This window comes from Dromiciops gliroides, chromosome 1 (genome assembly GCF_019393635.1).
Source record: "Dromiciops gliroides isolate mDroGli1 chromosome 1, mDroGli1.pri, whole genome shotgun sequence".
In the NCBI taxonomy this organism is placed as follows: Eukaryota; Metazoa; Chordata; class Mammalia; order Microbiotheria; family Microbiotheriidae; genus Dromiciops; species Dromiciops gliroides.
In genome coordinates, this window is record NC_057861.1 from 623,666,623 (window position 1) to 623,738,711 (window position 72,089).

At 39.9% G+C, this 72,089-nt stretch overlaps 1 protein-coding gene and 1 pseudogene across 1 annotated transcript; both read left to right on the forward strand.

The window, feature by feature from the left end:
* The first annotated feature begins 24,640 nt into the window (after nucleotides 1–24,640).
* Nucleotides 24,641–25,331, forward strand: LOC122736464 (annotated as a pseudogene).
* A 13,269-nt stretch (nucleotides 25,332–38,600) lies between these two features.
* Nucleotides 38,601–42,411, forward strand: LOC122736794 (zymogen granule membrane protein 16-like). Its single transcript, XM_043979187.1, has 3 exons — nucleotides 38,601–38,709; nucleotides 40,798–40,915; nucleotides 41,429–42,411. Exons 1-3 carry the CDS (start codon nucleotides 38,652–38,654, stop codon nucleotides 42,027–42,029), a joined length of 777 nt encoding a protein of 258 aa, XP_043835122.1. The 5' UTR covers nucleotides 38,601–38,651; the 3' UTR covers nucleotides 42,030–42,411.
* The last annotated feature ends 29,678 nt before the right edge of the window (nucleotides 42,412–72,089 follow it).

Here is a 72,089-nt window from a genome sequence, read left to right on the forward strand (position 1 = left end):
TATGGGCAGATCAGTGAGCAAGAAGGGCTATAGCTGCTCAGCACTTAGGGTAAGTTCTCAGGTCTAGCAACTTCCATTTGCTTCTCTGCCTGTGTTATTTTGCAGCTGCTAAACCTTCCGTGTGTGTGTGTGTGTGTGTGTGTGTGTGTGTGTGTGTGTGTGTGTGTGTGTGTGTGTTTGTTTTTTTTTGAGGTAATTGGCATTAAGTGACTTGCCCAGGGTCACACAGCTAGTAAATGTTAAGTGTCTGAAGTTGGATTTGAACTCAGGTCCTCCTGAATCCAGGGCCGGTGCTCTATCCACTGCACCATTTAGCTGCCCCTTGCTAAAGCTCTCCTTGATGCAGAGCAACTGAAAACCTCCCAGGCAGATTCATCCTGCCCTTTTCTAGTCCCCAAACCATGATTCAGAGATCTCATCCCTTTTTTGGGAAAACTAGCCTAGTTCCTTGAAAGATTGGACTCCATTTCCCAAGATCCTTAGCTAGAGATTGTATTCTGAACTCACCCATAGACCAGGCAGTGTGAGTTCCCATGAAAAAAGATTATTTGATTCTTTTCCTGCTCTGACTGTAGCAGGCTGGAGTTCACTGGAAGAAACTGGGGAGGACCTTTAGGGGCTGAGAAGGAAGATGGGTAGATAGTACCATGATCCTGAGGGAAATTAGAAACAGGAGCACCGCTGGGGCAAGGGAAGCGACAGGTGTCACATCAGTATCCTCAAGAGAATCACAGTGGGGGTTTGAGACCGTGAGATGACCTGCAGTGGAGAAAGGAAAAACTGGACATCTCCTGGGAAAGCCGCTTTCACAACTTCTGGAATCCAGGCTGTTCACAGCGGCAAGAGAACCACTAGCACGTTAGGATGTGCCTGGGGACACCCAGAAAACTCTATGCGTAATTCTATGATAAGTCTATTAAATGTAGGTGAAAACTGCTCTGCAGGTGGCAAGGAGGCCCCTTGGTCCCGGACTTCTAATCCAACAGGGAACAGATATGGGACAATAGGACCTGCTGGATTAGCCTAAGTGTTTCTAAGAAGTGCTGCTGAGAAAAGGTTCTTGGGTGAGCGTTTACCCATTAGTTAATTAATTAAGCCTCGTGCCTGCCCCAGCCCTAAACAGCTTTCCATTTTAGAGTAGAGGGGTCCCTATTTCCCTATCACCTTCCCACCCTAGGGCCAAGAATGCTCATTCCCTCCAACAGAGTCACCCAAGGACCACATCATCTTTTTGCAGAATCTTTATTAAGTTATTAGGAATGTGATTTTTGTGCGTGTGTCCTAGAGGGTTTTTCCTCTTCTCCGCAATCATATCGTCTGTGTTTAACTGAATCATACCCCACATCACCCCTTATATTCCTAGCGTCCATTATGATCAGCAGGGCTGTAGCAGGGACTCCTTTCACCTGGAGGTTGGAGAGCCAAACTGAAGCTCATTTTACGACTAACTCCCTCCAATCCTTTATTCCCTATCTGCTTCCCCAGTCCAATGCAAGTTACCTGGAAACCAGGAGGTCTGGTCTTATTCTCTGGAAAGTTCATATACATCTTTGTGATCCTATTTTCAGTCTTCCCCGAATGCCTGGCATGTTGAAGTCTGTGAAGCTTCACATTCTTTGTGGGGTTATAGCTTTTATCTGGGTTCCACCGAAGGCTTTCTTATTTAGACTCTAATAGAGTCATTCATGATAAAGGGCACCCCCTTTACACTTTCTGAGCACAGGCTCGAGATTAGAACCTGCATCTTTGGGGGTGTCGCTTCTAATGTTTCTTTTATTGTCTGAGAATTACATTCTTCCTACTATTTTTCACGGCTTGAGGGGTGTCCACTTAAATTCAATCCCTGATATACACTTTGACTGATATCCAATGATAGAATCAACTACCATCCCTCTTTGTGGGGGCAAGACAATGAACTGGTTCTGACTGATCTTTCCAAATTGTAGGCTCCGGCCCTTATTAGTCATGAAGGTGAGGTGCTGGATGCATTTTGCATAGCTGCCAGCCACTAAGACAATATGCTCTTCTGGCTTCAGGGTGACTTCCTGGACAGAGTCCGTGGGGGTACCATACCTGATGCTCCACTCATTCCCATACTGTAACTGGATGCTGGGAGACAAAACGTATAAAAGGACCCCAGAGTTGGTCCTAATCAGGTCATTCCATCACTCACCCTTTCACACAAATCGTAGAATCTCCGAATTCCTTTTTGTAACATCCCAGCAAGTCTTCATCTAGCCTCTCCTTGGCAGTTTAGCTTGGAAATTAGATGGTCCGATGGATCAAGTGCTGGGCTGAGAGGCAGGAATTGAGTTCAAATCCATCCTCAGACACTTAGTAGCTGTGTGACCTTGGGTAAGTCCCTTAACCGCCATTTACCTCAATTTCCTCAATTGTAACCCATTGGTTAATAGCAGCATCTGCTTTCCAGGGTTATTGTGGGGATCAAATGAGATCATATTTGTAGAGTGATTAGCACATTGCTTGGAACAAAGCGGTGCCATATTAAATGCTTTCCCCACCCCTTGCTTCCCCACCTAACCCTTATAAACCTTTAGGGAGATTCACTACCTCCCAAAGTTTCTGGGTAGGGAAAATATCTCCATTATCCTTCCAATCATCTCATGTAGGTGACAACCCATATCTAGCCTTGGTGCTAGCTTCTGTCCTTAGCAGGATATTCCACAACCCAGGTCAAATCAAGGAAAAATGATAGCAAGATTGAATAAGAGTTCTCCCTCTCCAACCTTTTAAAAGTCTAATATCACCATGCACTTGTGTGTGCAATTAGATGTATGTTTTGACCAAAGAATGCAGGGGTATGGATGGCCACATTGAGTATGACACAGAGTACCTGTCTTGTCATTCAAGTGACTTAACATAGGGTCAAGTGAGAACATATGGATGATATTCTTTGCTCCCTCAGTCTTACTCACCCGGATATGAAGCCTGAGGTTCCAAAGTGGATCCGGATTCCGGTCATCCTTTGCCCTTCTTTTAAAGGGACAAGATGGGAGCCTTCCTTATGGCCATATAATTTGGAGAGGCAAGTGTACGATCCTAGAAGAGAAGAAACTAAACAATATTATACTAAGGAACAAGACCTCATCCAGACTACCCTTACCCCTAGTGATGCACATGACTTACTAAATCCAAGTCAGCCCAATGTTCCTAGTGTGGAGGTCACAGAAGCTGTGATCAGGTGACTGGAGAATCAAGCAGGATTTTGTAGGAGGGGGACAAGGACTTCTCCCTTGTACCCCATGGGAATTCTTTGCCAATGCCTCTCTTGTCAAAATTTAAAGACATAACAACCCTTCCCCCAGGTGATTCCTCCTGGATAGATTCAATTGATTTTAAAAAGAAGTAACTTTTCCAGGGTCTTCATCAGCCCTCGTTTATCCTGGGACCTCATTTCTCATAAATTCTTGGAAGCAGTCATATACCTGAGTTTCTCCAGGATGGATGTTTCTTCCTATGGATAGGAATGGGGCTAATATATGCACAATCATAATCTCCCTTTTTCTCCTAACCTGCCTCAACCACTTTGCAGAGATGGTGATAGAGAAGGGCTGAATGTGTTTGTTGTGAACTTTTGGGATGACCTATATATCAGGTGAAATTTTTAAAATTTTGGAGGTCATAAGTAAAATTGTATGTGACAGTTATTTTTATCCCTCCTTTATTTTGAGTAAGGGAGAGGAGTAGATTCTTTGTTGGTTACATAGTTATATGGATGAAGCATTGTTAGATCATCATGCCTGTGGAAATTAATTTTGATCTGGGGACCCTGCCTTTGGGCTGAGATTATAAAGCCTTAGGCCCTCAGGGTTTTTTTCTGTGTAAGAGGGGCTGGTGCCCCTCCCCCTCTGCTTCATCTGAGCCAAAAAGCCCCACGGGCTTTATAGGATGCCAGTTCAGACAGCTGGGGGAAAAAGCCCCAGCTCCCTCCACCCTGGGGTGATCTACCCCAGAGATCCCGGGCTCATGCAGGCTGACCTCTGACGCAGCCCACACCAGGCCCCAGGTGCACAGCAGGAGGCACGGGCCCCTTGAGCCCTGCTGGGCACAGCCCTAGTGCGGCTGGCAGATTAGCTTGGTGTGTGCAGGGGTGCAGGGAGACTGAGGTTTGAGGGGAGAGAAGAAACATATATACAGGGGAGAAGACAGCAAAAGAGGAGGCCTGAAGATTAAGAGAACAGAAGGACGCTAGAGGATAGAGAAAGCGAGAGGAGACTAGAGATGCTGAGAGGTCGGTGAGAAAGGGATGCTAGAGATACTGAGGGGGAAATGGAGAAAAAGCTAAGAGCAAAGAGGCTGGAGGACACCAGAGGACTAAGAGAATGCAAGATTTTTCTGTGAGAAAGAGAGATGCAGGGGTTCAGCAGGGCAGTACAGAGAGGAAAGTGAGATGGTAAGGGGGGATCAACAAAGTGAAAGGGGCTTGGAGTTAGAAGAAAGGAGCTGAGCAGTGAAAGTGAAGCAGGGGAGCTAGAGTGAAGGAGAAAAAGAATGAAAATTGAAGAAAGCTGGAGCGTACCCTAAAGCAAGAGGCGGCAATGACCCTTATTATATTAAAAGCAGACAGGTTGTATAATTTGCATTTCTTAACCCTTATCTTTTACATTGATTTTTATAAATAAATTCTGCTTTGATTATTTAATTAAGAGGCTTCTTAATTGTTTGCTTATCAATTTTGGGAGTGGAGCAGTGTGGAGAAATTTTATAAATGGCCCATACTAAATTAATAGCAGTCAGATAGCCAGCCAGTCAAAAGTCCTAACATTAGTCCCCAGATAGATCAGTCCCCCCAAGTTAATAAAAATATTTTTACATGCCAAAATGAGGTTTCCTATTGACTAAAGGTGATTTCAGGATTTTAGAATGCATGAAGGAGCTTAGTGTAGCTAATTCAGGATTCAGGGATATTCTAGGGAGAAAGATCATCCTTATTTGTGGATGCTTCATTCTGATAGTGGGAATCATGATGGTACACATTAGGCTGAGGAACTGAAATGAAAAATTATGATAGAAAGATGTTACTCCTGGGGATACAGTCTGGGATGGGGTAGAGTTTTTATCTGTACACATCTAATTACCTTTCTGTAGTCCATTCCTTCTGAAATTTCATATTATATTTATTTCCTTGTAAATACTGGAAAATGTCCTTTGCTAGTATGAAGTGTGTGAAAAGATGGGCAGATGGGAAAGAAGAGCAGATATCAGATGGGGCTCCCGGTTATGGTGGCATCAGCAGAAGAAAGGGAAAAGGTAATCAGGGAAAGGAGAAGAGCTTAGAGAATAATGAAAGGAAGCCTTTCTGGGATTGTGGACTTTGCAGAGTGCCCCAAACTCTCTACATCCAGAATCAATCCAAGCTCTTTTTCTGACCTAAAGAGGCTAGGAAATGCAGGGAATGGGGAAGGGGAGGAGAGACTTGCTCTCAATATCTTAGAATCAAAGGATCACAGAATCTCAGAGCTGGGAAGAACATGCAATAGAACCTCTTACTCCAATCAGGAATCACCTCTATAACTCTATGACAAGTGATCAAGACTCTTTTCGAACGTCCACTGATGGAAGATTCACTACCAGCAGATGCAACCTTTTCCAAGCTTGGACAACTCTGATTGTTATGAAATTTCCCAAATCTGTCCTCCTTGGTTCAAGGTATGTACCCTCCTGTTCCATAGAACAAATCTGTTTCTATTTATTAATCATCAAGTACTTGAAAACAGTAATTCTATCTCATGTCTTTTATATGCGAAACATCCTCAGTGCTTTTAACCAGTTATATAGTTCTTTTTTTTTCTGTTTAGAAGTTACATAGTTCTGAGCACTCTCATCATCTTCCCATCTCCCTCTCCCAGAGTGATGAAAAGTGTCCTGTGAGGGGATTGGAGCCTGGATTGAAGGAGGGACTTGGGCTGTAGTTTGCTGCCAGATCTAAATCTTTATGATGGGATTCAGGCCAGCAGGGCAGCATTGTCCAAGGTAGAGATGGCATAAACTTACCCTGATATACGTTGGCTGAAACTTCAAGGAGGGCAAGGGTCAGGACAAACAGCAGCATCTAGAGGGAAGAGGAGTTGGCTCAAGGAAATGATGTGTACATGTTCATGCACGTGCGTGTGTGTGTGTGTGTGTGTGTGTGTGTGTGTGTGTGTGTGCGTGTGTGTGTGTGTGTGTGTGCATGTGTGTGTTGTGGGGTGTTGGTAAAAGAGAAATTGTAGACCCTGAGCCCTTGGGGAAAGTGTAGTTAGCATATCCATCAACCCATTTCCCTTCAAAAAGAGCCTCAGTGAATTCCAGGGAACCTTGGGAGAGAAAGGAACAGGAGAAGCATCCTTGTGGGGGGAGCCATCCAGTGCCCCATATCTTGCTGAGACAACCTCCCTCCTCTTCATCTCTTGAGATTGGAGCCCAAAGGCACAATTGCCTTTGGTTTGGGCCTCAGGGCTGGGTTGGGCCCATCAGTCTTACCCTCTCTCACTCACCTGGCCAGGAGATGTCTTGGATGGGGGAGTTCACTATGTGTCCATATTTCCTCTCCATATGGCATTTTATACTTTCTGACTGTTGACTCAAGTACTGCCCAAGGCTTCAGTTCCAGCCCACCTGACCCCACCTGTTGTCCAAGGTTCTATCTGTGTTCCTTCCTACCCCAAATCTGATGAAAATATTGTTACCTTGGCCATCAGGAAGGGATTACCTGGACCCTTTCCTTCAGTGATCCTGGATATAGAGTATTTGCTGTTATTGCCGCACAGCACAGACAAACAGGGGTGATACAGGGCGTCCTGACCCCTTCTCTCATGGCACTGTTCCCCATGCCTACTAATCATGACTCCTCTGCCTTCCTTTGGTTCTTTGGGGACATCTGGACATTGTGGCAGGTGAAAGATGGAATGATTGAGGAAAACAAAGGTTCAATCTTCCAAATATTTTGATTTATTAAGCAATGTGTGCCAATTGCTCAACAAATCAGGACCAGGCCTCTTCCTCAGCTTAGGGCTAGACCCTGAATATAGGAGGAGACAGACTTTTATACATTAGAAAACCATCAAATAAGGCCAATTAATTAAACTAAAACAATGCAACATTAAGTAATCTGCTTTTTAATTGGAGGAAAGACTAGGGACTTTCCAAGTTGGGAGAGGGAGAGTGAACAAATACAATTTTTTGAATTCAGAAAAGGAGGTATCCCACTCCCCAAGTATCTGTAAATAATCAAGAGAACATGGAAACAAAAACTGATTGATCAGCATGGGTTCAATTTTCAGAAAAGACATGTGGGTTACTTTAGATTTACAATTGTGAGAAAACTCCTTGAATCAATCTTTGGATCTGATTGAGTTTGTGGTCAACATAAACTAGGTCCTTAGTTAAGGGTCTCTAATCAGCAGGGAGAGGTAGTTCACTTTCCTACCCATACAGGGCTAGGTTAAAACAGTGCAACAAGATTTTCTCCCAATCTCCACTAGTAACCCATTGCCAATGTCCATTTAATCAGCACATTTTCAGGCCCAGATGCCTCTTGTAGCTGTCTGGTCCTTGGAAATATTTTCTCTTGGACATTCCAAAATGAGCTTCATTCTCAGGATAGCTATATTGGGGGCTTTGCTTCTCTGGTTCCAAATCACTCCTAGATAATAGTAACAAGACAATACAATTTAGTACAATCACTTAAATTTGGTTCTCCAATCTTGAAACTTCAGAAAACTTGTTTTTTTATATATCACTTACTATTTTTATCTTTACCTAAACCCTGTACCTGATATAAGAATCTTAAAAAAAATTCATGGGGGCAGCTAGGTGGTGCAGTGGATAGAGCACCGGCCCTGGAGTCAGGAGTACCTGAGTTCAAATCCGACCTCAGACACTTAACACTTACTAGCTGTGTGACCCTGAGCAAGTCACTTAACCCCAATTATCTCACACAAAAAATTCATGAGGGTCTAACTGTGAAGTAAATTCTTCTGTCTTTTAATTTAATTATCGGACAAATACTTTAAAAATGGAGAAAATAATTTAACTTTCTTTATAATTAGCCATACAATTTTATATGTAAAAGTCTTAATCCAATTTTGAGAACTTATTAGTAAAATACCCTCAAAACCTGAATTTCCATACTGGGTCCATTTGGAAGCCAGTAATGTATGGATTAAAATTCTAATATTTTTCACACTTGCATTCTATTTTAGTAACTCAGAGATGTTCCAGTATTAATATATTAATTGGTAGATTATAAAGCATCTACAGGTCACCTGCTTTTATTATAGAAATTTCTTATGAAAGGAAAAGGAGGGACATGGTTATAAATATGTCAAGACATCCCCCTCAAAGGCACAGACTGACCTGCCATATACCATAACAAGAAAAAAACTGTCTTAGCTCTGTTTGATTTCAGGCATGAGTCATTTCTGACATTCTCATCAAAGGGCCACTCCAGGGAGACCCGTCTTCTGTAAATAGCCAATCATGTAGTCATAGGGTATCAAAAGCAAGACTCAGGATTAACCAGGTGGGGGAAATTTCCTGTTAAGAAGGTCAGGAAAATCCTATTTTAAACATGCCAAGGTTTCCCTTTCAACTTTTTCTAGGCATAGACACCTGCCTTTAGCAGTTCCAACACTGTGGTACATGTTATTTTCTACTATTGGCTTCATGATCTGTGATCAAAACTCCAAACAATAGTAAATTATAGTCACAAAAGTTTTTACCTCAAATAGCAAAATTTCACTAACTACAACTTAGGGCTTGAATATTATTGATTTCCTCATATTTCCCTAACAGTTACATTTCATTTACCCTTTACTTATAAATGAAAACTAACCGCATTCTGGGGTTTCAAATGTATAGCAGCTTCCTGATAATTGATTCATATTGAAGATTAAAGTTACATCTTTAAACCACCCCACACATTTCATAATTTTTATGTTATAGGCAAAATTTTAAAAATTAAAACATTCTTTATTATAGAAAAATTATTACTATTATTGTTTTAAAACAAAATATAATTTATTAAATATTTAACAGTTTTCAAGTAATCTATTTTTTCTACATTCTTTTAAAAGCTCAATTCATAATGTAACTGCATCCAGATAAAAAAGAGGGGCAGCTAGGTGGCGCAGTGGATAGAGCACCAGCCTTGGAGTCAGGAGTACCTGAGTTCAAGTCCGGCTTCAGACACTTGACACTTACTAGCTGTGTGACCCTGGGCAAGTCACTTAACCCCAATTGCCTCACTAAAAAAAAAAAAAAAGGTAAAAAAGAAAAATTTTTTTCTAACAGCGTTTCTGATTTCCATATTTTACAACATAAGAGAATTTAGAAACAGTAATAACATATACACTATCATAAATTTAAAAAATGAAACAAAACATATTACCAGTCAGATGACATCATTTCAACCAAATGCATTTCCAAATTATCCCACAAAGAAAAACATTAATCTTATTACTTTTGTTATTTTGTACTAATCACATCTAAAACCCACTTTAGAGTTATTAAGTATAAACAATTACATTTAATTAAAAATAGCAATAACGATGATAGTCAAAATTTATATGGTATTTACCATACATCAGTTACTGTGTTAAGCATGTCACAATCATTATATCATTTTGATCCTCACAACAATTATTATTTTCTCTTTACAGCTCGGAAAACTGAGGCGAACAGAGATAAAATAACTTGCTTAACATCACATAGCTAATGAATTTCTGAGACGGGAACATAACTCAGGTTTCCCTGCATTTTTCTAGCATTCTCCAGCACCCCAGCACCTTTATTTGGGAACCTGATCTGAGATGATAGGGGTTAACAGGTTCAGAGGGGGAACAATGGAACAAGAAATGCTAAAGTGTCTCCCTGGTTGTGTAGCATTGTGCTATGGGCTGAAAGAGATAATTTGTGTAATTTGTCCTCTTGCTGGAGAGACAGAGGTAGTGGTTCACAAGGGAACAATATTGTATACACTGTCAGATTTGGTCACTATATCAGTTGTTTTTGTTTATCTGTTTTCTTTATAACATTGAGAAGTAGAAGCAATCAATGAAAGTGCTATAATGATTGGCTGGTGAGTAAGCATTAGCATCTCAATTGATCCATTCCTCCAGATGGAGGAGGCTGGGAAGCCTTACAGAGAGGCATGGTGACATATAATTGAAAGTTCTTGGAGGGGAGGTGGAGTCAATGGCATAGTGAGAGAAAACATTAGAGTCTAGGTTGTCACCCATACCTCCTCAACAGAGATATAGAGAATTCACTAGACTGATTTCTGATCACATAAATGGGGTACATGAAGAATTCATACAATAAGATAGGGGCAGTGTGTGTGTGTGTGTGTGTGTGTGTGTGTGTGTGTGTGTAGCCGATGACACTTGAATTTCACTGTCATCTGCATTGATTAAAAGAGGAAAAATACACATACACACAGATAGGTATAGGAGAAGGGAAAGAGGTAAGAGAAAGGAGGGAAAATAAAAGGGAGGGTAGATTAAAAGGGGCACTAGTCACAAGCCAAACAGACTCTTAAAGAAGGGACAGAGGAAGGGGCAGCTAGGTGGCGCAGTGGATAGAGCACCGGCCCTGGAATCAGGAGTACCTGAGTTCAAATCCGGCCTCAGACACTTAACACTTACTAGCTGTGTGACCCTGGGCAAGTCACTTAACCCCATTGCCTCACTAAAAAAAAAAAAAGAAGGGACAGGGGAAAAAAGAGAAGAATAAATATAAGAGAATAGGATGGAAGGAAATTCACAGTTGTGAGGAAATGGGGGTTGGGCTCCTCTCAACCCAGACCTATTTAAAAGGTCTGCCTCTCCCCACGACCCCAAGAAGCAAAATCACATGATTCAGGGAAACCTTAGGCTGGCCACAATTAGATCTGCTCCTGAGCTGTGTCCATGTGGGAAGGAGTTGAAGATTTGTCCCTGTATTGCCTCCCACATTGGCTAAGGAATACCATGTTCTGATTAGCTAGTTTTTGGCATATGGATTATAATCCTTGAGTAATTGGAAAAAAGGGGAGGGGCCAGTTAGGACAATATGGTCCATGGGGTAATGAAAAGTTGAACAGGACTGAATGACTGAACAAGAAAATCATAATGGTGAATGTGCATGGGATAAACTTAATCACTAAATGGAAGAGAATAGCTAAATGGATTACAAACCAGAATCTAGCAATATATTGTTTACAAGAAATACAGGTGAAACAGAAAGATACATACAGAATTCTACATTTTTCTAAAAGTACAATGTCCAGTGAATTAATATCTTTTTTTTTTGAAGGGCAATGAGGGTTAATCGACTTGCCCAGGGTCACACAGCTACTAAGTATATGAGGCCAGATTTGAACTCAGGTCCTCCTGAATCCAGGACTGGTGCTTTATGCACTGTGCCACCTAGCTACCCCCGAATTAATATCAATACTAAACATCTATGTACCAAATGACATATCATGTAAATTTTTTTTTTGGTCTTTTTTTTTTGCAGGACAATGAGGGTTAAGTGACTTGCCCAGGGTTACACAGCTAGTAAGTGTCAAGTGTCTGAGGCTGGATTTGAACTCAGGTCCTCCTGAATCCAGAGCCAGTGCTTTATGCACTGTGTCACTTAGCTGCCCCGTCATATAAATCCTTAAAGGAAATGTTAAATGAGATACAGGAAAAAAATCTACAATAAAACTCGAATAGTAAGAGAACTCAACTTATCCTTCTCAGACCTAGATAAGTTAAAAAAACCCAACAACAAGAAAGAAGTTAAGGACCAGAACAGAATTTTAGAAAAGTTATATATGATAGACCTCTATAGAATACTAAATGGGAGTGGACAGTAGTATACCTATTCTCAGCTGTGCATGGCACCTCTGCAAAAATTAACCATGTATTAGGGCATAAAAACCTTACAAACAAATGCAGAAAAGCAGAAATATTAAATGCAACTTTTACTGACATTTAAAAAACTTTATAATGCAATAAAAATCACATTCAATAAAGGCCTTGGAAGTAAAGATTTAAAAATCAATTAAAACTATGTAAGGGGCTAAATTTCTAGCTAGTCAGTCTAAAATATCTGATTAGTGGTCACCAATAAATTATAAGCTTTAGCAAGAATTAGACTTTTAAGCATTTATTAAAGTGAATAACAATTTGGAGAAGTGAAAGAGAAAGGCCTAGATTCATCTATTAAAGGGAGAGCACATTTCTTGCTCCCCTCTCCACGAGAGTCCTGGTGAAAGAGAACGAGAGCTGCAGCCTCGCCCCCTCTTCCTCCCACAAGCAAATGTCACTTCCTGATGCCAAAGAGCTGGATGTCTTGCCCTCAGATGCCTTCTCCTCATGGCGGAGCTTTGCTTCAGTAAGTCTCCAGCAGGTGACGTCATTCCAATAATTACAACTAAATAACTTAATTCTAAAGAATTGATGGATCAAAGAATGAATTATAGAAATATTCAATTATTTTGTTAAATATAATGACAATGAGACAACATACTAAATTTTGTAGTATGTTGCCAAAGCAGTAGTTATGGGAAAAATATACACCTCTAACCTTTTCATTAATAAAATAAAAAGGATTGATTAGCAAATTGGGCATGCAACTAAAAAAACCTCATAGAAAACCAACAAAATAAACACCCCTGAAATAAAAATCCTGAGAATCAAAGGAGAGATGAACAAAGTAAAAAGTTTAAAAAATCCATTGATCTAATAAATAAAACAAGGAGCTGTTAAAAATAATAAAATATGTACATCATTGACTAATTTAATCTAAAATAGAAAGAAAAAAATCATATAAAAATTTAAAATTTAAAAAAATTACAACCAATGAAGAAATAAAAGCAATTAGGAGATATTTTCCCCAACTATATGCCTACAAAACTGATAATCTAAATGAAATGGATGATATTTACAAGAGTATAAATTGCTCAGATGGACAAAACAAGAAATGGGATATTTAAATAACCTTATCTTGCATTAGAGAAGGATCATGAGATGCTGAAGCCCTCCAGGTTGGAGAGGAGCCACAGTGCTGATGAATCTGTCTCTGTTCTGTCCTTTCTTTCCCCCTTCTGGGTGAAAGAGATTGGAGTTGTATCAAAAATGAAAAAGATGAATTCATAAAAAATGAAGAATAAGTTTAAAAAATATTAGAGCCAGAATGACAATGAAGCTGACATTTTAAATGAAATAGACAAATACTGAAAAAATATAAATTCTCACATAAACAGAACAAGAAGTAACATCCTAATGTTGACAGACCATTTCATCCAGTGCATACTGATATACCCAACCAGAAACCAGAATGATAGGTGATATTATAGAAGGTGTATTTTTCATTTTATGACTTTCCTTTCAGAATCAACTCTGAATGAGGAAGACATCATTGAAAGAATCCACCAATCACCTCCTGAAAGAGATACCAAAAGGAAAAATCCAAGGACTATTATAGCCAAATTCTAGAATTATCAGGTAAAGGAGAAAATACTCCAAGGAGCCAGAAAGAAACAATTTAAATATCATGGAGCCATAGTCAGGATACATACACGGGACCTGGCAGCTTCAATATTAAAGGATCAGAAGGCTTGGAATATGATATTTCTGGAAGGCAAAGGAGCTTGGATTACAACCAAGAATCAACTATCCAGCAAAACTGTACATTATCTTTCAGGGGAAAAGATGGACATTCAATGAAATAGGAGACTTTAAAACTTTCCTAATGAAAAGTTCAGAACTGAACAGAAAATTTGATCTTCAAATACAAGACTCAAGAGAAGTATAAAAAGGCAAATAGGGAAAAAAAAAAGTTATCCAGTAAGGTTAAACTCTTTACATCCCTATGAGGGAAGATAATGGTTTTAACTCTTGAGATCTGTGTCTCTATTAGGGTATAGTTACTAAATAGACTTTGATGTGATGATATAAAGAAGCTTAAGAGTCAGAATGAAAGGAGAATAGAAGGAGAAAAAAGGGGAGGTAGAATGGGGTTAATTACATCATATGAAGAGGCACAAAAAACCTATTACAATAGAGGGAAAGAAGGGAGGGGTGAGCATTGTTTCAACCTTATTCTTATCAGATTTGGTTTAAAGAGGGAATAACATATAAACCCATTTGGATAAAAAAAAACTTAGCTTACTCTTTAAAGAAGTAAAATGGTAAGGGGAAAGGGGAGTTACTAGAAGGGAGGGCAGAAGCAGGGGAGAAAAAGGGAAAGAATAGGAAGGGCAGCTGATAAAAGGGAGGGCAGATTGAGGGAAGCAGTGGTCAGAAGCAAAACACTGGTGAGGAGGAATAGGGTGAAAGAAGAAAAAAAAGAGTAAAAACAAAGGGGGAAAGAGGATGGAGTGAAATATACAGTAATTGTAACTGTGAATATGAATAGGATGAACTCTCCCATAAAATGGAAGTGAATAGCAAGAGTGGATTAAAAACCAGAATTCTGCAATATGTTGTTTACAAGAAACACATTTGAAGCAGAGAGATACACACAGAGTAAAGGTAAAAGGTTGGAGCAGAATGTATTATGCTTCAGTCAATGTCAAAAAAAGCAGGGATAGTAATCCTTATCTCAGACAAAGCAAAAGCAAAAATTGATACAATTAAAAGAGATAAGGAGGGAAACTACATCTTGCTAAAAGGTACCATGGATAATGAAATAATATCAATACTAAACATATATACACGAAGTGGTATAGCATCCAGATTCTTAGAGAAGAAGTTAAATGAGTTACAAAAGGAAATAGACAGCAAAACTATACTACTGGGGGATCTTAATCTTCCCCTCTCAGAACTAGATAAATCTAACCACAAAATAAATAAGAAAGAAGTTAAAGAGGTGAATAGAATTTTAGAAAAGTTAGATATGATAGATGTCTAGAGAAAAATGAATAGGATAGAAAGGAATCTACCTTTTTCTCAGTGGTACATGGCACATACACAAAAATTGACCATGTATTAGGGCACAAAAACATCACAGTCAAATGTAGAAAGGCAGAAATAATAAATGCATCCTTCTCAGATCAGGATGCAATAAAAATTACATGTAATAAAGAACCATGGAAAGATAGACTGAAAATTAATTGGAAATTAAATAATCTCATCCTAAAGAATGAGTGGGCCAAACAACAAATCAAAGAAACAATCAACAACTTCATCCAAGAGAATGACAATAATGGAACAACATACCAAAACTTATGGGATGTAGCTAAAGCAGTTCTTAGGGGAAATTTTATATCTCTAAATGCTTACATGAAAAAATAGAGAAAGGGAAGATCAATAAATTGGGCATGCAACTAAAAAAGCTAGAAAAAGAACAAAGTAAAAATCCCCAATTAAATACTAATTTAGAAATCCTAAAAATCCAAGGAGAGATTAATAAAATTGAAAGCAAGAAAACTATAGAATTAATAAATAAAACTAAGAGCTAGTTTTATGAAAAAATCAATAAAATAGATAAACTTTTGGTTAATTTGATTTTTTTTTTTTTGCGGGACAATGGGGTTAAGTGACTTGCCCAGGGTCACACAGCTGGTAAGAGTGAAGTGTCTGAGGCCAGATTTGAACTCAGGTACTCCTGAATCCAGGGCTGGTGCTTTATCCACTGCACCACCTAGCTTCTCCTAATTTGATTTTTAAAAGAAAGAAAACCAAATTACTAGTATCAAAAATGAAAGGGGTGAATTCACCACCAATGAAGTGGAAATTAAAGCAATAATTAGGAGCCAACTGTATGCCAATAAATTTGACAATCTGAATGAAATGGATGAATATTTACAAAAATATAAATTGCCCAGATTAATAGAAGAGGAAATAAAATCCTTAAATAAGTGCATTTTAGAAAAAGAAATTTAACAAGCCATCAATGAACTCTCTAAGAAAAAAATCTCCAGGGCCAGATGAGTTTACAAGTGAATTCTACTAAACATTTAAAGAACAATTAATTCCAATACTATGCAAATTATTTGGAAAAATAGGTGAAGAAGGAATTCTGCCAAATTCCTTTTATGACACAAATATGGTGTTAATACCTAAACCAGGCAGAGCCAAAACAGAGAAAGAAAATTATAGACCAATTTCCTTAATGAATATCAATGCAAAAATCTTAAATAAAATATTAGCTAGGAGATAACAGCAATTCATCACTAGAATAATACACTATGACCAGGTGGGATTTATACCAGGCATTCAGGGTTGGTTCAACATTAGGAAAACTATCAATATAATCAATCACATTAATAACAAAACTAACTAAAATCATATCTCAATAGTTGCAGAGAAAAGTTTTTGACAAAATACAGCACTCATTCCTATTAAAAACACTAGAGGGGCAGCTAGATGGCGCAGTGGTTAAAGTACTGGCCCTGGATTCAGGAGTACCTGAGTTCAAATCCAGCCTCAGACATTTGACACGTACTAGCTGTGTGACCCTGGGCAAGTCACTTAACCCCCTATTGCCTGCAAAACAAACAAACAAACAAACAAAAAAAAAACACTAGAGAGGGGGCAGCTAGGTGGTACAGTGGATAAAACACTGGCCCTGGATTCAGGAGTACCTGAGTTCAAATCTGGCCTCAGACACTTGACACTTACTAGCTGTGTGACCCTGGGCAAGTCACTTAACCCCCAGAGCCCCGCCAGAAACAACAACAACAACAACAACAACAACAAAACCACTAGAGAGCATAAAAATAAGTGGAACTTTCCTTAAAATAATAAGCAGCATCTACCTAAAATCATCAGCAAACATTATATGTAATGGGAATAAGTTAGAGTTATTTCCAATAAGATCAGGGGTGAAACAGGATGTCTATTATCACCTCTATTATTTAATATTGTAGTAGAAATGTTAGCTTTAGTAATAAGAGAAGAAAGAGGAATTAAAGGAATTAGAATAGGCAAGTAGGAAACAAAACTATCACTCTTTGCAGATGATATGATGGTATACTTAGAGAATCCTAGAGAGTTGACTAAAAAACTACTTGAAACAATTAACTTTGGCAAAGTTGCAGGATATAGAATAAATCCACATAAATCATCAACATTTCTATACATGACCAACAAAGCTCAGCAGCAAAGGATAGAAAGAGAAATTCCATTTAAAGTAATGGTAGACAATATAAAATACTTGGGAGTCTACCTGCCAAGACAAACCCAGGAACTCTATGAATGCAATTACAAAACACTTTTCACACAAATCAAATCAGATCTAAATAATTGGAAAAATATCAATTGCTCACAGATAGGCCAAGCTAATATAATAAAAATGACAATTCTACCTAAATTAACTTACTTATTCAGTCCCATACCAATCAGGCTACCTAAAAGTTATTTTATAGAGCTAGAAAAAATAATAAAATTTATCTGGAAGAACAAAAGGTCAAGAATATCAAGGTAGGCTGTTTGTCCCCAATCAGAAGGTATACTATAAAGCAGCAGTCATCAAAACTATTTGGTACTAGCTAAGAAATAGAGTGGTGGATCAATGGAATAGGTTAGGCATGGGACACACAGTAGTAAATTACTATAGTAATCTATTGTTTGATAAACCCAAAGACTCCAGCTTCTGGGATAGGAATTCAGTATTTGACAAAATCTGCTGGAAAAACTGGAAGATAGTATGGCAGAAACTAGGTATAGACCAACAACTTACACTGTATGCCAAAATAAGGTCAAAATGGATACATGATTTGGACATAAAGGGTGATACCATAGGCAAATTAGGAGAAGAAGGAATAGTTTTCCTCTCACATCTATGGAGAAGAGAACAATTTATGTCCAAACAAGAGATAAAGAATATTATTAAATGCAAAATGGATGATTTTGATTACATTAAATTAAAAAGGTAGCCAAAATTAGAAAGGAAGCAGAAAGCTGGAAAATAATTTTTATAGCCAGTATTTCTTTTTTTTTGTTTTTTTGTTTTTGGTTTTGCAGGGCAATGAGGGTTAAGTGACTTGCCCAAGGTCACACAGCTAGTTAAGTGTCAAGTGTCTGAGGCTGGATTTGAACTCAGGTCCTCCTGAATCCAAGGCCAGTGCTTTATCCACTGCGCCACCTAGCTGCCTCCAGTATTTCTGATAAAGGCGTCATTTCTAAAATATATTGGGAACTAAATCAAATTTATAAGAATGCAAGTCATTCCCCAATTGAGAAATGGTCAAAGAATATGAACAGGAAGTTTTCAGATGAAGAAATTAAAGCTATCTATTGCCATATGAAAAAAATGCTCTAAATCACTATTTTTAAAAATTTTTATTTTTGTTGAGGCAATTGGGGTTAAGTGACTTGCCCAGGGTCACACAGCTAGTAAGTGCCAAGTGTCTGAGGCTGGATTTGAACTCAGGTCCTCCTGACTCCAGGGCTGGTGCTCTATCCACTGTGCCACCTAGCTGCCCCTAAATCACTATTGATTAGAGAAATGCAAATTAAAACAACTCTGAGGTACTACCTCACACATATCCAATGGGCTAATATAACAAAAAAAGAAAATGATAAATGTTGGAGAAGCCGTGGAAAAATTGGAACACTAATGCATTGTTGGTGGAGCTGTGAACCATTCTGGAGAACAATTTGTTACTATGCCCAAAGTGCTATGGGGCTGTGCATACCCTTTGACTCAGTAATAGCACTATTAGGTCTATATCCCAAAGAGATTATAAAAAAGGAAAAAGGACCCACATGTACAAAAATATTTATAGAAGAGCTCTCTTTGTGGTGGTAAAGAATTGGAAGTCAAGGGAATGTCCATCAATTAGGGAATGGCTGAACAAGTTGTGGTATATGAATGTAATGGAATTATTGTGCTGTAAGAAATGATGACCAGGCAGATAACAGAAAAATCTGGAATGGCTGAAGTGAACTGATGCTGAGTGAAGTGTACAGCACCAGGAGAACACTGTACACAGTAACAGCAACATTGTGTGATGATCAACTCATAGACTTAGCTCTTCTCAGCAGATAGTTCCAAAGAACTCATGATAGAAAATGTTATCCAAACCCAGAAAAAAAGAAGTGTGGATTCTGAATTCAGATTGAACTATACTGTTTCTACTTTTGTTTTTTACTTTTTTGAAGTTTTTCCCTTTTGTTCTGATTCTTCTTTCACAACATGACTAATGCAGAAATATGTTTAATGTTATTGTACATATATAAGCCATATAAGATTGCTTTCTGTTTTGAGGAGGGGGGAAGGAAGGGAGGAAGGGAGAAAAATTTGGAACTAAATCTTCTGAAAACAAATGTTGAAAATTATCTCTACATGTAACTGGAAAATAAAATATTTTAATGATTTTTATTTTTTAAAAAGAAAGGCATAAAGCTTTGGGGCAATCTCCCCTCCACCCCAGGAGCAGAGCTAAACTTTAACATAGAGTTAAAAGTCAAGAAATAGGCTGGAAAATGATCAAATAACAACAAAAAAAGAACTTCACCATAGAAAGTTACTATGGTGACAGGGAAGATCAAAACACAAACTCAGACCATGAAAAGAAAGTCAAAACAGCTACATCCAAAGCCTTTCACTATGTGATCACAACAAAATGTGGCAAATCTTCAAAGAGAGGGGACTAACAGCTCATCTTAATTGTCTCCCAAGGAACCTGTATGCAGGTCAAGAAACAACAGTTTGAATCCAACATGGAACAACTTTAAGTTTAAGATTGGGAAGGTAGTACAGCAAGACCATATATTGTCATCTTATTTAATTAACTTATATGCAGAGTACATCATGTAAAATGCCAGGCTGGATGAATCAAAAGCTGAAATTAAGGTTGCTGGGATAAATATAAATAATTTCAGTTATGCAGACAATACCACTCTGGTGGCACAAAGCAAAGGAGAATTAAGAAGTCTCTTAATGAAGGTGTAAAAGGAAAGTTTAAAAGCTGGTTTGAAGCTTAACATTAAAAAATAACTAAGCTTATGGCAACTGGCCCTATTACTTCCTGGCAAATAGAGGGAGAAAAAATGGAAGCAGTGTCACATTTTATCTTCTTTGGCTCAAAGATCATTTCAGACTATAAAATTAAAAGACACTTGTGCCTTTGAAGGAAAGCTATGTCAAATCTGGACAGCATACTAAAAAGCAGAGCCATTTACCTTGTCAACAAAGGTCCATATAGTCAAAGCTATGGTTTTTCTAGTAGCACTGTATGTCTGTGAGAGTTGGACTATAAGGAAGGCCAAGTGCCACAATCAATGCTTTCAAGTTGTGGTTCTGGAGAAGAATTCAGAGTCCTTTGGAGAGCAAGGAGATCAAATCAGTCAATACTTAAAGAAATGAACTGTTCATTGGAAAGACAAATACTGAAGTTGAAATGTAAGCACTTCCGTCACATAATGAAAAGACAGGACTCATTGGAAGACTGATGCTGGGAAAGATTTAAGGCAAAAGCTCAGAAGGGAATGGCAGAGGATGAGAAGAATAGACAGTGTCATGGAAGCAATGAACATGATTTTGGATGGAATTTGGGATATAGTAAGGGACAGAAAGGTCTGGAGTGCTATGGTCCATAGGGTCATGAAGAACTGGACATGACTGAATGACTGAAAAACAACAATCCAAACAACTAATTAAGAAAGAAGCATCTAGATGACTAATTAAGGAAAGACCTCCAGTCAACTAAAGGACTGGCATCTAGCCAACTACTTAGGCAATGGGCATCTAAACAGCAACTTATAGAAAGGCATCTAAACAACACTTATGGGACAGGCATCCAAACAACTAATTAAGGGACAAGCATCCAGCCAACTAATTAAAGGACTGGCATCTAGTCAATTACTTAGTCAACAGGCACCTAACCAACAACCTATGGGACAAGCATCCAAACAACTAATTAAGGGACAGGTCAACTACACTTAATCAACAAGCATCTAAATAGCTACTTATATATAGGCACCTAGTCAACTACTTAGTCAACAGGCAACTAAACAACTACTTATGGTATAGGAATCTAGTCAACTACTTAGTCAATAGACATCTAAACAACAACTTAAGGGACAGGTATCCAAACAACTATTTATATGACAGGCGTCCAGTCAACTAATTAAGGCGCAATCATCCAGTCAACTGTTGTTGTTGTTTGTCCTTCATTCTTTTTTTTTTTTGCGGGGCAATGGGGGTTAAGTGACTTGCCCAGGGTCACACAGCTAGTAAGTGTTAAGTGTCTGAGGCTGGATTTGAACTCAGGTACTCCTGAATCCAGGGCCAGCGCTTTAACCACTGTGCCATCTAGCTTCCCCTTGTCCTTCATTCTTGAAGACAACCATGACATTGGGGTGATGTCCTGACTTGCAGTGAATTGGATTTAAGGGAGGGAGGGTTGTGCAAAGTCACCAACCTCACTCTCTCCTCCAGAGCCATCTGGGTCCAGTGGCCAGATATAGATCAGGATGATTGGAGATGGCCAGGGATATTTAAGGCAATTGGGATTAAGTGACTCTCCCTGGGCCATACAGCTAGTAAGTATCAGAGGTGAGATTTGAACTCAGGTTCTCCCAACTTCAGGGGCAGTGTTCTATCCACTGTGCCAACTTGCTTCTCCCCAGTCAATTAATTAATCAACAAGTATCCAAAGAGCTACTTATAGTACAGGCATCCAGTCAACAACTTAATGAACAGGCATCTAAACAACTACTTATGGTACAGGAATCTAGTGAACTATTTAGTCAACAGGTATCTAAACAACAACTTATGGGACAGGTATCCAAACAACTATTTATGGGACAAGCATCTAGTCAACTACTTAGTCAGCAATCATCTAAAGAACTACTTATGGTACAGGAACCTAGTCAACTATTTATTCAACAGGCATCTCAACAACAACTTATGGGATAAGTATCCAAACAACTACTTAGTCAACAGGCGTCTAAACAACTAATCATGGGACTGACACCAAGTGAACTACTTAGTTAGGCATCCAGTCAGCTAAGTAAGGGATAGCCACCTGGCCAAATAATTAGTCAACAAGCATCTAAGTAACAAGTTATGAGGATCTGGAAAGATGACAGAATAAGACAGGAAATTATCTGACTCTCCCAAATTATCTCACAAATAATTAAAAATAATACCTCAAAGTGAATTTTAGAATGGCAGAAATAATTAAAAGTTGGAGTAAAGCAGTTGTCCAGCCTAAACCGACTTAGGAGGATTTTAGGAAAAACCTGACCTCCTGAGGTGGTGGTCTGGCCTGCTATGTTTGTAGTGGACTCAGTAGGGCCTGTTTTGTGGTTTTCTCCAGATTCATCCAGCAGCATAAAATTTGTAGGAACAAAGGCAACATATGGTGGGAGTAATTCAAAGCTTAGGTTTGACAGGAAAAGATGGGTGATATGGTAAAGCAGCAAGGGACTTAAGAAGATAGTGTAGAGTTGAACTGGTCTATCAAAGGGTCCAGATGGAGAAGAATGGAGAGTATAGCCAGTGTATGGATGACGGTTTGGACAGAAATTGAGGGGTGAAGGAATTGGAAGTCATGGTGAGGATGAAAAATAGGATTATAAATTTTTTTTATTTGTTTATTTTTTGCTGGGCAATGGGGGTTAAGTGACTTGCCCAGGGTCACACAGCTAGTAAGTCAAGTGTCTGAGGCCGGATTTGAACTCAGATACTCCTGAATCCAAGGCCGGTGCTTTATCCACTGCGCCACCTAGCCGCCCCAATAGGATTATAATTTGCAAGGCAGAGGGAGAGGTGATAAGAGGCGGCAGGGTAATAAGAGATTATGATCAGATAAAGGAATTTCAGAGTTTGTGTACATGGCTAATGACAAGATAAAGCACATGGACATAAATGTTTATAATTCACCTGGGGTGGAGGAGCAAGTCATTGGAAGTGAGCAAGTTGAGGAGCTAAGAGGTTATGGTGTTTGAGGAAATAGAAATATATAGGGTGAAGTCCCTCAGTAGGAGAGCAGGAATTGGGGACAAGAGATGCCTGTGAGTCAGGCACTGAACTTTTGGAAAGAAAGTGTCCTCAGTATTATAGTTGCTGCTGGAAGACAATAGCTACTAGAGTCTTAAGGGCTAGAATAGTGTTTATTGGTTCTTGCCAAGGAATAGAACTTTTTTTTATATGACTATAGATACCTTTGATTTCTTTGTCTAAAAACTGCTTGTTCATGTCCTTTGACCATTTATCAATTGTAGAATGACTTGTATTTTTATAAATTTGACTCAGTTTTCTATATATTTGAGAAATGAGAAGGCCTCCATCTTTGGGCACTGCTATAACACTATTTAATCTCAGTAGCTTTCTTAGTATAATAAATATATACTATCCATGGTGATCTCATCCAGTCCCATGGGATCAATTATTATCTTTACAAAGATTATAAAATATAGACATTATAGGTATATATACACATATGTATACATGGATGTAGATCTATATGTGTATACACACATATATACATATATATGTATATGTGTATATGTATGTGTGTATACTGTAAAAAAAATATTAATAATGGGGTTTGGGGGGGACCCAGGGTCCCCTCACTTGGGGCCTGGCTGGTTTCCCAGGGCCAGCCTGGAGTCAGTAGAATTGCAAAAGAAATGTAGATTGACCTTCCTGACTACCAAAAGAAAGTTAACTTCCCTTGTCAACACCCCAGATCTTGTCAGTCAATGGACTTGAATGTTACTGGCCAATTAGTTTGGATCAATGTGCAATGACCCACCTCTACCTGAGAGAAGATAAAAATCCTTGGAGAGAGGGGGGTTGCTGTCTTCTCATCTCTTCTTTCGATTTCATTCTTGTGGCCTGGGACTCTGGAGGAGGCAGCCAGGTGTCCCCTTTCTTCTCTCTCTCTATCTAGGTAATGTAGGATTTCTGAATTTTGGGGAGCCTGTGCCCATTCTCTGTGGTGCTGGGGATTTTCAGCTTGCCTTAAATGGGGTCAACTCTTTACTAACATTTAATATAATTTGATAATAAATGCTTAATGCCCAAAACTGGTGCAATAACCTCTAATTTATAAGTAGCATTATCTTGGAAATCCCAGCTAAGTTCCCCAATAACTTAGAACAGGGATAGGCATCTTCCTGATATTTCAAATGACATAATACACACACACACACACACACACACACACACACACACACACCTTTCAAGATAGTGATAGATAAGATATGTGAGAAAAATAATGATCAATAATGGATTTCTTGGGGGGACCCAGAAATCAGTTTTAGTCCTTTCTCCCCCCCCCCAATTCCAGAAAGTCCAGTTCTTGAGGAACTTCAGTAGATTTTACCTGGGACAAATCCAAGGGAACAAAAGAAATGGAGATAGATTCTTTTGTCTAGCTCAGTGAAGGATTAATAGGGATCAACTGGGGAATGGCTTAACAAGTTGTGGTATATGATTGTGATGGAATACTATTGTGCTATAAGAAATGATGAGCAGGTTGGTTCTAGAAAAACATGGAATTTTTCAGGGTGAGGAGAGGACAGGTAGGAGGGTAGGGGTGGAGGTGGGCGGGAGGGCGGGAAAGCCCCCAAGGAGCTCAAGATGATAGAGGCACTCACTGGTAACAACTGAAGCTCAGAAACTGCTGCACCAGCTGAATGTTCTATTGGAACAGGAGTCCAGATGTCAGCCAAAGGTCTGTGGCTTGAGACTAATTGAATCTGCTCATAATAATGGCCTTTGGATGACTGCAAGACTGAGGGACTTTGAAGTGAAAAAGACCTTAGCCCAACTCAGTTCTTTGGTTTTGACACAGAAACTTTCTCTGTAGCTGTGAATTTACTGGACAGATTTCTATCCAAAATGAAGGTACAGCCCAAACATCTTGGATGTATGGGATTAAGTTGCTTCTATCTGGCTGTGAAATCGATAGAAGAGAGAAATATCCCATTAGCTACTGATTTGATCCGAATAAATCAATATAAATTCACAGTTTCTGTCCTGATGAGAATGGAAAAGATTGTATTGGAGAAGGTGTGTTGGAAAGTCAAAGGTACACCATTTGAAAGGAGAAAAAACTGAAAAATTGGAAGCTCAGTTTAAGGCATGCCATTGTAGAATTATGTTTTTTAAAGCAATTGGCATTGTCTATAATTGCATTGGAGATTCAAGCACAGAAATTTATAGAATTGACAGAAGGAGTAGAAGGTCTTCAGAAACATTCCAAGATAAATTACAGAGATCTGACCTTCTGGCAGGAACTTGTAGCAAAGTGCCTAAATGAATACTCTTCAAACAAATGTTCTAAACCAAATGTTCAGAAGTTGAAGTGGATTGTGTCTGGGCATACTGTACTCCAGTTGAAGAAGAGTTATTACAAAATCGCTTATCTTCCAACAATACCTGAAACTGGGTCTTAATAGGATTCTTATGGTGAAGAAGTTAAACTATTTTCAAGACTTATCTTACATCAGAACCATGGACTCCAATATTAGAATGGATTTAAGCTGTGAAACCTGAAACACAACAACTAGGTTAGCATTGATGTTTTCAGATGTGAGGGGAAAACAGGCTATATAGTTGGAAATTGATTACATGTGCTGCAGTTGGAAGTGTGTTCCGGACTAAATTATGATCCTCTTTCAAACATGTTTAAGAAACTAAAACTCAAATGTGAAACCCTAATGTAGAATAAGAATGGGAGATTATACTGTGAATTGACAGTTACTGATTATAGGTAGTATTGATGGCAAGGTGTGATTGACTTTAATGGATGTTATTTGAATTGTGATGCAAGTTCTTATCTGATCAACTTCTGAAAATGGTATGATGCACTTTAGTATAGTTAGGGTTACTAGTCTTTGAGGTAGTATAAACAACCTTGTTAAAGTCTTATGCAACTAAGTAATTTTTGTTTGGCATATTTTTCATTTAAATTTGATTATAGAATTCTATTAAAGTCATAGACAAACATGTTAAATTTAAGTGATCTTCAACATTATCCTACGAAAAAAGTGATATCTAGCCCCTGTGATGGAATAATGGGATTTAGCAGATACTCAAAGACCCACCTGGAGATTAATCTATACTGATTGAATCAAGTGAGAGTGATTGTTGATTAAGCCTACTTCAAGTTAACTGGATTGTAATCACACCTGGCTAGTCCTTAAGAAGGTATTGTTCTCAGAAACTAGACTGTGAACTCAACTTGAGAACAACTTCAAAACCAATGGATTTGGAGGACAGCAACCAATCACCCTGAAGCAGTGTGTAAGGACCGCCTCTGTTCCAGACCTATAAAAAGCTTCCACAATCAGCTTGCTGCGGAGTTCCTGATTAAAGCAGGCTCATGGAGGAGGACTTGAGGAAGAACCCAACCAGGCTGGAACTCTAGGCTAGGTAGGACTTCTTTTTCTTAACTTTCTGAACTCCTTGTAAATATCTGTATGCTTTAATAAATGTTTAATGCCCAAAGACTGGTACTGAAGCTTTTTAATTTAAGGTGACCACAACTTAGATTTTAAACATCACACCCCTTAGGAAAAATTAATTTCTATTGTATTATTTAGCTATACTATCTAAAATCTAATGAGTGGTCACCAATAAATTATAAGCTTTAGCAAGAGTATTTAAATATTTATTAGAGAGCATTAGGATCAGAGGGAAAAGTAAAAATCTAACTATTTCTAAGAGACCCCATCATCTGACCAGCCATGGCAAGGTCAGGAACAAAAAGACCCCAACACCTCCTGTGAAGCTGGGAACATTCTCCACCCCCCCACAGCTCCAAGCTAATTGGCTGGCAGCTTTGATAGACAGCATCCATGAGCAAACCACTTCCTGATGCCAAGAACCTGACCACATGGCTTGCCCTCAGATGCCTTCTCTTCATTTTGGAGCTTTCCTATAGTCACTCTCCAGCAGGTGGTGTCATTCCAATCATTACACAACTCAGTGTGCTAATATGAAACCTCAGCTTTGCCCTTCTACAGCAATATATGCTAATGCTAATAACAGTGTTGTATTTAAAAGCAGTGCATATGGGATATGATGTCATAATGCTCCTGTAACAATTCTACTTGGACCAAAGTGAGTTGTCTATCCAGATTCAAGTAAGCAGCAATTTAATTGACTAATCATGTGGTAGTTGGAGCACTTAAGGCTATATGTAGGTTAATGAATCTAAATTGACATATTGTGTTGGGAAAGCATATAGTTACTCAGTGCAATATATTGCTTAACTTCCATAATAGCTATAACTAGTTCAAATTTCCCTTTGACATCATGTTGTGAGGGAAAAACAAAAAAACACAAAAAAATTTACCTTTAAAGATAAACCAAAGAACCAAAATATGTCTCATATGTCTTATGCTTCATTTTGTAAAGTGTTTTGCAGATGTACTCTTCAGTTACTTCTAAATACCTGATTCATTGAAGAATTTCCTTTCTAATTCATCAGTGTAAACTTAAGTTGGCTGAACTAACCTAACAAAGTACCATTATATTCTGGTACTAAGAAAGTGACCTTTCAATAAAGCTATTGAAATGAAAAAAATAGAGCAATAGCAATTAAGAAAAACAGTTTTAGTTTAATAATAAACCCCCAGATAGATAGATAGATAGATAGATAGATAGATAGATAGATAGATAGATAGATAGATAGATAGATAGAATCTAAAAGGATGTTGACAGCCTTGAGCATTGGGATGAATCTGGTAAAATGAAATTACAGGAATAAATATAAAGCCTTGCATATCTAAATAAAAACTAATTTCACAAGTATAAGATGGGGAAAGTATAGTTACTTAGCAGCAGGGTTTTTTTCAAAGATCAAGATCTTTTAATGGACTGCAAGTTCAATATAAGTCAGCACAGTGATGTGGCAGCCAAAAAAGCTAACGGGATCATGGGCTCCATCAAGAAAGACATAACTTGGGGCAGCTAGGTGGTGCAGTGGATAGTGCATCGACCCTGGATTCAGGATGACCTGAGTTCAAATCTGGCCTCAGACACTTAACACTTACTAGCTGTGTGACCCTGGGCAAGTCACTTAACCCCAATTGCCCCACCAAAAAAAAAAAAAAGAAAAGAAAAGAAAGACATAGCTTCCAGCAATAGGGAGATGCCATGCTAAGCTACACTGTTCCCTTGTCAGGGGTCATCTGTTATCTTCAGTTCCAGGCACTACAGTTTAAGAAAGATATCGATTAGCTATAGTGTTTACAACCAAGATGGTGAAGGACCCATGACACAGTAGTGTGTGCTCAAACCCACATCCAAGTCAGGAACTTCTGAAACGTGGATCTGAAAGGTATGACCAGACTTTACCTTTACTCAGATCTCAGAATATTATGCCCATATTTGACATTACATCCTAAAAGGACACACATTCTTAGTATCAAAGACCATACTATAAAAAAATTAGAAAAGAAGCAGATGTATGAGTAGAAAATATATTCTGAATCAAATAGGGGACAGAGGCAAGTGCCAAAGATAACTTAGATAATATTAAATATATGACATTGAAAAGCTTCTGCACAAATAAAATCAATTCACTGAGAACAAAAAAGGAAGCAGTTAAATGGGAAAAATCTTTGTATCTCTGATACAGTATTGGTATCCCAAGCATATAAACAGTGAACAGATCAGTCCCTGGAATCAACTAACTAATAAACATTTACTAAGTGTATACTATGTGATGGGCATTGTGTTAAGTGCTAGGAATACAAAAAGAGACAAAAGACAGTTCTAGCCTGCAATGAGCTTACAATCTAATGGTGGGATACAACAAGTAAGCAAATACATACAAAACAAGATATATACAGGACAAATAGTAAATAATTAATGGAGAGAAGGCATTCCAATTAAGAATTTTGGGATTAAATTTTGTGTGCCTACTTCTACTATAAGAATGGAAGCTACTTGAGGAAAGAAGGCTGTCTTTCTTTTTTGTATTTGTTTTACCAACACACTGCTTGGAGCATAGGAGACACTTAATAAATATCTGTTGACTTACTAACTGACTTCATGTGTAACTAGATTGTGTGGCCTTGGAGGCTAAGGATTAAGTTTTACCCTTTTAACTACCATGTGGTGCTACTAGATGCTAACTTTATCTTCTTCTTCTTTTTTTTTTTTTTGCAGGACAATGAAGGTTAAATGGCTTGCCCAGGGTCACACAGCCAGTAAGTGTCAAGTGTCTGAGGTGGGATTTCAACTCAGGTCCTCCTGACTCCAGGGCTAGTACTTTATCCACTGCGCCACCTAGCTGCCCTAACTTTCTTATTTCCCAGGAAGGATAAGTGGCAAATAAGTCTCACACCAGGCCTCACTATTATATCCCTCTGAACAGAAGTATTGGGGAAGTGCCACACTTTGTACAGTTTTCAGAGGGCAGGCCACCTTCTAACCCCCAGCTTCACTTTTCCCTCAGTGGCCACAATGTTTCATCATTCCAAGGGCTCTGCCCAATGTAGATTTGCCCAATGATGATAACTCTGAGCCCCCACCTACTGGTCTGGCCCCACTTCATTCCTGACCTTGCTATAGATTACTGAGCTCTGGGCAGATGACCCCAAAATGGAGTTGACTCCCCATAGGAAAAGGCAGTTTTGTTTGGATGCCATGTGCAGTGTTTACTTTTGCCATGTGAAGAGCAAAAAGTGATATTTAAAATAATAATAAAGCATACCTTGGGTGGTATGCCCAGAGTGTCTCCTGGCACCTGGCAGTTCCCATACAGTACATAGGCCACTACAAAGCAAGGAGTCCTGGAGAGGCCAAACATAGTTAATAGTTAATATTCCTTCCTTGAGCAAAGGAGTGTAGCTAGTACAACAAAGGTCCCCTCTGATGCTTGACTCCTGCTATTCTATGAGACATGATGAAGGACTCACTCTGGATTCCAGTCCTTAGATCCTCTTCCTCCCCCTGGAACAGGCCATCTATTCTGGGCTGGTGCTGACTGAGACCAGTCACCTTTAGGTTGAAGATATTGGAACCAAATGAGGCACTCATAAATCATCTAGCAATTATCAAAAAATAATTTGCTTAGCCATAGGAGGGGAAGAAAATTAAACAAGGATAAACATCAAGGACACTTTCAGTTGTAAGCTGAGTGAAGTTAACCTGCCTCTGAGATGCCAGTGGTGGTCCAGCAGCCAATCATCAAAGAGAAAACCTGGAGCTCCTCAAGGCTAGTGTGTAGTCAGGTCACCAGAAAGTGACACCAACAGCTTGAGCCTTTGGTCTCATGAGCTAATTGTGTCCCAAGAAGTCTTTCAATACCTTTAAAGGAATAATCAGCCTAACTTGCATAGGGTAGGGTGTTACTCCAACTTCAGGAGGGACTAAAGTCACTAATAGTCAGTGCTTTTCTGGTCAAAATCCCATGGACTAGTAAGGGTTGCTAAACTGCTTCTCACTCTAGCTAGCTCATCTCTTGTGCAGAAAAGGGAGTAGACTCAGTGTCAGGTCTTAGCCAGCAGAAGCCATTTCTCCTTGACACCTCTCTTACCTGTGAGCCCCTTAGTGACAAGTATATCAAACCCCTCCCCCCTTAGTCTCCTGGCTTCCCTCAGCTTTTCAACTTTATGGGCATGATCAGCCTGAGATATGAGCCATTATTTCATACAAAGTGTTTTAAAAGCAATGCCTTTATTGATGCCTTTTGTTTTCATTTCTGGAAATTATCTCACCTTTCATCCTACCCTGAAACCAACCACTAGCATGGAAATCTACCCTGAAACAAAGCAAAACAGTTGAGAATTTTGACAAATGTAAAGATCTAAGCTTTTGGAATAAGAACTCACTATTTGGTAAAAATTGCTAGGAATACTTGAAAGCAGTCTGGCAGGAACCAAGTATAGACCGATATCTTAAAATTGATCAAGATATGTTCAAAATGGATACATGACCTAGACATAAAGGGAGATATCTTAATTAGAAGGGAATGTAGCATATTATCTATAAGATTTATGGATAGGAGAAAAATTTACGAATAAAGAGATAGTATTGTGGGATGTAAAAAGGATAATTTAAACTATATTAAATTAAAACCCAATGTTGCCAAGATTATAAAAAACCCAGAAAATCAGTGAAACATAGGTAGTTATTCATATATGTAAAGAATTAATTGTGATTGAGAAGCCCCAGCATGTGCCCTGGCCGGGGCTCAGGCCTGCACAGTGCTCCACCCACCTCACACTGATGCCTACATGGGCCTGGCCAAATTACAATGATGGGAAACTGGGTGAGGGCAGTCAGGTGACCTTCAGCGTGCAGAAGTTGGGAGGCTGGCCATTCTACAGTCATCTGTTAATTCTGTCAATCAGGGCTGCCAGCCAATTAGCTTTGGGCTGTAAGGGGCTAAAATTCTAGCTATACTATCTAAAATCTAAGGAGTGGTCGCCAATAAATTATAAGCTTTAGCAAGAGTATTTAAGTGTTTAAGTATTTATTAAAAAGCATTAGGATCAGAGAGAAAGGTAAAAATCTAACTATTTCTAAGCAGGACTATCCCAGAGTGCAAGGTGCCTCATGCCTGGAGGACAGTGAGGAAATTAATTTGGAGATGTGGGGGTGACATTGTTTGTGGAGGAAGGAGCCACAAGTAAGTCACTGGATATGCATCCCTGGGGTCTGACCTTTAGGGAGTGGTGCTGCTTCGAGAAGAGCATTCAGGCCTACTCTCTGTCTTCAAGCTAAAGAATGAGAATGGCCAGACCTTCAACTCCAGGTTTCTTCCCTGAAGGTCAGTGGTCTCTGAAGGCCCAAAGAGAGCCAAGGGGCTCCTACAGAATAGGCTTGGGGGCCAGTGCCAGAACCGAAGGGGTCAGGCCAACTTGTGCACCCCTGTTTGTCTAGGCTGCAAGGCAAAGGACAACAAACATTATTCATCCGGGATGGCTGGGGAAGGAAGGGTCTGGATAATCCCTTCCTGATGGCTACCATTGTCCAGGGCTTTGGGCTGGGGGAACTCAGTGATGACCTTAGATAAGAGGTAGGGTCTGGTAGGTGGCAACCAAACCCTCAGGCAGCACCTGAGTCAACACATAAGATACCCAAATGAAAATGGCATGGTCCCAGGGAGGGTTCCCAAGAGACCAAGAGTGTCAAAGAAAGTAAGTAATGGAAGAGCTTATAGACTGAGGTCAGTGTCTGAGGCCATAGCCCAAATTAATGGTGCCTCTGGGCTCAGATCTCAGGAGATGGGAAGCAGAGAGGTGGATTCAGCAAAATCATGGACACTGGCCATCTCTCCTCCACAAAGTTGCCTCTCCTGCTACCCATCTCAGGAATGCCTGGAGTTCAATAAGGCTCTGTCTTCTGGAGGTTAAGACAGATGGGTGGAGAGGCAACATACCTTCCCCAAGGGTACAGGGTCTACTGCACTCATGCCCCATGCCCTCCCAGGCACACACCAATTCCTCAGGCTCCTTCCCTCCCTCCAGATGTCATTGCTGTTCCCCACCCTTGCCCTCCTTGGTGGTTCAGCCAATGGAGTCCAGTGTAAGGCTCCCACTGTCTCTGCTGATGCCCCTGCTGTCCTGCTCTGACCCCCAGGGTAAGGCTCGGGCTTGAAGCAGGGAACAGGGCTCTGACACTAGAAGCAGACCCAGATGCAGCTCCCTTCCTCCTGCAAACCCAGACTCTATATCCCTCACAGGGAATTTTTTTGTTACTTCAGGAGAGGGAGGCAGGAGGGTGCTGAGAGTGTACTGCTTAAAAGCCATTTAAAATATTTCTCTTATAAAAGACAAGGCTGAGTTGAAACAGGATCATGTTTCCAAGTCACTGAAGGATCGATCACTGGTAAGAGGGAACAGATTTGTTATATGGGACTCTAGGGAGCAGAACTCAAACCAAGGGGGAAAGATGCAAAAAGGTAGATTTGGGATAAACATAAGGGGGGGAATCTCCTAACAACCACAGCTGTACAACCATGAAATAGGATGCCTTTGCTGGTAGTGAGTGCTTCATCACTGGAGGGTCAAAGCAGGTGTTATCACTTGTCAAAAAGTTCTGGAGGCAGTGGATAAAACTGGCCCTGGATTCAGAAGGACCTGAGTTCAAATCCAGCCTCAGACACTTGACACTTACTAGCTGTGTGACCCTGGGCAAGTCACTTAACCCTCATTGCCCTGCAAGAGGAGAAGAAGAAGGAGGAGGAGGAGGAGGAGGAGGAGGAGGAGGAGGAGGAGGAGGAGGAGAAGTTACGGAGGTGATTCCTTCTTGGGAGAGGGCTGGATTCCATGGGATCCTTCTCAGCTCTGAGATTTTGTGATTCTTTGATCCTAAGATAATGTGAGCAAATCTCTCTCTACTTTGCTCCCATTGGGTCACAAAGAGGGCTTAGACCGGTTATGGAATTAGGGAGCATAGGACACCTGACAAAGCCCATGGGTTCAGGAAGGTTGGGCTCCCATACCAACCTATGGCCCAGAGGGGTGTGGAGAAGGAAAGACTGGCCTAGGAGACAGTGGCTATCTGAGCTTTGAGGCTTCTCCTGGATCCACAGCTCTTATGGCCAGGTGCCTCCTACAATGGTCACTTGGCTTCTCAGAAAGGTAGAGGGCACACAGCCTTGGACCTCTAAGCTTGGTTGCAAAGGTCAGACTCTTGGAGCTGATGGAGCTTCCCACCATTTGCAGAGAACACGGGAATCTTCTGGGAAACTCCCCTGGGCCCAAATGCATGGGATGAACAACTCCCTACCTTAAGTCATATCTCATCTGGTCCTGCCCCTGTTCTCTATGGAAGAAAATTTGAGCTGAACATATGGGGTGGGGCGGGTTGTGGGGGGAGACTTGGTTACAATCAGAGATATCCAACAGTTCAACTGATGTTGGTAGTGAATTCTCCATCACTAGCCATTTAAGAAGAAGCTAGATCATTTATCATAATGTTACAAAGGTGATTCCTGCATTGGGTGGGAGAACAAGACCAATGAGCAGAGCCAAAGGGCTCAGAATTGTGACTCTGGGTATGATGAGATGACTTGAGGCTGAGGGGAGTGGGCCCTGAAATAGTTCCACCCATTCTACTGGAACAATCCCACCACTGGTGAAGAACTGAGAGGTCAGACGGCAGGAAGAGCTTCCTGCCTAGTAAGCTGAAATGGGGAAACAGAGAGAGAGAGAGACAGAGAGAGAGAGAGAGAGAGAGAGACAGACAGACAGACAGACAGACAGAGACAGAGAGACAGAGAGACACAGAGAGAGACACAGAGACAGAGACAGAGACAGAGATAGAGACAGAGAACTTGATTACCCCCTTGTCTGCAAGAGAATGCTCCCTAGTTCTATAGGGTAAGCTGTCTCTTCAAAGTTACGAAAACACAGCTCACCAATGGCCCCACTGTATCAGTCATCCAAGTCCCTTTTACATCAGGCCAGGTTTTTAAGGCCCTCAGTTTTGGAATCTAATGGTCCCAGACTTCTCTCTAAAAGCAACCAGTCCTGTACTTTAGGTCTTGCCAAACTGAGTCAGCTTCTCTGGGCCACAGCCCCTTCTCTGAGTTCTACTGCAGTGGACCTTGCCCTCTGCCACCAAGGCTTTCCTTTCATTGTTCTCCAACCTTCCACCAGCTTCCTAATCACCCTTTTCCATTTCTTCTGTTTCTTCCATCAAGGTTACCATAGCTGCATATGTGGTTCTGGCATCTGCTCTCTCTTTCTCCTCTCCCTCCACACAATCTAAACCAGCCAGGTTTATTTTCCAGTATTTACAAACCAAAAGAGAGACAAGTACAAATACATTAGGAAGAAACAGTGTAGCTCAGCTCTCCCTTGCAACTACTTGCAAACTGGGCATCAAGATGACACAGTAGGTAAGAGTGTTTGACTTTGAGTCAGGAAGAACTAAGTTCAAATCTTCCCTTTTTCACTTCCTAACTTGTATGGCTCCAGGTAAATTTTTTAATCTCTCCATGACTCAGTTTTACCATATGTGAAAATGGGCATTATAATAACAGCATCTACCTCCCAGAGTTGTTGTGAAGATAAAAAGACAATTTGTCAAAGGCCTTGAAAAGCCTTATAGCATGATTTACATACATTCATACATGTATATAAATAGCATGGAAATACTAGATAGACAGAAATATCTTTTGATACTGGACTGATAGTCCAGCCAATATGTGGAGCATTCCTACTCATGGACCAAATGATGACCTTCTGCTAGGCACAAGAGGTCCTAGAGGCAGCTCAGAGCAGTTTGATGTTGAATTATAGATTCAATGTGAATTGAGAATAATCCGTGTTTAGGAATGCTGATCCAGGTCCAAGGAGACTCGGTCATGGACCTGAGATTGTATACTGCAGAAGGATCAGGAGCAGAAGCCAGCAGCAGGTGCTTGGCTCTGACAAAGAGTAGGGTCTCAGATACAGGATCAAGAGTAGACTGGAGCCTACAGCAGGATAACCAGAGGAACCAGGGAGCTCAGACCAAAGCAGACGCTGCAGGGTTTTTTTTCTCTGGACTAGCTAGCCAATGGTGATTGGGTCCAATAAGGGGTAGATCCACAGCTGTGGTGCTCAGACCCAGTCCCACATCAGGAACTTGGAAAACTTAGACCAAGAAAACATCTATCAGACTTTGACCTGGTTCAGATTGCTCTGAGTTTCCTGAAACGTTCCAGTTCTTCAACTTGAGCCTTTTCTGGGATCTTCAAAGAATACAGCACTAAGTACCCAGAAAATGAATAGCAAGACCCAAAGGGATACAAAACAAAGCAAAGCATCGCCTAGACATTCTCCCCAGGAGTGTTTAGAGTTTCACCTTAATGCAAAGTCAAATGTCAGGAACAATGAAAGAATGAACAAAAAAAGAATGCCAGAGTGTTGACAAGGGCACAGAAGCCATAAACCCAAAAGAAAAGAATGACTCCAAAACACCTCTAAGAAAAACCTCAAATAAAGCATAGCTTGTGTGTAAATTCAACTAAGATTCCTGGGTGATTCCTAGAAGAAATGAAGTAAGAGTTTTAAAATAATGTCATAAATATATTTACAAAGGAAAGAGCACATAAAGACTAATAAAGGCATGTGATGCTTCATTTACATAAATATATAATCAGTTAACAAAGTAGCTATTGCCAAACACTTGCTCAAAGTGAAGAATGGATAGAAAGAACTGTTGCATAAAATTTTCTTCATTACCTTGAATATTAAAACAATTTCACCTGACTCTTGGGTTACTGGGGGAATTGAAGGGTGAGTTGGATGAAGGTAGACACCAAAGGTGGATGAGCAGCCCTGAAAATGGCTTGGCAAGCCCTCATTCTATAAATGGTAGTCTTCCCAGATCACCCCTTTGATTGTTTATAGATACTTACAAGGAGTGAGATGCTTCTTTTTTTTTAATTCAGGGACTTCCACCTCTTTGCTCTTCTCCTCCCAACTTAGAAATTCCCTAATCTTTCATTCAATTAGAAATCAGACTATCTAATGTTATATTGTTTCATTTTATAATTTTTTAAAGTATAAAAATCTGCCTTCCCTTTATTGGGGTCTAACCTTAAGTTGGGGAAGGGGCCTGTTCCCAAGTTTTTGGGCAATTGGCATAATTAATAAATCCATATGCTTGGAAGATTGAACTTTTGTTTCTTCAGTCATTTCATCTTTCACCTGCCACATTATCTAAGGAATGTTTAAGGCTCTAAGTAAATCTTCACATTCCATGAGATAGGGCTTGGTTAGGCGAGGTTAATATTAAGATAGAGTAAGACTACAAAGACATTCAGAAAAGATCTTCTTTACCACAAGTCTTACAGATGTCAACCAGTGACAATGAATGGACATTCTCCAAACCTATGCAAGGCATTTCAATTCTCTGTCATGATGTCTCTCTGGAAGCAGGTCCTTCAGCCTCTTTCACCTAGGGGACTGTCCCAGCAGAGCCTACTGAGGTTTCCTCACCAGCTAAGGTTATGATAGTATTAATGATGCCTTCTCTTATTACTTCTAGATAGGATATCCTCTCCACCTCCATTCTCAGCGTTGAGCCCCACCTTGTAAAGAAGGAAAACAGTTAAGCAAAAACAATGGATAGTGGGGCAGCTAGATGGCGCAGTGGATAAAGCACCGGCCTTGGATTCAGGAGGACCTGAGTTCAAATCCAGACTCAGACACTTAACATTTACTAGTTGTGTGACCCTGGGCAAGTCACTTAACCCTCATTGCCCCGCAAAAACCAAAACCAGAACCAACCAATCAACCAACCAACCAAACAAACAAACAAACAAAATCAATGGATAGTCACTAAGTTTCAAATCTCTGACCCAAGTTTTGAAAGAAGAGAATTTTTGGGTTCCAAGTCCAATATTCTTTCACTATACCATGCTTCCTCTGCTAGAAGTCCTCTTAAATTCCATCCTCTAACTCAGAACTTTTCTATTGTGCTACCTACCCTCTCCTGACTCCCTCAAGTTTCAGGGGGAGAGGTATCTCTTCTTCTGAACCAGACTAGCCCCTCAACATACTCCCTATATTCTAATCCCTCCCTCTTTCTTCTAGAACTTTTTTCTATCTATCATCCAGGTTTTATGGATGCTTTTTTTTTTCATTTTTGAAAATAATCTCACCCCATGCCACCTTGCCAGCAACCCATGGCATTTAACTCTACCTTTTTGTTTGTTTGTTTTGTGGGGCAATGAGGGTTAAGTGACTTGCCCAGGGTCACACAGCCAGTGTCAAGTGTCTGAGGCTGGATTTGAACTCAGGTCCTCCTGAATCCAAGGCTAGTGCTTTATCCACTGCACCACCTAGCTGCCCCTTCTACGTTTTAATAAAAGTAAAATTAAGCAAAAACAACTGATACCGTGATCAAGTCTTAGAGTGTATTTCACTATCTTTCCTTGTGAACTTCTACCTCCTTACCAAGAGAATGGATTACCTGAATGGTTTATCTCTCCCACCCTAAATTGTAATGCTTCATGAATGCATGTAAGGCCCTTAATAAATGCATGTTAAATGGCTGGAACTACCATCCACATGCTACTAATTTACTGGCCTCTTACTGTCCTCAGACTATAGAATGAGGATGGCCAGACCCTGAGCTTCAGACTTCTTCCCTTAAGGCCATCTGCCTAAGGGTCAAAAGGAGCAAGGGGAGAGATGGTCATGCAGATTCAACCTGTGAGCCAGTGCCAGAATAGAAAGGATCAAGCCATCTCGTGTTACCTTGGTGTGTCTAGGCTACAAGTTTAGGAAGACAAACACTATCCACATGGTTTACAAAGTAAGTAAAGTCTAGGTAATCCCTTCCAGATGGCTAATATTGTACTGGGACAAGAGGCAAAGCTGGTGGGTCTGGGACTGAGGCCTCAGGTAACACCTAAGTCAACATTAGAAAGGTATAAAATGCCAAACTCAGGGTGGTATCATCCTACAACCAAGACTGTACCTGGCCAGGTAAGGTAAGTGAGAGATTACAGAGTTGATTTGTCCAATGTCTGAGGCCAGAACCCAACATCTTAGGAGATGAAAAGTAGTGGGTTCAGCAGAATCATGGGCACTGGCTGGCTCTTCCCCCACTATATCACTTAGATGAAAGCTCAAATTTAAAAAATTCCTCTTTTAGGTTGTCCTGGAATTCACGAAGGCTCTGCCATGTTGGGTCTGCGTTAGGGGAGTGGATAAGAAATATGGTTACACCTTTCCCAAGGGTTCAGGATACATTATCCCATCCTACTTCAGCCTCCCCCCACCCCATTTACTTGATTTCCATTTTTCCCTTAGATGCTGCTGCTAATCCTGTCACTCGTCCTCCTTGGAGGTTCAGCCAATGGAGTCCAACGTAAGTCTTCTCCCATCTCTACCTTTGATGTCGTTGTTCTGCTTGGACTCCCAGAATAAGGCTCAGGCCAGAGTCAGGTTACAGAATTCTGGGTCTGGCATAACACCTACCTAAAGATTCATCCTTCAAGATCAGGCTCCCATCCCCTCACAAGACTCCTTTTGAAGGAGATGGGAAGATGATGAGGGTACTAAGAACTATTTCATTGGTTAAATGCACTAGGGATGCTCTACTTGTAATAGATATTTAGTTAGGACAGGATCACTGTTTTCAAGTACCAGATTATAGGGTGAGTTGGCCATTTAAAATCATGAAAAAATAATTCACCAATTGCCAGATATTATCAATTAGCCAGTTACTGTTGAAACCTTCAGTTTGGACCTTCAGAGTCTTCAGTACAGGAGACCCACGGTTCAATAACTCTCTTACTTCTCTGTAAAGGATCCAACCCTAGATTTTAGATCTTGCCAAACTGAGTCAGCTTTCTTTGGCCACAAACTAAGGGATCTCACCATCTCACACTAGGACTTCTTCCTTTCTCTATGGTACAACTTTGTATATGCTCCTTAATTACCTTTTTAGTTTCTTCAACTGATGATTCCATAATTGGATAGCTGATTCTGGCATCTCTTTTCTCTTTGTGTCTCTTTCCCCATACACTCCAAATCAACCAAATATATTTTCCAGTATTTACAAGGGAAAAGAGACAAGTCACAATAACATAGTTGTTGTTGTTTAGTCATATTTGACTCTTTATGAACCCATTGGGGTTTTCTTGGCAAAGGAGCTGGAATGGTATGCTATTTCCTTCTCCAGTTCATTTTTTTTTTTTTACAGATTTGAAATTGAGGAAAACAGGATTAACTGACTTCCTCAGAGTAACATAGCTAGTATGTGTTTGATGCCACATTCGAATTCATAAAGATGAGTCTTCCTGATTCCAAGGCCAGTGCTCTATTCACTCTGCCACTTAGCTAGGGGAAGCAATATAATGTACCAAGTAGTACTATCACAACTGTTCCACAAAGACCTAGAAAACATTTGTCTGAGGCCATAGTGAGAAATCCAAGAAAAAAAATCACAGTGAGTTATTTATTTTTCCAGCCCAGACTGGAATAGAAAGTCAGACAGACAGATAGGGCTATAGACACTGGGGAGATAGTCTACCAAGGAGTATACCATGTGGAATCTCCCAGTCCTTTTGTTTTTTACAAGTAAAGCTTCAGAGAAAAACACATCTTGAGCACAAGTTCCACTAAGATGCCAGGAAGAAATAAAGAAATAATTTTTGATAAGATTTTTAAAAATAATGTTATAAAAATATGTCCAATGATAAGAGAATATAAAAAATGAAGAATAAGAAAGGTTTGGAAAACTTCACCCAGACAATTATGTGATAAGTCAATAAGAGAGCCATCTCTACTTCTTTGTTCAAAGTAAACAAGGGACAGAAAGAGCTGTCACATAAAGATTTCACCATTGCTTTGAATATCAAAACATTTCCACCTGACAGACTGGTCACCCCCAAAGTGCACTACAGACAAGAATTGCCTTTTTGTGTTACTCTGCAAAGTAGGGCAGACTGGTTTGGGGGTGGGGGCTCTGGTTATCTCTGTGTTAGACCCCATTCTTTTCAGATGAAGCAATGATCCATTTTGCAAAAGCCTGTAGATGTGGCTGCTCCTACAAATTCATGGAGAAAAAAGGTTCCAGGCTGTACCAGGGGAAAGTAAGCAGCTCAATTCAGAGGGGGTTGGAAAAGTCACTTCCATATTTGGGTATGAATGGAGTCATTCAGGAAATTGAATGAAGGCATCTCTGGCACAGAGAATGAAGGCATCTCTGGAGAAGAGTTGTTAGAATCTTTGCATTTTGTTAGGGGGAAGTCCTTGTCCCCTGGAGCAGGAGTCTGACTGACTCTCCAGTCAACTTTTGACAGACAGCTCTTCTGATCTCCACACCAGGATCATGACCCTGACAATGGTGCTGACTTGCATTTAGTAGTCATGCATATACCTGGGGATAAGGGTAGTCTGGGTAAGGTTTTACTTCTCACTATAGCACTGCATCATTTTTTTTCTCTTTCAGAAAGCCAATCCCAAAGTTTCGTTGAACAAGAAGAAGGAACCAATTTTATCTTTTCTAAAGAGGGGCAGGAAATCAATGGAGTCCGGGTCCTAGTTGCAACATCAGGTTACCTGAGTAGGTAAGTAAATCTGAAGGAACAACTTATCTCTTCCATGTGATCCCACATGACTTTTGTGATTTCTACACATACATTCACTTGAGCACCTAGAAGAGTCCTCAGTGCCATCTTAAACATGGACAGTCATGTCACTTTGATCCTGTTACCTCTCACTAAAACATACATAGAATTGCACATACAGAGGGGATGGTGATATTGGACTTTGGAAAGGTTAGACAGGGAGACCTATCACATTTAATTCTGCTATTATTCTTCCATGGTCTGTCCTGGGATGGAGAATATTCTGCCAAGGCTATGGGTTGCCATCTATATGGCATAACTAGAAGGATAATGGAGAGGTCTCTGCTACTCAGAAACCTTGGGAGGTAGTGGGAGGTTTTCAAACACAGACTAGATGACCACTTGTTGAGATGTGTTGTAAACGGGAATTGTGAGTTTTGATGATCTTTGTTAAAGGGGAAGGGATGATGGATTAGAACCAATTCTCAGGTCATTTGACATTTTCTCTCCTAGCATCCAAATACGGTATGGAACTACATGGAGTGAAAGATATGGTAGTACATCAGGCTCTCCACAGGAAGTCACCTTGAACCCAGATGAGTTCATTGTCAAAGTGACTGGCAGCAATGGCAATACAAAGTGTCTCCAGCACCTCACCTTTGTGACTGACCAAGGCAGGAAACTTGAGTTTGGCAAAGTTGGTTCAAATCAGTTCACAGCTTTCTCCACAGAGGATGGGAAGGCACTGTCTTCTATCTTTGGACGGTATGATTCAGCATGCCTAACAGGTTTTGCATTTGATTGGGTGCTCAAAGTGAAGACAAAAAAAGAGAATTTGAAATCTCAACAGTCATCCAGCCAACTACTTATTCAGAAATCATCTAGAAAACAACTCATGGGACAGCCATCCGACAAAGCACTTAGGGGAATGTCATCCAGTCAACTACTTAGTCAACAGGTATCTAGACAACAACTCACAAGACAGTCATCCAACCAACTACTTAGGGGAATGTCATCTAGCCAACTACTTAGTCAACAGGCATATAGACAACAACTTACGTCACAGCCATCCAGTGAACAACAATCGTCTAACGTTCCATCCAGAAAAGGGTGATAATTTAAACCATAGCCATTACCATTTCCCCTCATCCCCAACACCCTAGAATGTAATTAATAGCAATGCTAATTCAAATTATTCAAGCCCTGTTCGTAGTCCTGATACCTTAAATGATCTAGTTCTTGGCCATAATGCTTGCCCTTCAAACTACCATGCATCTATTTGCTATCATGATTCCCCAAATTCTCTAGGCCCTGCATGCAACCATGAATTCTAATAGTCTCTAGATAAAAGTTATAACACAGCAAAGAATTCAGTGGAAGTACCATCCCCTGAAAGAAACCAGGCATTAAGGCAGGAATTAAACATGCAGAATAATATATGATTATTTCCAGATGATTAGTTTGGAAATCCTGTTTTCAAGGCATATGATTGGGATGGAGGGACTTAGAATATGTTGTTGCAGAGAAGAAGGAAAACTTTCTGGAACAAAAAATAATCCTATTTTGAATCTCTTAATAAAGCTTCTTCAAGACAGTGGTGTGGTCTCTGGATGACTCTGGTGGATGGAAAACTACCTGGGAAGAATGGGCTTTCTTGGCCCTGGAGTGGGAGAGTCTTAGAATAGTAGGGAAAGGGGAACTATATGTTGTAAAATCAAAAGCTGTTTGTGGCTGAGGGAAGGCATATGGTTGAATGAAAGTGATGAAAGGACTGGCTAAGAATCTTTCTTCAATAGCTAACTCCTTTCAGAAGGAACTATATCTGGGTCCCTGACCAGTACACTTGATGGCAAATTAATCCAAACTTTCCCAGGTATGCACCATAGTTTATCTGCTCAAAGAAGTCCCTAGATGGTGTTTTTGGAGTGTGGAGGGTTGGTTAGCTCATGTTTCTCCAGTTCCCCTATATAATATCAGGGTTCTGAGTGGAAATATTTCCTTCAATAAGAGTGTAAAGCATAGAGGTAGACTAATGAGAAGACCCAAGAGTGGTTTCATTACATTAAAAAAATTTAATCCCTCCTTGAGCCAACTCTGATGAGATTAATGTCTTTCAGCCAATTCTGATGAGTGTAGGCTTCATTCACTACCCCGCTCCTCTCCCATCTCTCCCCCCAACTCCATAGGCCCTTTCCTGTTTCTTTCATGTGGGATTTCACCCCATTCTATCTCTCCCCTTCCTCCTCCCCCAGTGAATTCCTCTCACCCCTCAATTTTACCCTAAAATGTCATCATGGGACAACTAGGTGACACAGTGGACAAAGTACCCACCCTGGACCCTAGAGGACCCAAGCCCAAATCTGGCCCTAGTCACAAGACACTGCTCATTCCTGGGCATGTCACCCAACTCCTACCACCCCACACAAAAAAGATAAACAAAAAATAAATACTTTACAGATATAATCCCTTCATAATAAATTCCCACCTGTGCCCTCTGTCTAAATTTGTTTCTATCATCTACCCTAATACTGAGAAATTTCTTATGAGTTAGATTGTACCATCTTCCCACATAGGAATGTAAGCAGGTTGACCTTTTAACATCCCTCTTAATTTATTTTTCCCATTTGCCTTTTTATGCTTCTCTAGGGTCTTGTATTTGAAAGTCAAATTTTCCATTGAGTTCGGGTCTTTTCATAATGAATACCTGACAATCCTCTTTTTCATTGAAGTCCCATTTCCCCCCTGAAAGATTATACTCAGTTTTTCTGGGTAGGTGATTTTGGGTTGTAATCTCAATTCCTTTACCCTCTAGAATATCATATTCCATGCCCTCTGGTCCTTTAATGTAGAAGCTGCTAGATCTTGTGCTATCCTGACTGTGACTCCACAGGACTTGAATTGTTTCTTTCTGGCTGCTTGCAATATTTTCTCCTTGACCTGGGAGCTCTGGAATTTGACTATAATATTCCTGGGTGGGGCAGCTAGGCTGCACAGTGGATAGAGCACTGGCCCTGGAGTCAGGAGGACCTGAGTTCAACTCTGGCCTCAGACACTTGACACTTACTAGCTGTGTGACCCTGGGCAAGTCACTTAACCCTCATTGCCCCACAAAAACAAACAAACAAACAAATAAAAGAAAAAATATATATAATATTACTGGGAATTTTCCTTTTGGGATCTCTTTCAGGAGGTGATCAGTGAATTCTTTCAATTTCTATTTTACCTTCTGCTTCTAGAATATCAGGGCAATTTCCCCAGACAATTTCCTGGAAGATGATGTCTAATCTCTTTTTTTTTGATCATGGTTTTCAGGTAGTCCAGTGATTTTCAAATTATCTCTCCTATACAGGTCAGCTGTTTTTCCAAGGAGATTTTTCACATTGCCCTCTATTTTTTTTTTATTCATTTGGATTTGTTTTATTGTGTCTTGATTTCTCATAAAGTCAATTGCTTCTATTTGCTCAATCCTAATTTTTAAGCAATGACTTTCTTCAGATAGTTTCTGTACCTCCTTTTCTATTCGGCCAATTTGGCTTTTCAAGCTGTTAACTTTTTTTTAATGACCCTCCTTCATCACTCTCATTTTTCTTTCCATTTTCCCTCTATCTCTCTTACTTTTCCCTCCACTCTTCTTTATCTTCAAAGTTCTTTTTGAGCACTTCTATGGCCTGAGACCAATTCGTATTTTTCTTGGAAGCTTTGGATGTAGGAGCCCTGACATTGCTTTCTTCTGAGGGTGTACCTCAATCTTCCTCATCACTAAAGAAATTTTCTATGGTCCATATCTTTCTATGTCTGTTCATCTTGCCCCTCTTTTACTTGACTTTTAATTCATTCTTAAAGTGGGGCACTGTTTCCAGGCTACACTATCCCAAGCTTCTGGGGGTCCCAGGTGGTATGATTTAAGGAAGGGCAGGTTATTCACTTGCCTGGCCTGTTCTCTGGTCTGTGGATAACCCCAGGCCAACTTGCTAATTAACCAGGCAGCAAAACTTTGTGTGCTGTGGTTGTTAGCTCCAATGAGCCTGCTCCCTTTCTCTACCTAGGCCACTGCCACTCAAGCCTACTACCTGGTTCCCAGCAGGGGTGAAACACCCAAGTTCCACCTCAGCCCCAGCAGAGACCCCTGTAATCTACCCCCAGCCAACCTCTCAGCCCTCTCACCAGACTGTCAGCTTAGTTCCAGATGACACCAGGGCTGCAGCTGATTCAGAGGCTCTGGGGGTCTCTTTCTCTGGAGAGGCCTGCCTGGGACTGGATCTATATCAGTGTGACTGTGGGGTTGGGCTCTACTCCTGCACCAGCATAGCTTCCCCCTCCTGCTGACCTTCTAAGTCATCTTTGGCTAGAAAATAATCTCAGCCCATTCTTTTGTGGGTTCTGCTGCTCCAGGAATTGTCCTATGACATTATTTGGAGGTTTTTTTTGAGTGACTGTGTTGTGAGTTCTAAGAACCAGTTTCATTATATTTTGATGATCTTAAAAGAAGAAAGGAAGAAGAAAATCAATATACAAAGGGTGAAAAAGTGGGGAAGGAAAGGAAAAATGGGGAAATTATTCCATCTAATTGAGTTTTGTCATTAGAAGATTAGAAGAACCAAGGAGGAAGGGGGCAGGGGAACCACTCAAACTTCACTTTCATTTAAACTTGTAAAAAAAGTGGCAAATATACAAACACACACCAATGCTGAAATACATTTCACTCTGTGGGGAAAGAGGAAAAAGGGGAGGAGAGGAAGGAGAATAAGAGGAAGGATATATTAAGGAAGGCATTAATCACAAGGAAAACCATGAAGAGCATACTCTCATTCACCACCCTCTTCTTTGTTAAGAGTGGTGGGAAACAAAGAGAAGGAAAAGTGTAAGAAACTAGGATGAAGGGAAATTAACTATTTAAAAAATAATAATTGTGAATGTACTTGGTATAGACACATCCATAAAATGTGAAAGCACAATGGAATGGACTAGAAAGCAAATCCAAAAATATCTTTTAAAAAAAGAAATACATTTGAACAAAAAATATTCACACAGAGTTAAAATAAAGGGATGGAGTCGAATCTATTCTAGTCAAGCTATAGTAAAAAGGGCTAGATAGTAATCATGCTCTTAGATAAGACCATAGCAAAAATAAACTTGAATAAAAGAGAAACAGGGAAACTGCATTTTCCTGAAAGGTACCTTAGTGAATTAATATCAACATTAAACATATATGTACTGAGTAGCATAGAATCTTAAGACTTGAAGGAAACATTAAATGAATTACAAAGAGAAAAAGATGATAAAATTATAATAATGAGGGACCTCAATGTACCCTTTTTAGCCCTAGATAAATTTAATAGTAATAAACAAGTAAGAAGTTGAAGCCCTGAATAGAATTTTAGAAAAGTTAGATATGAAAACCCTCTGGTTATGACTGATTGGGAATAGAAAGAAGTGTACATATTTCTCAGCTGTGCATAGAACCTTTACAAAAATTGACAGTGTTTTGGGGCATAAAAACCTCACAAATAAATTCAGAAAATCAGAAATATTATGCACATCTTTTATTGATGACAAGTCAATAAAATTATATTCAAGAAAGGAAATCTGAAGAAACAAATAAAATTAATTGGAGACTAAATAAAGGATAGGTGGGTCAAAGAACCAATTGTAGAAACAATGGCAACAACAGACTAAATACTAAAAATTGGAGGATGCATCCAAATAGTACTTAAGGGAAAATTTATAACTTTAAATACTTTTTTTGTGAAAAAAAAAAGGGAAAGAACATGTTGATGAATTGATTATGCAATTAAACTTACTAGAAATTAATGAACTAAAAAGCCCCTAGCAAAATAGAAGTCCTGAAAATCAGAGATGAACAAAGTTGAAAGCAAAAAAAGTATTGAATTAATAAATAAAATAAAGGGTTCTTTAGAAAATGCCAATAAATTAGATAAACTACTTGTACCATAAATATTATAAATTATATAAAAAGGCTCAAGTAAAAAAAAGAGAAAGCACAAAATAGCATGTTTCAGTCTCTGTTCAGTCAATATTAGTTGTTTCTCTGGAGGTGGACAGCATGCTCCATCATTAGTCCTTTGGGATTGTCTTGGATCCTTGCATTGCTGAGAGTAGTTAAGTCATTCACAATTGCTCATAGAGTGATAATACTGTCACTATGCACAATGTTCTCCTGGTTTTGCTCATTTCACTATATATCAGTTCATATGAGTCTTTCTAGGTTTTTCTGAAATCATCCTGCTTGTCATTTCTTATAGCACAATAATATTCCATTACAATCACATATGACAGTTTCTTCAGTCATTCCCCAATTGATGGACATTCCTGGATTTCCAATTCTTAGCCACTGTCAAGATAATGGAATGTGATAGATGAGATTTGGCAGTTACTCAGGAGCCCACCTGAGTGGATTACTGGCTGATTTGACTGGATTAGTAGTTGACTAGATTCTAAGCACATCTGGCTAGTACTTGAGAGTACTTAAGAAAGCATGGTTCTCAGAATCTAAAAAAGCTTTGAACTTCCAGCCCAATCAAGCAACCAGCTTGAAGAACCTCCCCATCCTGGGAGGGGACAGGAAGGAGGAAAGGGGAGCCTGCATGAAGAGCACTGCCTTTTTGGTTCCTGACTTGGTGGTGACGGCAGGGAAAGACAGAGAGGAGCTGAGGAAAGATAGGATTGCGAGGTTGTAAGAATTCTGTTCTCAGTCTTTCTCTTTCTATATTTCAATAAACTCTTAAAAATCTAAACTCGTTTTATCAGTGATTTTAGTCAGTTTCCCCCAAAATTGGGGGAACAGATTAGAGCCCACATTTAGAATTTTAAACACACCACCACAAAGAGTTGCTATAAATTACCATATGAATCGAACTGCCAAAGATTTATTTTATGGAGTTAGAACAAAGAATTATGAAATGCATCTCAAGGATAGCTCTCTGGAAAGGGGCTGGGCTACAGGAAGAATGGGATATGAAGGCAAAAATATCAAGAAAAATTATTTTTATAAAGAATTGCATATATCTAGCAATTTAACATTTGCAAATCACATCACATGTATTAGCTCATTTAATCCTCACAACACCCTTGTAACATAGTTGTTTTTAATATTCATTTTATAGATGAGGACATTGAAGCCAAGCAAAATCATATTTTGCCCATTATCACAGCTCAGAAATGCCCAAGACAGTATCTGAACTGAGATCTTCCTGACACCAAGTTCAGTACTCTATCTACTATACTACCTAGCTGCTAGTTCCTATGGATTTCAAAGTTCTTTGTTTTTACAGTGTTGTCACCATATAAATTACTCCCCTTCTGCTCAGTTCACCCTGTTTTAGCTCATATAAGTCTTCCCAGGTTTCTCTGAAACCATCCTTATAATCATTTTTGTATTATAAAAATATTCAGTTACATACATATATCATAATTACTTCAGCAATTCCTCAATCACTTCATTTCCAGTTCTTTGCCACTATTAAAAAGAGCAATGATAAATATCTTCCCTCTTTCTTTTATCACACTGGAGTATAGGTCTAGCAGTGGCATGTACAATATAGTAACTTTGGGGGCATCATTCCAAATTGATTTTCATAATGGTTGGACCAATTTACAACTCCATCCATATTACATTAATGTGTCTGTTTTACCATAGCTTCTCCAACAACTGCCATTTTACAAATTTGTCATCTTTGCCAATCTAATGGATAGATGATGGAACCTCAGAGTTGCTTAAATTTGGACTTCTAATTTTTAGTGATTTGGAACATTTTTTCCTAATGGAGATATATATATATATATATATATATATATATATATATATATATATATATATATATATATATATATTCCTTTGAAAATTGTTTGTTCATGTCCATGACCCATTTGTCCACTGGGAAGGTTCTAATTTATTATAAATTTGAATCAATTCCTTATATATCTTGGAAATATGACTTCTATCAGGAAAAAGAAATTGTCATAAGATCCCCCTTGTTAACTGTTTCTCTTCTAATTTTAGTAGCATTGGTTTTGTTTGTACAATAACTTTTAAATTTGATTTAATAAAATAGTATATTTTATCTTTTGTGATCCTTTTTCGCATGAATGATATCTCTATCCTTTTTACATGAATTTATTTATATCTGTCATGTATTCATGTTAACATTTTCTCTGAATATGATGTGAGTTGCAGGTTTAAAACTAATTTCTGTCTGACTGCTTTCCAGTTTTCCTAGAAGTTTTTGTTGAATAATGAGTCTTCATCCTAGCAACTGGCATTTTTATGATTATTAATGTATTGATAATTGGGAAAAGCCTCACCTAGACTGTAATAGGGGAGTACTCCCTTATACTAGTGCATAGGTGTCAGACAATTGGTGTGTCTTAGTCCTAATCTTTTTTTTTAATTAAAAAAATTTTTTTTTTTGTATTTGTTTCCTCTGGTCAGCTTAACTTTTCTCCTTTCTCTTTTTTAAACTGACAAATGCATTCAACCATTAAAAAGTTAGTTTAACTTTTAAAAAGAATGCAATTTTTCTTTTTTAGTTTTCCCACCATATAACTCTTGTAATAAAAATTTAACCCTGGGACAACACTGAACCCAATTCACTTAGAAGTGAATTTGAAATACTTTCTTCCACGAACACAACAGAGCTTGCTTTATTATCATTTGTTTATATTAGGCTTATTCAAGTCTCTGGAAATACTACCTTGACTACATAAACATCAGGCTTCTTTACTTAGTACAATTCCAGCTGAAGAGTAAAATGAGAATTTTTTCTTTCAAAAAGGTATAATAGACCTTTAAGACTTAAAGACCTTGAAAAGTTTTTAGTTCATGTAGTGATGGCACTTCCATTCCAGCTGCCTCTTTCCCTTCCCTCCCCCTAAATTTGTAAAAGGACCCATGGGTATTATTAAAAAAAAAAAAAAGGCGCGACTGTGTAGCGTGTAGAGTCCTAGACAAGGTGGCAGTCTAGTCCAAAGCTTCTTAAACTGGGGGGTGGAGGCTTTGCAAAAATTTGGCAAAAATAATAGGTTATGTATACCTATAAACCCGGGGCCGAGTAAAAAAATTTCTTGGGCTGAAAAAGGGGTCCAATGGAAAAGTTTAAAAGCCGTTGTCTAGTCCAAGTTTTGCCACTACGTAGCCGCTACCTGAGTGACCTTAGGGAAGTCACTTAACCTCTCAGGGCTTTGATTTCCTACTCTATGAAAGTATAGGGTTTTTTTCAGTTGTACCAGTTTACTTGTCCAATCTTTGGGCAAGTTGTAGAAGAAAGTAGGTTTACAGCTAAGAAAGCTCAAATCTAGTCCAACCCCTTCAAGTTACAGTTGAGGAAACTGAAGACTCAGATTAGATTACTTGCCCAACATTTCATAAGTGGCAGAATTGTGTGTCAAATGTTTCTAAATGTGTAAAAAGCAGAAATTATTGTTCATACCCCAGAAGTCAAATGAAAATTTAAGTTATATTTGGTTTAAAAAGCGCCCCACACTAAATGACTTAAGGAATTCCAACGAAACTCATCCCATTCAGATGGATTGAGTTCCTACAAAGTTTGAAAACATGATTATCCGGGTCAGGGGTAATGAAATGGATATGAAGGGCCTCAACCCTCCTTCCATCTTGGAAAAGTGAAGCCCTCTCCCACCCCAGAGTCCTGCAGGCTCCATCAGGGAGCTCCTGGGAAGGAAAGGAGGAATGGATAGGGATACACTGAGGCACAAAGACTGCAGGGCCTCCTCTGGGGCTCTCTGGCAATACAAATTTGAGTAACTTACTCCTCCGAGCCTCTGTCTTAGTACTAATCTAACAGTTTATTAATCTAAGGAATACTATAGGAGGCAAATTCCCTGTTACTGAGGTATGGGGTTCAGTGCCTCAATCCATGCTCTGTTTGGTGAAGGAAGGAGGTACTGTCTGAGAAGGTATTTAAGGTCCTAGGAGGAAGAGAGGAATTCCCTGTTGCTAAGGCACCAAGTTTGAACTAAACCCTTGCTCTTTTCCATTAAGGCAGAAGGTCCTGCCCACAAAGATGCAGCTGCCAAGAATCTTAGTCCTAGCCCCAGTCAGTGACCTATGGATATAAAGGGAAGTGTATTCCCTACCACTGAAGCATGAGGTTCAGTGACCTGGCCTTTGTTTTCTCTGGAGATGATGGAGGGTAGTAGAGAGGTTGCCTATTTCACCCTGTCCGTGGATCTGTGACTAATAAAAAGTGTAACCTCAGCTTTGGTCAACAGATAAAGGAAGGTACTGGTGGTTCAGGTTCAATATATTCCCCATCTAGGAAGTTTGGTTGGAATCTAATAGGAAAGGATGTATCATCCTTGTCATTAAAGGAGGCTTTATTAGTGGTGCCTTGACACTTATCACTACCAGAGGCCACTAGTGGATGTGATCAAGGCCCAGAGGCCAGGGGTTCAAGAAGCAAAACCTATAGGAATAGGAAAGAAGAGAGAAGAGGAAATCCTGTAGGGCAGGGTTCTTGCTCAGAGAGTTAGATAATATCTTTGGGATAGAAGAGCTGTTCTCTGAACATCAGACAAGGGTGGGAGATAACCATGCAGTCAAGGAACAGGTGGTGATTGCTCCAATGACTAGGTTTTTGAGTGGGACTTTTATAGGGATACACAATCAAGGAAAGTCAAGGTGTGAAGAGTTGAGGAGGTTCAGCAAACCAGCTAATAAGGTTCTACAACAACTATGTCATAAATTGGAGTTACAAGATGGACCCACGTTACAAAATGGAGTTTAAGAAACATTGAAAGATCATACAACAATACCTATTTCTACCAGTTTTGTTAGATAAATCATTCTTGGTTATGAACCTGTATATATTTTTTTTTCAGGGCAATGGGGGTTAAGTGACTTGCCCAGGGTCACACAGCTAGTAAGTGTCAAGTGTCTGAGGCCGGATTTGAACTCAGGTACTCCTGAATCCAGGGCCGGTGCTTTATCCACTGCGCCACCTAGCCTCCCCGAACCTGTATCTTTTGATCTTTGGAATATCATATTACAACCCCTCTGCTCCTTTATAATGGCAGATGCCAAATCCTCTACAATCCTGACTTGGGCTTCTTGGGACCACAACCCTTTCTAACGGCTTGCTAGCCAAGAAGCTCTGGATTTGGAATACAATATTTCTAGGAATTTTCATTTTAGGAATTTTTTTTCCAGAAGTGGCTGCTGGGGTCTTTCCATTTTTACTTTACCCTTTGCTTCTAATAGTCAAATGTATAGTTTTACTTCATAATTTCATAAAATGTGATTCTGAAATGATCTCTCTTGAACTGCTTTCTGGATTACTTAAAAAATGAGACACCTTACATTTTATTTTTTAAAAAAACAAATTTTATTGATGTCATTTTTTATACCACCAAAATTTCTCCCAGTAGGTGTCATATATAACAAATAATAATTTTAGAGACAAAAATAAAGAAAAATTCAGCAAAATTGACAATTACATCAAAAAGTTCAAAAATACAAGCAATGTACTCTAGTTATAAATGTCCTATCTCTGCAAAGTAGAATGGGTTATCTTTTCTTATATCCCCTTTCAAGCTATCATATTTCTTCTTTCATGCTTTTTCTTTATAATTCTGCAGCATCCACTTTGGATTGTGTGTGTGTTTGTTCTTTTTCTTTATATTGTTTTAGTTGCTATTTAATTTTGTGGTTTCATTTACTTCACTCTACAACAATTCATGCAGAACTTCCATGTTTCTCCATAGTCATAATTTCTATAGCAGAATAATATTCAATTATATTCATGTACCACAATTTGTTTAGCCATTCCCTAATCTATGGGCATCTATTGTTTCTAATTTTCTGCTGTCACAAAAAGTGTTGCTATGAATAGTTTAGTGTGTATGAAGACTTTATTATAGCAATGGGCTCTTTGGGATATTATGCTTGTAATAGTGGAATCCCTGGGTCAAAGGTTATGGACAATTTAATCACTTTATTTATGTATTTCTAATTGGCTTTCCAATTTGTTTATATTGACTCACATTTTTACCAACAATGCTCTCATATATCCATCTTCTTACAACCCCTTTAACATTGACTCTTCTCTTCTTTTGTCATATTTTCCAATTTGTAGAGTAAGAGGTAAAACCTCAGGGTTGTTATGATTTGCCTATCTCTTATTAGTGATTTGGAGCATTATTTAATCTTACTGAAATGAATATGAATATGAAGTCTAATTTCTGCTAAACTGCTTTCCTATTTTCCCAGAAGTTTTTGTCATAGGCAATTCTTTCCTTAAGTAAGCTATCTTTTCTTTTTAAAAATTATTTATTTATTTATTTGTGGAGCAACAAACATTTATTTTATTTTCCATTTACATATAAGGGTAGTTTTCAACATTCATTTTCATAAGATTTAGAGTTCCGAATTTTTCTCCCTCCCTCCCTCCCTTTTATCCCCCCTCCACAAGATTGCAATCAAGCTATATATGTACAATCCATGAGTGTTCTTTTTATCAGTTCTTTCTATAGGGGTGCATAGTAGGCTTCCTCATTAGTTCCTTGGGATTGTCTTGGATCATTGCACTGCTGAGAGTAGTTAAGTCATTCACAATTGCTCATTGAACAATACTGCTGTCACTATGACACAATGCCCTCTCAGCTCTGCTCACTTCACTATACAATGATGTTCATTAGTCTTTCAAGGTTTTTCGGGGATCATCCTGTTTGTCATTTCCTGTAGCACAAGTCCATTCCACTACAATCATATATCACAGCTTTTTCCATCATTCCTCGATTGATGGACATTCCCTTGATTCTCAATTCTTATCCTCCAAGAGTTTATATAAACTCCAAGAGTGGCAATAAATGTTTTTTGTACAATTTTCCCTCTTTTCTCTTTTTCATGATTACTATTGTTAACTGTTTCTCTTCCATCCTATTCCCTTCCCCATGATATTTATTCTATTATCCATCTTCTTTCATCCTATCATTCTTCAAAAGGGATTTGCTTCTGTCTGTCCCCTCCCCCACTCTGCCCTTCCTTCTTTTGCCCCCCTCTCTTTATCCCCTTCCCTTCCTATTTTCCTTCGGGGTTAGAGAGATTACTCCACCCAATTGAGTGTGTACATTATTCCCTCCTTGAGCCAATTCTAATGAGATTGAGGTCTTTGAGCCAATTTTGATGAGTGTTAGGCTCATTTACTGCCCAGATTAAATAGATTACTCCACCCAGTTGGGTGTGTCTATTAGTCCCTCCTTGAGGCAGCTCTGATGAGTTTAAGATTTTTGAGCCTTTCTGATGAGTATAAAATTCATTTACTGCCCTGCTCCTCTCCCATCTCTTCCCCCACTCCATAAGCCTTTTCCTGTTACTTTCATGTAGGATTTCACTTCTGCCCTTCCCCCTTCCCCAGTGAATTCCCTTCACCCCTCAATTTAACCCTAAAGATGTCATCACCTAGCTAAATGACACAGTGGACAAAGCATCACCCCTGGACCCAGGGGGATCCCAGCCAAAACCTGGCCTCAGACACAAGACAGTCACCCACTGCATGACCCCAGGTATGTCCCCCAGCTCCAGTTTTTTTATGGTTCTCTAGGGTCTTGTATTTGAAAGTCAAATTTGCCATTCAGTTCAGGTCTTTTCATCACAAATATCTGAAAGTCTTCTTTTTCATTAAAGTCCCATTTTTTCTGCTGAAAGATAATGCTGAGTTTTGCTGGGTGGGTCATTCTTGGTTGTAATCCCATTTCCTTTGCCCTTTGGAACATCATATTCCATGCCCTCTGGTCCTTTAATGTAGAAGCTGCTAGATCTTCTGCTATCCTGACTGGGGCTCCACAGTACTTGAATTCTTTCTTTTTGTCAGCTTGCAATATTTTCTCCTTGACCTGAGAGCTCTGGAATTTGGCTATAATATTCCTAGGAGTTTTCTTTTGGGGATCTCTTTCTGGAGGTGATTGGTGGATTCTTTCAATTTCTATTTTAGCTTCTTCTTCTAGAATTTCAGGGCAATTTTCCCTGAGAATATCTTGGAAGATGGTGTCTAAGCTCTTTCCTTGATCATGGTTTTCAGGTAGACCAATAATTTTCAAATGATCTTTCCTGGACCTATTTTCCAGGTCAGCAGTTTTTCCAAGAAGATATTTCACATTGCCCTCTATTTTTTTACTCATTTGGATTTGCTTTATTGTGTCTTGGTTTCTCATAAAGTCACTGGCTTCTATTTGTTCAATCCTAATTCTTAGGCAATTATTTTCATCAGAGAGCTTTTGTACCTCCTTTTCCATTTGACTTTTCAAGCTGTTGACTTTTTTCTCATGTCTTTCCTGCATCACCCTCATTTCTCTTTCCATTTTTCCCTCTACCTCTCTAATTTTATCTTCAAAGTCCTTTTTGAGCACCACAATGGCCTGAGACCAATTTGTATTTTTCTTGGAAGCTTTAGATATAGGGGCCCTGATGTTGACATCTTCCTCTGAGGGTGCCCCTTGGTCTTTCTTGTTACTGAAGAAACTTTCTATGGTCCTCACCTTTCTCTGTCAGCTCATCTTGCCTTTCTTTTACTAGTCTTTTAGCTCCTTAAAGTGGGGTATTGTTTCCAGGCTGCAGTATCCCAAGCTTAAGGAGTCCCAGGTGGTATGATTTAAGGAGAATCAGGTTCTTCCCTCGCCCGGCCTGTTCCCTGGTCCTAGATGACCCCAGACCAACTTGCCAATCAACAAGCTTTGTGTGTTGTGGTTGTTAGCTCCGACGAGCCTGTGCCCCTCCCCCACCTGGGTCACTGCTAGTTGAGCTTACCTCCTGGTTCTCAGCAGGGGTGTAAAATCCAAGTTCTGCCTTAGCACCAGCATAGAACCCTGTAGTCTCTCCCCTGCCCAGGGCTAAGCCCACTCACCAGACTGTGAGCTTAGTTCCAGACGACACTGGTGCTTCAGCTGATTCAGAGGCTCTGGGGGGGTCTCCTTCTCTGGTGAGGACTTCCTGAGACTGGATCTGTGTCAGGGTGACTGTGGGGTTGGGCTCGACTCCTGTATCAGCAGAGCAGCTCCCTCCTTCTGACCTTCCAAGCCGTTCTTGGTTAGAAGATGATTTCAGTACATTCTTCTGTGAGTTTTGCTGCTCCGGGCATTTTCCTATGACCTTATTTGGATGTTTTTTGGAGCGATCCTGTCATGAGTTTGGGAGCTCACTGCCTTTCCTCCGCTATCTTGGCTCTGCCCTGGAAGTTCTCCAGGATTTATTTTAACAAGGACGAACTTAAAAAAAAAAACAAACACAAACAGGATCAGTAGGATCAAGGGAAAGGAAATAAAATGGGGAAAGGGAAATTATACAACCTGAAAAACACCCAAGAATCAGCTGAGAATACACAGCAGTGCTCCTGTCGGAAAAACTTCCTTCTTCCCAGCACAGCCCACATAGCCCCCAGCCAATTGGCTGGCCACTCTGACAGTCACATGACTGCCCTCACTAGGCTTCCAATCGTTATAATTTTGCCAGGCCCATGTAGGCGTTGGTGAGGTTCCAGAGCCATGGCAATGGCTACAACCAGTGGGTGGAGCACTATGTGGTTTGTGGAGCCCCAGGCCAGTGCATGCCGAGGTTTTTTTTTTTTTTATTCTAGCCAAAAGATGGGGTCATAAAAACCTCAAATAACAATTAATTCTTTACATAGTACTGTCAAAATTGTTGTTGTTGTTCAGTTGTTTCAGTTGTGTCCAACTCTTCATGACTCCATTTTTTTTTTTAGTGAGGCAATTGGGGTTAAGTGATTTGCCCAGGGTCACACAGCTAGTAAGTGTTAAGTGTCTGAGGCCGGATTTGAACTCAGGTACTCCTGAATCCAGGGTCGGTGCGCTATCTACTGCGCCATCTAGCTGCCCCGACTCCATTTAGTTTTTAAAATTATATATATATATATATATATATATATGTATGTATTTTTCCCCTCTCTCATTCCCTCCCTCCCTCCCCTCCCCCTTCCCCAAGGTTACAAGCAATCAGTATAGGTTATACATGTGCAATTATATAAAACATTACCATATTAGTCATTTTACATAAAAAGACTCAAGCAAAAAAGAGAGAAAGTGCAGAATAGCATGCTTCAGTCTGTGTTCAATCAATATCAGTTCTTTCTCTGGAAGTGGATAGTATGCTTCATCATTAGTCCTTTGGTATTTTCTTGGATCATTGTATTGTTGAGAGTAGTTAAGTCATTCACAATTACGCATAGAACAATAATGCTGTCCCTGTGCACAGTGTTCTCCTGGTTCCGTTTGGGATTTTCTTGGCAAGGATACTGGAGTGGTTTGCCATTTCCTTCTCCAGCTCATTTTATAGATGAGCAAACCAAAGCAAACAGGATTAAGTGAGTTGCACAGGGTCACATGGCTAGTTAGTATCTGAGACAGGATTTGAACTCAGGAAGATGAGTCTTTCTGACTCCTGGCCCAGCGCTCTATCCACTGTGCCAAGCATTATTCCTCTTTATGGGAAGGGAGGCATTGCATAAATGTGACTCAGGAAAGGGAGGGATAGTGAATACACTTTCACTATTCTTCATGCATTATGTACATTTCATTATGCAGAAGCTAAAAGCCTTGGATGAGTCTGGCTTCCAAAGGAAAAAATATATAGAAGTAGGAATGTGTTTAGAAAGGTCACCAAAGTAAAATGTGGCTAAGGTACTTGGGGATCCATAGCTTTTTGTTAGTTATGTGAATAGATTATTGGTTCTCAGGAGAGGTTAGTTCCTGAAAAGGACATGTGGAATGAATGATAACACATACTGCTCTATTGGTAAACCCATATTACCATCCATGGAAAATGAACAATCTAGCTCTGAGATTAGTGCCTCATTGAACCTGATCAGTTTCAGAGGAATGAATTTCTCCATTTGTAACTGGTCTGAGAGACCTTTGCCTGGGGTCCTGGTGCTTTTCACTATTTCTAAACATTCCTGATCACCAAACCCTAGCTCTAATGCACTGAGTCACATGACCTTCCTCAGTCCCTTAACTGACTTTACTCCTTGAATTCAAAGAACTAGATCAATCAACCACTAATTATCCTTTCTGATGACGTAACCTCACCAAACATGGCGTGCAACATTCTTCCTTTATAAACCTCTATCTTTCTAGCAAGAGATTGAATTACCTGAATGTTTTATCTCCACCAGGTCATTGCACAGTGCTACATACCTAGGGAGCACTTAATTAATGCTTATGTCATTTTTGTTTTCTGATGCTGCCATGGTAAAATGAATGTCCAGTTTTAGCACCCCTCCCTCTCACCCTTCTTAACCTTATGCTCCAAATATCCCAGACCAAAATAATGCATTCTTTAGGATTTATTTATTTTAAGAAAATATGCCAGTCCTGAAAGAATGTACCAAAAGGAAGGCAATTAGAAGGATATCTACGGAGCACACATTACTTCCATACTAGGGGTTACTTATTGCCTAAGAGAGTCTATGGAGCTATAGTGGCCAAGGCCTAATTTGTTCTTCCCTGATGCTTTCTGGGCACAGACAACTCTTGGTGAATGTAGCAAGCCAAAACTGAGTCATCATCTGTCCAGCCTATTTTTTTTTGCCCAGTACAGAGAAGTTGTCTTCAGGCTCTTCCAGAAATATCACAATTATTACTAGGAATAAAGTGGGCTAATGGATAAGCAGCAGCCATTATCCATCTATTCAACAAATATTTTCTCATGTCTACACTGGAAAGCACCAACCCATAATGCAAGGGACCTAATGCTTGGGGGCCAATTTGGAGGCTGCCCTGGGGTATGGGGGTGGACTTGTTTGTGAAGTATGAAATCACAGGAATATGAGCCCCTGGACAAAATTCTCAGGGTCTGGTTTGCTGAGTCCTAGCCTGAGCTGCTTCAGGGAAGGCATACAGATGTGCTCACTGTATGAGGAGGGTAAAACCCTAAGTTTCAAGCTTCTTTTCACAAGTCCAGCTGTTCTTCAAGGATCAAAGGAAGGCAAGATAGTCATATAGAGTGGGTCTAGGGGTCAGGGGGTAAAGCCATCCCTTTTCCTCTAGGCTGAGTAGTAAGGATAGCAAACACTCTACATTTGGAATCACTGGGGAGGGATGGATCTGAGTAATCTTTTCTTGATGTTCAACATTGTCCTAGACTTTGGGGTGAGAATGAATTCAGGGAAAACCCTGGATAAGAGGCAGATCAGCACCCAAGTTAACATTGGAAAAGTATAAATATGCCAGACTGAGGGGAAACTTGGACAAAGATGAGGCTCCCCTAACCAAGATAACACCTAGCCAGGTAAGTGTAAGATAGTGGCCTTAGTGAACCTGGTTCCTTGCCTGTGGCCAGAATCCAAGAGAATAGTGCCTCTGGGCTCCCATATCAGGAAATGAGGAGAAGAGAGGTGAGTTCGACAAAATCTGGCTGGCTCTGCTCCATAGGGATGCCCTTCTTGTTCCTTGCTCTCCTAAGGCTCACTGGTTCTGTGGCTATACTTTCCCCAAGGGCTCAGGGTCTACTGTTTCACATATTGTCCCCCCACACATATACAGAAGCATACGATTTCCTTGGGCCTCCTTTTCCCTGAAGATGCTGCTGATATTTCTAATTCTTCTTATCCTTGGAGGTTTAGTTAATGGAGTCCAAGGTAAAGTCCATGCCCTATCTACCTTTAACTCAGTTATTCTGTGCAGTCTCCCAGAGTAAGGCTCAGGTTTAAGTTATGGCACAGGGCTCTAGGGCTGGCAGCCAACCCAACTTCAGTTTAGGTCCCTCCTCTAATCCCAGGATCCAACCCCTTCATAGGACATCTTTTTCTCTCTTAGAGGAGAAGATGAGAGCATGGTGAGAATTCTCAGAACCATAACACTGGTTAAAGTCACCAGGGATTTTCATATGTAAAGGAGAAGATATAGTAGGGATAGAATCAAAGTTTTCAATTATTTTAAGGCCCATCATTAGTAAGAGGGAATAGATTTATTCTACGGGATTCTAGGGACAGGGGTGGGGTAGGGGCAGAAGTTGAACCAAGGAGAAGAGATGTAGGAGATAAGATTTTTGATGAATCTAAGGAGGAAACTTTGTTCGTATCAGTTATTAAACTATAGATTAGGCTGCCTCTTTGGTAGTAAATTTTCCCTCCTGAAGGTTCAAAAAAGAGACTGGACTACTTCTCATGAATGTTATAAAGGTCAATCCTGCATGGATTGGGAGATTGGAGTCCGTGGCAGTCTTTCCCAGCTTTGATATTTTTATGATTCTTTGATTTTTGCATATTATAACAAATCTACCCCCTCTTTTCCTCTTTAGATCAGAAAGAGGGGTTGAACTGGTTCTGGCTGTAGGGAGCTCTGGATACTCTACAAAACTCAAGAACTCAGGTGTCTAGCTTTCTTTCTTTTTTTTAGTTTTTTTTAGTTTTGTTTGTTTTTTGGTGGGGCAATGAGGATTAAGTGACTTGCCCAGGGTCACACAGCTAGTAAGTGTCAAATGTCTGAGGTCGGATTTGAACTCAGGTCCTCCTGAATCCAGGGCCAGTGCTTTATCCACTTCACCACTTAGCTGCCCCTAGGTGTCTAGCTTTCTAAAACAGCCTGTGTCCCAGTGGGATATGGAGAAGGCAAGACTAACTAAACAGATAGCTGAGCTCTGGGGATTCTCCTGGGCCCACAGCAGCTACTCCCAAGTGCTTACAACGATGGTTATTTGTCTGCTCTAAAAGGCAGGAGGCATATAACTCATGACTTCTAAATCTGGTACTGCAGTTGAACCCTCACTTCCCACCATTTTGCAGAGAACATTGGAATCTCCTAAGAAACTCTCTTGGGGACATATGGATGGGGTGAAGAGTTCCCTACCTGGAGCTACATATTGATTGGCCTTTTCTCTTTTCTCCATGGAAGGAGGAAATGGGAAGAGACTTTGTTATAATAAGAATTATCCAAAAATGAAATAGGCTGCTTCTACTGGTAGTGAGTTCTCCATCACTGGAGGTCCAAAAAAGAGGCTCAATCATTGGATATGAATGCTAGGAAGATGGTTTGTACATGGGATGTGAGGAAAAAGATCAATTAATAGAGCAAAAGACCTCAGAAATTTCTATCCTGTTTGAAGAGAAGGTTAAGGGTGAGGTAGAATCAGGGCTTAAGTGTTCCCAGGAATTCTGCTGGAGAGATGCCACCATTTGCTAACACTTGAGGTCAGCAGAAAGAACTTCCTTCTTGGTAAGTTTGTGAGAATGGAAGTAGAGAGATAGAGAGTATCTGATGATTCCCCCTCCTAGGAGAAGATTTTTCATTTTTTTAGGATAAAGTTGTCAATTCAAAATCATGAAAAAAACAACTAACCAATGACCAAGTCTCACCAATCAGTCAGCTTCCTTTTCCACCAAAGGCTCAACCTTCACTGCCTTCACTGCCTAGTAATTGGGTCTAATGGCCTAGTATCTCTCCTTTCTTTCTGTAAGATCTGGTATTTGGGACTTGCTTTAGGACTAAGTTACCTTCCCTGGACTATTTCTCTTAATCCTAATCCAAGGGACCTTGCTTTCTAGCACCAGGGCCACTATTTTCACTATTTTCTAATTGTCTATCAGCTCATTGATCACTTTTCCTCTTTCTTCTGCTGGTGTTCCCATAACTGGATAGCTCATCCTGGCATCTGCTTTCTTTTTCCCATATGCTCCCTCTCTCCACACACTCTAGACTCTCCAAGTGTATTTTCTAGCATTTTTAAGGGAAAAGAAAGACCAGACAAATGGTAGAGTAGGGGAGGAAGCAATATAATCCAAAGACCCAGAAAACTCACCCCACAGAGTACTTATCAGAAAATCCAAGAAAAAAAAAATCAATGAATATATTTTCTAACCCAGGCCATGTTAGGAAGACAGACAGAGAGTTCTATGGACACTGGGCAGGTAGTTCAGCCAGGAGTATATTCAATATAGAAAATTCCTGCTGATAAACCAAAGGAGAGCCAGCTTACTGTGCACTAGAAGTCTCCATTCAGCTTAAGAAGATCCTAATGTTGTGCCAACTGTCAGGCCTGTTACTCATACTCAAGAGGTGAGTCAGAGATTCAGTGTAGACTGAGAAGTACTATGTGTCTCCAGGGATATTGATCCAGGGCAAGGAAAGCTCATGATCCTGAGGTTGTGTACTAGACAAGGAACAGGAGCAGAAGCAGCTGTGGGGCTCTGATCCTCGCAGGAGAGCTGGGTCTCAGTTCTAGTCCCAAGGTCAATATGAAGCCTATAGCAGGATAACCAGGGCAGTGACTCAGACCAAAGCAGAGCCTACAAATCTGTTGCTCTGAACCAGCAGATCCTCCCAGCTCAGTATTGGTGGTTGTCAAGCAACATTCTACTGGGGCTCCAACAAAGGTAAGCCCACAGCTGTGTTGCTCAAACCAACCCAGATCAGGAGCTTACAAAGTTCAGACCAAGAAGACGAAAAGTATCCCATCATAAAGGAAAGCAGTGATCATACTTTGTCCTGAATCAGATCACTTTGGGAGTAAAGAAAGCCTGAAGGTCTCTAATGTGAGCTTTCTCTTTGATCTTTAAATAATACAATAATACCCAGAGAAAGGAGCAGTAGGACCCAAGAAGTCACAAAACAGGACCAAACATGGCCCAGATATTTCCTACCCTGTCCCTAAGCAGAGCCTGGCCCTAGTGAAAAATACAAAGTCAGAAAGTAAGGCTGGAAGAATGAGCAAACAAACAAAGAACAAACAAAACTATCCAACCACAAAGAACTATTATTGTATTAGCTGTATCCAAGATACAAACTCAGAAAAGAATAACTCCAAAACATCTACAAGCAAAGTCTTAATGGAAAACACAGCTTGGGCACAACTTTAACAGGGGTTCCTGAAAGAAATGGAGCAAGAATTTTTTAAAAAGAAATTTTACATAATTTTATAAATATATTTATAGGGAAAAGAGAGTAACGAAAGAAAAGAATAATAAATGCTTGCAATGTTTCATATACATAAACATGTCATCAGTCAACAAAGTAGCTGTCTTCACTTCCTGACTGAAAGCAAGAGAGTGATAAAAAGAATTGTCATATAAAGTTTTTACCATTACCCTGAAAATTAAAATAATTCTACCTACCATACAGTTAACCCCCAGCCATTTACAGCGAGCACACATAGACCTTTTTTCTAGCTCTTTTTGCAAACAGTGGAAGAAAGTTTGAGAGTTTTTTTGGGGGGGAGAGGGAGAAGTTGGAGTTATTCCTATGTTAGACCAACTCCTGTGCAGATAAAGCAAACATTCATCCTTGGAGGAGCTCCAGGGTCTGACTGTTTCTGAACATTCACGAGAAAGGAGGTCCAAGGCTGGACCAACAAAAGGTAATCAGATGGATGCAGGGGAGGCTGTGAGAAGTCACTTCAGTGTTTAGGCACCAATGGAATCAATTCAAAAGATTTGTGGGAGGAGGGTAAATCACTTGAATGGGGGAATATTAGTATCATGGTATCTTAATAAGAAAGGTATTGAAAGAGAATCCCCTATGGGATTTTAAGAAGGTCTTATCGCCTTCTACAAGGGTCTGCCTGACTTTCTGTCATCTGTTTTTTTTTCAAATTATTTTAAAAATTTCAGTTCCAAATTCTCTATCTTCCTTCACCTCCTCCTCCACCCATTGAGAAGGCAAGAAATATGATGCCATTATAAAGATAAATTCATGCAAAACATATTTCCACACATCAGTCATCTGTTGATAGCTCCTCTGACCCTCACACCAGAATGTAGGGTAATCTAAATTTTGTAGTCATATGGATCCCTGGGACTGAGGATGGTCTGGGTGAGGTTTTTCTCCCTAGTAATAATATTGCATCATTTCCTCTCTCCCAGAATCATGCTTTCCCCCTCCACTAATCTATGGCCAAAAGTAGGCATTTATTTTATCCTTTCAAGAGAAGAATAGCCAATTGCTGGATCTGGATCCAGGTTGGAACTGACTAGCTAAGTAGGACTGTTGACTAATCCTACTAATTCTGAAGGAACAAAGTATCTGTTTCAAATGATCCCACATGGTCCTACATTGACAGTCACTTAAATATCAAGACAGTTACTCTGTGCCATCTACAACATGGCAAATCTATACCTCACTTTGAGCCCTGCCCTCTCTTTCCAGAACATATATATGTATATATGCACACACAGATATGATTGTATACATAAAGGGGATGGTGATATTAGACTTTGGAAAGGTTGGACAGAGAGACCTTTCATATTCAATCTTTCTATCATCTTTCCACGAATTGGGTTTGGGAGAGGATTATTGTACCATAAAACTAATCCAGCATCTGGGATGAATATGGGTTGATATGGGTTGTCTCACACACACATGTATGTGCACACACACATATATACACACATGTACATATACACATACACACATGCACATATATATGTAATGACTAGAAGGATAATAGGAAGGTCTCCACTACCCAGAAACATTGGGAGGTAGTGAATTTCCCATTTCTGCTGATTTTCAAGCTAGAAGACTATTTGATAGGATGTTGTAAAGGGGAATTGTAAGATTCTGTGATCTATTTGAAAAGAAGAGGGATGGAATGACCTGATTAGTACCAAGTATGGGGGTCATTTGACATGTTTCCTAGAATCCACTTATGTTATGGGAATGAGTGGAGCACCAGGTATTGTAGCCCCCAAGCTGTTTCCAGGAAGCTATCCTGAGGCCAGAAGAGCACACCATCCTGGTGACTGGGAGTCAGGCAAATTGAACTGAGCACCTCCCCTTCATGACTTACCAGAGTCAATGTGCACATTAGGGATTGAATTTGACTGGGAACTCATCAAATCAAGGAAATCCCCCCTCAAAATTGATTTGTTAGGTATGTAATGAGAAAATTATATTAGCTGGTACACCACATATGCACAAGTCAAGATATTGCTCTGTGATGTCATTGGTCGGTCCTCTTTGAAAAAGAAGGATCAACAACAACAATGAAAAAGACATCTTTGATACCACCAATTCTCTAAACCCTGGTTCCAGGCCTGAAGACTTAAACAATCTAAGACCTTACCGTAGGAGTTACCCTTTATCTTGTCAAGCACTAGGACACTAGCTATGACCTATGAAGGCATTCAGTGAAAGGCTTCAATTTCTGCAACAAGCTAGACATCAAGGCAGGGTTTAAAAACATAGGATAAAATTATACATGAGCTTCTTCTAGAATTAGACTGGATATCTTGCTTCTCTAGTACCTGGACTGGAATGAGAAAACAAAAAAGAAAGAGAAGGGAAATTGTAAAATTGACTTTAGTTGGTTCCTAGGACCCCAGATTAGGGAACATCCTCACTCCCCCTACTGCACCCCTCAATCCCATTGATAATAGAAGGAGCTGGAAACACAAAAGATAATTTGGAGATATGATTATCCGCATAGAAAATACTATGGTTAAAGGAAAACCCCTCTAGAACAAACAAGGATTATAGTTCTAATCACTGAACCAAGCTTGTGTAAAATGATCCAGGGCAAGGAAAGCTCATGATCCTGAGGTTGTGTACTAGACAAGGAACAGGAGCAGAAGCAGCTGTGGGGCTCTGATCCTCACAGGAGAGCTGGGTCTCAGTTCTAGTCCCAAGGTCAATATGAAGCCTATAGCAGGATAACCAGGGCAGTGACTCAGACCAAAGCAGAGCCTACAAATCTGTTGGTCCTTGTGTGACTCTGCTGGAGGGCAGACAGATAGTCAATAAACATTTATTGTTTGCCTACTATATGCTAGGCACTGTGCTAAGCATTGGGGATACAAAGATAGGAAAAAAACATCATCTGCTCTCAGGGAGATTATAGTCTAATTGAATGATGCAAATGTTTTAATAATATGCTGTGTGCAGGATAAATTGGACATAATTATCAGAGGGAAGGAACTAGAATTAAGGGGGATTGGGAAAGGCTTCCTGTAAAAAGTGAGATTTTTATCTGGGGTTTGAAGAAAGCCAAGGAATTAAAGAAACAGAGATGAGGCTGTAGAGAATTTCAAGCATGAGGAACACAGTAGAAATGCATGAAATGAGGTGTTTTGTGTGAAGAACAGCAAGGTCAGTGCTACTGCATCACAGGGTATTGCATCGGAGTACTGGGTGGGAGGGTGTAAGATGTAAGAAGACTGGAAAGCTGGGGGTAGGATAAGTTATGAAGGACTCTGAAAGTTAGAGAACTTTCTCTTTGATCTTGAAGTTGATAGAGAGCCATTGGGGTTTATTGAATCGGGGAGTTTGGTATGGTCAGACCTGTGCTTTAAGAAGATCATTTTTGCAGCTAAGTGGAAGATGAACTAGAATAGGGAGAGACTGGTGGCAATGAGACCAACCAGTAGGCTATTGTAATAGTTCAGGTATGTGGTGGTGAAGGTTGCACCAGGATTGTGACAGTTTCAAGAGAGAGAAAGGGGCATGTGGGAGAGATGTTACAAAGATTGAATAGACAGACCTTGGCAAAAGGTTGGATGTGGGGGAAATGACTGAGAATGAAGAGTGAAGAATGACATCTGGTGATGAGTGAGATGAGCAGAACCAGAAGAACATTGTACACAGTATCATCAACATTGTGTATTGATCTACTGTGATGGACTAGATTCTTCTCACCAATGCAATGGTGAGAAGAGTTCCAGGGGACTCGTGATGGAAGAGGATCTCCAAATCCAGGGGAAAAAAAGAACTGTGGAGTATAGATGCTGATTGAACCATACTATTTCTTTTGTTTTTGGTGCTGTTGTTTTTCTATTTTGAGTTTTTTCCTCATTGCTCTGATTTTTCTCTTATAACATGACTAATGCAGAAATATGTTTAATATTTTATATATGTATATATAACCTATATCAGATTATCTGCTGTCTAGGGGAAGGGGGAGAGAGGGGAGGGAGGGAGAAAAATCTGAAATTGGAAAGCTTCTATAAACAAAAGTTGAGAACTATCTTTACATGTAACTGGAAAAAAATAAAATACTTTATTTAAAAAAAAGAATGACATCTGGGTCATGAGCCTGGTGACTGGGAGGATGGTGGTCCCCTTGCTAGTAATGGGGAAATTAGAAAGAGAGGATGGTTTGGCATGTTGAGTTTAGGATGACTACAGGATATCCAATTGGAGAAATATGGCAGTTGGAGATTCCAGTCTGAAGGTCAGAAGATAGGTTAGGGCTTAATAAGTAGATTTGAGAACCATCAGAGATTGGTAATTAAATTCTTGGATGCTAAAGAGGTTATCAAAATAATTAGTATAGAGGGAGAAGAGAGCCAGGAAAGACATTTGGGAGCACCCATAGCTGGCAGGTGGGAACTGGATTAAGATCCAGTAAAGGAGACTAAGTAATCGGATACACAGAAGGGTAACTAGGAAAGAGTAGAGAAAACCTATACAGAAGAGAATGTCAAGAACAAGAGGGTGATTGACAATGTCAAAGAGGGCAGAGAGGTCAAGAAGGATGAAGTCTGAGAAAAAAGCCATTAGATTTGAAAATTTGGGGATTATTAGTAACTTTGGAGAGATGAGGTCAGAATCTACACATTGTAGAGAGCTGAGAAGAGAGTGAGAGGAAAGGAAGTGGACACACCTATTGCAGATTACCTTCTCAAGGAGTTTAGCCAGAAAAGGGAGGAGAGAAGAGAAGAAGAATTAATCAAGTGTCTACTCTGTACCAGGAAATTTTACAAATATTATCTCATTTGATCCTCACAATAACCCTGAAAGTTAGGTGCTATTAGTATCACCCCCATTTTATAATTGGAGGAAACTGAGCCAGAAAAAGGTTAAATGACTTGCCAGAGTCATAGAACTAGTAGGTGTCTGAGGGTGTATTGAACTCAAGGCTTCCTGACTATAGGCTAGGTGCTCTATCTATTGTGTCATCTAGCTGCCCAGGAGAATTATGGGAAAATAACTGATGCAGATGGAGGGATCAAGGGAAGGTATTTTGAGGATGGAGGAATCCTGAGCTTGTCTGTGGGTAGTGGGAAAAGTTACCTGGGAAGACTGGGCCTTGTTGGGCATGAAGTGGGATGGTCCTAATGTGGTAGGATAATAGACATCCTGTGCTATAAAATGAAAAGCTGATTTGGATTGAGGATAGGCCCAAAGCACCGTTCTGCAACATCTCCTTTCAGTAGGACCCATGCTAATCCATCAAGACAACATGTACTATTTCTTGACTCAGAGGTGTTGGGCCAAAGAGCCACCCCCCTTCCCACTTTCAAAATGATTTTCACCTACATTTAATAGATTGGCCATAGGCATGCTCATTTTGTATGCTGAGCATCCCCAAGCAGACTCTAATGTGCCAGCAGCCTTCTTGACACAGTGGGCATGCCTGGAATTCAAAGCCTGTGGAAATGGCTTTGCCAGTCTCTGATGATGCCCAGTTGTTGCTTACTCCAGTGCAGCTGCTCCTGCTTCTTTCCTCTTCTTCCAATTAGTTTCCCTTCTGATTCCAAGGGATTTGGGCTCATGAGGAAACAGATGTCTTTAGTGACTTTTCCATTTCTCAGGCTGGGACTCCCCTAATACTGTCTTCTACATTCTCTCTGTAGTATTCACTTCCCCAACTAGTAATTCTTCATGGTTACATCTAGTTCCCCTTAGACTTAGGGGGATTGTCTGCCCTTCTTCCCACTTCCTTGGGACCCTCCTCATTCTTTCCTGGGGATTCCAGCCTCCTATAGCCAAGTTAGGATAAAATTAACTTGACTTCCTGCCCCACCTTTGTCACTGGGACTCACACTGACAGTTGGAGTCCAAGATCATACTAAGGATCTTGGGAATTATAGTCCAATGTTTCAAGGAGATAGGATAGTCTTTGTAGCTTGAGAAAGGATGAAATCCAGGGATCGTGGTTCTTGGAATAGATGGGGAGAAAGTGAAACTGCTTGGGAAGTTTTCAATAGCCCTGCATAAGGAGAGGATTAGCATCTATGGGAGCACAGTAGCCACAGCACCAAATGGAGGGTGCTACACCTGAGAATCTGCCAGTATTTCTAAGCAGCTATAGTCCTTCTTTTATCATTATTCTGCTTATAGAAGAATCTACTTGGAACAACAAATAGTGATTGACTGTGCCAATCACAAAATGCTGCTAACATCTGGTGAATTTTTTTACTCTCCATTTCCTCCTTGTCTTTATCGTTGTCTGGCAAACTGGCATTGTTTACTCTTAGGCATTTCACTGTTCCTTTGGATTTTGCTTACATGTTATTTATACTGCAGATAAATATCAGCTCATTTGAACTGAATTCTGAATGGTTTCTCTTTCTATAGAGAGTGTAGATGGGGGAAATCCAGTGTTATTTGATCATACATGATGCAACCAGTCTGGAAGCTTCATTTTCAGCCTCTCATATTTGGAAATATTACCTTTTATGATTTAATTCATAATTTCTGCACTCACATCATTTTCTCACAAGACATAGTTGATAAAGGATCTTGACTTTGACCCTTGGACTAAGGGAGTCTTTGAGTTTATTAGACTTATTTTTATGGCCAAATGTGGATGAAAAGACTGTGGGTGCTTGAGGCAAGAACACAAGAAAAAAGGAGGCAGGGAGGGAGAATGGAGAGGCAAAATTGAAAGCAGGCTTTGTCTATAGCTATTAGATTCCTCTCCTTTGGACTTTTCCATCAGGACCCCAGGAACCTCATCGTCCAACAAGATCCAATCAGCCTTGTTACTCAGACATCATTAGCACCTGCTGCCCCTCAGATTGGAGGGTGGAGCAAAAAGCTTCTCCCCAAATTTCCATTTAAGAAGAGTTACAAAGCTATCCTTCTCTTCATTTCCCATTTAGCTTTATTCCTAGACTTTTCCATCACATCTTCTTCAAGGTTCCTTCCCTACCTTCCCCTGCCTTTAGTTTCCTCTTGTGCGTTGTCTTCTTCCATGAGATTATAAATTCCTTGAGGACAGGGACTATGTTTCTTTTTCATATCTATGTCCCCAAGGCTTAAAACAGATTCTGGCAGATAGTAGGTATTTAATAAATGTTTATTGATTGACTAAAAGCCAACCCGTATGGATGGAGACAGGCATCTTTGGAAGAATCTGTCTTGCTCTCGTTCTACAAAAGGGAAAGTAAGAAAAGTTCTTTCTCAGCCAAATATCTGCCATCATCACCTCTTTAACTCATCTGACAACTTTTTCTTCCCATGAATTAACCAAGATTATTATTTTTTTTTTGGTGAGGCAATTGGGGTTAAGTGACTTGCCTAGGGTCACACAGCTAGTAAGTGTTAAGTGTCTGAGGCTGGATTTGAACTCAGGTCCTCCTGACTCCAGGGCTGGTGCTCTATCCACTGTGGCACCCTAGCTGCCCCATTAACCAAGATTATTATGGAGTATGAAGGCCAAAGTTAAAATTTTAAAAGATGAGCTTCTGGTCATCACTGCTTAGATTCTACCCCCAGCCCTGGATGGCAAAGTGCAGGAGTAGTGAAGCATGGTCTGGGTGGGAAGATGTTTTCTTATAACCAATTAAAAAAGACTGAAAATGGGCAAGATTTGGTTAAAATGCGTTCCTTGTGAAGTTCGTATTTTTAAGTACAATTTTGTTATTAATTTTAAAATTGTTGAGTTAAGCTTTGATAAAGTTATATGAATTGATAAATCAGCAAATGGTCAACTTGTGAAAATAAAACCCTAATTCTGGGGTGCGTACTTTAATGCAAGTTACTGCATGACCTATTAGATTTATAGAACATCAGAGCTTAAAGGGCCACTCATAGAACTGGGGTTCCCAAGAAATGGTATGGCTGACTTCCTGATGGATTGTTTTCCAGATATTCATTCCTAAGCTGACTGGAAACTTGGAATACATTTTCCAATTCAGAAAAATGAATTGAATGTCATTTCATCTATGAAATATACCTCACAGGGTGGTTAGAAGGACCAAATGAAATAAAATAAATGAAATGCTTTGGAAATCTTGTTAGGGTCAGCCATTTTCTTCTTGTTCTTTTTCTTCCATATCCTCTACTATATGTCAATCAAGAGGTCATCTATCCTGGGCTTAGAGAAGTCTAATTAGAAGAAATAAACATGAAATCAAGTCAACAGTAGCTTCAAAGCACATTATTATATGCCAGGCACTGTATCAAGGATTGGAGATATAAAGAAAGGAAAAAAAATCAAGTCCATTCTCAAGAAACTCACAGTCTAAGGAAGGAGGCAATATCCAAAAAGTTCAGTACAAGCAGGATATACACAAGATAAAATAGAGATGATCAGTGAAGAGAGACACTAACATTAAGGGAGATTGGGAAAGACTTTTTGTGAATGATAGGATTTTAGCTGGGGCATGAATGAATGGAAGCCAGGAAAAAGGGATAACTAGGAGGGAATTCTGGGCAAAAGTAATGACCAATGAAAATACTCAGAATGGTGGTGGGGAGGATGGAATTTCAAGTGTGAGGAATATCAAGGAGTGCAATATTGCTGGATCTCAGATTACATACAGAGGAATAAGGTGTAAGTACACTGGAAAGGTACAAAGGGGTCAAGTTATGAAAGGTTTTAAAAGCCACACAAAGGATTTTATATTTGAAGGAGAAAAAGAAGGAGAAGGAACAGAAAAATGAGGAGGAGAAGGAGAAGGAGCAGAAGGAGAATGAAGAGAAGGAGGAGAAAAAGTAAAGAAGGAGGAGGAAAAGAAGAATAAAGAAGGAAAAGAAGATGGTGGTCACTTTTGTCCAATGATGCACACTTTTTTTTTTTTTTTTTTGGTGAGGCAATTGGGGTTAAGTAACTTGCCCAGGGTCACACAGCTAGTAAGTATTAAGTGTCTGAGGCTGGATTTGAACTCAGGTTTTCCTGACTTCAGGGCCGGCGCTCTATCCACTGCGCCACCTAGCTGCCCCCAATGATGCACACTTAATCTAATGGAAGCAGTACTCTGGCTCCTTAACAGAAATCAAGATGACATTAACATCAGATCATAGTTTTTTTTGAATTGCAAAGGATGTTAGAGATCATCTAGTATAATCCCCCCCTTTTTTTTTCTACAGATGCCTTTCTAAGGCAAGGGAGATAGTCAAGTCCACTGGCAAGATTTACCTTCTACATTGTAAATCAAAAGAGATGATAAAAGATGGGAATAATCAATATTGGAGGTATGGAAGGGAAATAGGCACACTAGTGTATTGTTGGTGGAGTTGTGAATCAGTCCAA

Bases quoted from the DNA above. Each gene is read 5' to 3' on its own strand.
- LOC122736794 (XM_043979187.1), top strand. From the start codon at position 38,652: ATGCTGCTGCTAATCCTGTCACTCGTCCTCCTTGGAGGTTCAGCCAAT. The intron at 38,710-40,797 runs GTAAGTCTTCTC...TTTCTCTTTCAG, and splicing joins TTCAGCCAATGGAGTCCAAC to AAAGCCAATCCCAAAGTTTC. The intron at 40,916-41,428 runs GTAAGTAAATCT...TTTCTCTCCTAG, and splicing joins ACATCAGGTTACCTGAGTAG to CATCCAAATACGGTATGGAA.